We start from the raw sequence: 63270 nt of genomic DNA, 5'->3' as shown, positions 1-63270 counted from the left end.
TTTACAATTCAGTTAATAGTTCAGTTCAGTTAGTGCAGTTTATAGTTCAGTTAATAGTTCAATTAGTGTAGTTTACAATTCAGTTAATAGTTCAGTTCAGTTCATACTGTAATTTAGTACAATTTAGTATAGTTCAGATTGATAAAATAAGAAATAGTTCAATTCAGTTTGTCTGAACTGTTTTACAGTTCAGTTCAGTTTGTCTGAACTGTTTTACAGTTCAGTTCAGTTTTTAGCAGTGTAGTACGGTTCAGTTCGATTTGCCCACCCCTATGGACCAACAACATAAGGAAATTAAGAGTAGAAAGCAACTATTGTTTGTTGTCAGCTTTCCTCGAACCTCCTTTCTCCTTTCTCTGGCACCCGAAAAATGCTCTCTAGGGTGTGATTACCGTGACAGACTCGGGGTAGTAAATTTGTGAACATATCTCAATCTCGGGATCAACCACACAATGGTCATTCTTCCATGAGGAAATCTTCTTTCTACATTTTTGTTACAAGACAAAAAAAAAGATTCACCTCCCTCCATCATCAGTTCACCTTAACTATTGCATTCCATCTATTATCAAGAACATTCGTTCTTCATTAACAACATCACAACACCAATGCCTCTTCGACCTGCTCCTAGAAAAGTTAAACAAATTCCTTTAATTTTAATCGAATTCCTTTATGCTAAAGCAAAAGTCAAGTTACCTTCAACTTATCATCAACAACAACTTTCATCTCCCAAAACTTCATTCATTCTCCATTAACAATTCAAAGCCACCATAAGACAGATTCACCTTCTCCATCACGCATACATAGACCTGTACGAAATGAAATCCCCAAAATTCATTTTATAAAAGAGGGAAACTACAAAAATTGAATGGTCGAGAGAGGGAACAAATGAAAAAGGAAGAGAAGAAAAGGAAGAGGAACTTTGGTGCCTCCTCTGGCCACGACAAGCATCGCCGATGACAACACTAGCGATGAAAGCTTGGTTAAGTGGAAGTGGAGGCGCGCTTAAGGGGTCTTATGGTTGTGATGGTGCCTGATGGGTAAAGTTGTTAAAATGGGTAACCCGGTCCGACCCGACCCGACCCACCACGGGTTGGTCACTTAGTGAGTCAACCCAACCCAGCTCATTTATTAGCGAGCTGAAAAAATTTGAACCCGACCCAACCCATCACAGGTTGATGGATTCAACAGGTTGGCTCATTGGCTTACTTAATTAATTTTTTTTCACCTTCTTCTTCTGAGATTCTTATAACATGTTACTTTGATCAATCAAATTGAAACAGTAATAATTGGACCAATTGATATAAAAGAAAATGAAGCAAAAGAACTATATTGTTATATATATTCTAAGCTATCAAGCATAAAATTTTGCCAATTTAGTTTAATGAGACATACACAACCTTTTAACCAAGAAACTACATATAGTCGTTAACAAAAATATATAGCACAAGGTAAAACTGTCATGCTTATAGATAGGTCTAAAAACAAGATAAAACAAATGATATATTGTTGAATTATCTAATCTATAATATTATTCATCTATTAAATTGGAGTCCTAAATGGATAAATCCACAGTATTATGCTCTCTTGAAGCATCTTCTTCTTTATCTCCATCTACAATACTTAAAGACATATGAGAATAACAATAATGTTACCTATTAGTTCAAATCCATGCAACCAGTCTGATTTAAATTAATTTGATTTAATTAAAAAAAATAGGTGGGTTGGTGAGCCAACCCGATCCACCACGGGTTCAACCTATGTGAGTCAGGTTCTTAATGAGTCAGGTCAATATTGGCTCGTATCAAAATTTTTGCATTTTTTCCCAACCCAACCTGACTCAAACTTGTGGTGAGCTAGGTTGGTTCACGGGTTTCAACCCATTTTGACGGCACTACTGGTGGGAAGGACGTTCACGCGCGATGAAGAATGAGATGCCATGGATGTGAACGAGAGCGTCAATGAAGGAGAAGAAGAAGATAATAACATCCCTTATTTGGTAGTTTCTGATTAAAAGAATAAAAAATGACTTTGGACCTAAACTAAGCAAATTTCTTTGTGCACCCTCGTTTTTTCCTCTACACCTTCTGTTCTTATTAGATTGTTTATTTTACTTCGTTCACCCCTCAATAGTTGTTAGCCCCACACCCCTTATGTATTTTGTGATTGTTTTTGGGATTATTTTATTTTGCTTGCTGCACCCCAAGGCTCATTACATATACTTCTTACTAATTAACTCATCCTTCATCGACGATGAATGAAGTTTTGGGAGATGAAAGTTGTTATTGATGATGGGTTGGGGGTAGCTGGACTTTTGATCCTAATAGGGTATCCTGAACAATGGTTAACTACATTTACTCAAACCAAAAGAAATAATATGTATCAAATGGAACTTTTGGTCTCATTAAATGAGTTTACCATGCTCTTTGTTCCTTTTTTTCACAAATATATATATATATATATATATATATATATATATATATATATCATTTTTTAATAATTAAGAACATTTTCTTTCTTTCTTTTTATTTAAATATAAAAATAAGAACAAAATTATAAATAAAATAAAATAAAGTAAAATAAAATAAAATTTCTTAATGTGACATTATTTTATGTTTTCATTACTTTTATTTTTACCAAGCTTTATTTTTTTATTTAATTACTCGGACAAAATTGAGTATTGAGAGTTATTGTACATGTATGGTAATGGTGGGTGCTCGTGTTTGGGTTTTTCTAGTTAACTATGAATCTAGTAATCCAAAATACACTATCAGATCTAGGAGCGTATATTGGATTAAGCAATTTGGAGGTCTAAAGTTGAAAGAATACCAGATTATAGACAATCTCAAAAGTATTTATGGATTCAGTATTGCTAGGTAATCTGGTAAGCACTTGTGAATTCTAGATTATGCAATCAAGAATGCATTATTAGATCTGGTACTTCATTATGAAATTCCTAATTCGGTACTCAATTTTGACTAATAGATTGTTTAATTAAGAATTTATAGGTGCATACCAGACTTATCATTCCGAAATGGTCTCTCGAAAATGGCATTGCATACTAGGTTGGAAAGTGAAGGTACGTACTAAATTGAACAACCTGGAATTCTTTCTTGGATCCGATACTACATTCCAAACTAGCCAATCTGGAATGCAACATCAAATTTAAGAGTGCATTCCAGATTGTTGGATTCAATACTTGTCGGTGTTTTTCTGCATAATTATGCAAAATTGTTAGAAAGTATGAAAATAGAGTTTTTGACCTATTCTTTTTGCTTTTGGAGGTGTTGGACTTGTTATACATGGAAGGTTATTTTAGTAAACTATCAAGTGAAGTTGATAAGAGCTTGTTGATGGAAGAATGTGAAATGTAATGAGTGATGATGAAATTGTAGGAGGACATAATAATGGATATTTTACAACTTGTGACATATTCGCTATGCATGATGACCTACTTGACTGGATGCAAGGTATTACTTTTAATCTTGGTTTTTTAGTTATTCTTATGAAACCTGACAAAGCTAATGGACAATCTGAAAAAAAAATTCAAATGTTTTGTTAGGATGTACAATGCACGATTCCACCCAACTGATGCGATGCACTTCACAAGGGATCCATATGATCCCATCATATGTTAGGCCATCTAGTTGTAGCTTAACCTCTTCCACCCTACGAATTTGTGGTGAAGCAACAAATCGAGCTGCTCAAGGCATAACCTCATCATATGACAGGGATACATTTCTCCTTCACATCCTAAGAAAGTGCTCATATATCCAACCCTACCATAATATAAATAAAAAATTATATCATGCATCAAGAAACGAGATACCAAAGTAATATGTATATTGTGCACCATTCATTAATAAGAGTGTTGCATAACTAGCTAGTTGCTTTGTATGGACAAAGCATGCATCACCTAATTGCTTATACATGTAGGTTAATGCAGAAACTCCTAAACAATATCCGCCACAAGCCCCAAAGTTCCTAATCAGTTACAATTAGGGATGACAAATAAACCCGTCTCCGTTTTGATGGGATATATATATATATATATATATATATATATATATATATATATATATATATATATATATATATATATATATATATATATATAAAATGTTCCTTTGGTCCTTAGTTTTCTAATCCTTCTTTTTATTTTTTGGTTATAAACTCTTAATTGTTTAACTTGTTCTTCAAGGTTTAATCAAATCTTCAAGGTACCTTTCTTTCTTTTTATGAAAATCTTGTTACACATTCTTCCTTCGTGTATGGTTATGTTCAAATAGGTGTTCTCAATTCATTTCTATCAAATAATTTTTAGTTCACACATTTGATTATTTTTACTCTTTTGCAACATTTTTATTTATTGTTTCTTTTTGCTTCATGATAATGTTTATTCTCAACTTCAAGTGTTTAATTGCACTAATCCTTAATTTTCAAGGTATTTTTTCTCTTAATACAATCTTAATTACATTTTTTTTTTCTTTTGTGTTATGTTCAAATGGATATTCTCAATTTTATTGAATTAAATTTGGGCCATACATTTGATTATTTTTACTTCTTTATAATATTTTTATTTATTGTTTATTTTTTTTATGAGAATGTTTCACTCTTAATTTTAAGTGTTTAATTGTATAAACCCTTAATTCAAGTTTAAAATATGAAGAATCTATGTTTAAATTCAAAATATTATTAATTTAGTTTTATTATTTGTGCGATTTCATTTAAGTGATATATCATAAATTTTTAATATTATATAAAAGAAATCTCATTAGAGATTTATACAATTATAATATTTTTTTAAATATTTGATTTTATGAAGAAAAAATATGTTCTTTTAATATTAAATATTTTGATAGTAATATTGTGATTTCTTTGTTGTGTTTTTTATTTTTTATAAAAAGGATTTAATTGATATTTGGAACATTAAAATAATGGATGAATATGAGGATGAGAAAAAGATTGTATATTCGCTGGGCTTGGGGATGGGAATATGGATGAATTTTTATTGTGGGATGGGGATGTATAATGAAACCTGCACCCACTCCATCTTGTTGTCACCCCTAGATGCAAATACAATACACCAATAAAAGTTGCATTTATCTGCAAATGTAGTGCACCCCATAAGATGTAACAAGAATGCATGTGCAACAAACTCCCAATGCCTCTTCATGCACAACTCCCGATACACATCTCTCAACTAGCTTAGTCTTACATGACGGCCACAACATTGTATCATTTTTGAAGTCGCATTTGACTATTCTATCCCTAACAAGTCAACCAAAACTACGACAACAGATGCAAACTCCAATTGAACAAATGGAAAAAATTGCCCCACAATAAGGAAATGAAGTATTGCAGACACATCTCATATCTTTGATCGACATATGAAATGTACTTGTCTCCCTATGTCGCCTCTCCATAAAGGAAGATAACAACCCCTTATCTATCGTCCCATAACTTATGTGGAACAAAGGCAACAACCTAGAATTCAAAACATATTTCTCAATATTCGCATAAGGAACCCCTAATTATTTAGCTTCTGACCATGAGATACTAGTGTCAACTCTCCTTAGTCCTAGACATGAATATATGTGTTATCATATTATATAAATTATAAATTAATCATCAAATAAACAAGAATCTTAATTTTGTTTACTTACCTCATCGTTCCAGAGTTTTAAGGCCACATGATCAACATAGTAAATACAAGCAAAGAGGTGTCTGAAGGGCCTCCAAGGAACCCTTCTTCTTGACCGTCATCAATCATCTTAACCAAAGCAATAAGGTTCATATCTAGAGCTTCACTATGGTTCCTCCTACGAACCAATGTTGTGGGTTTGTAGCTTGTACCATCTTTGCTGCTTTCAATTGTTGTAGAGTCAACACCTTCTGTTCTAGCCATTTCTCTGTATTAAGAAGTGGACTTTAAGCCTAACTTAGTTCCACAAAACCGGATTGTAAGGTGATATTTGCATCCACTTATATACTATAAATTGGTCTTATATGTAGTTGATTTGGGACTTCCAACAATCTCCCTCATGCTGAGGTATATATATCTCGTGCATGAGACTAGATAATAATGGGTGGTCCAGTAGCGGCCCGATAGTACACGAAATGATATGTCCAACAAATACAAATCTCATTAGGATGGGCTCTAACAATGACTCTGATATCATGTTAAAAAGTGGGCTTTAAACCTAACTCAGCCCCACAAAATTGACTTATATGGTGAGGTTTGCATCTACTTATAATATACTATAAATTGACCTTATCTCTAGTTGATGTGAGACTTTCAACAGTTAGTATGAAAATGATCATATCAAAATCATCATACCAAAAATCGTCATAACAATAATAGACAACTACTCCTTAAACCACTTACATAACTACACCAAACCCAACCAACAAAAACACTAAATGCCAAAAAAAAAGTCCAATGCATACTGGACCTCCCAATTTGGAAGTCATTATTAGATCTAAGAACCTACTCTAGATTGGCCAATTTGAGAAAACTGTACTGGATTGAGCAATCCAAAAAGGGTTTCGAATCTAATAATGACATCCAGATTGGGCAATTTGGAATGCATTGGAGTTTTCTTCCCTTTCCTCCTCTTCATCAACAACCAAGTTCTATTGAAATCCAACAATCACAATCACATAATGATATACCTAATCTTTTTGTACCAATTAAAACAAGTTGTAGAGGGAGTGAGATTGATGGAGGTGTGTGATGAAGGTGTGACTTATTATTCTCTTTGTGACGAAGGTAGGACTTGGAGGTACAACGATGCAGAGATAGAGGACAACCATCGAAGATAGTGAAGTTTTTTATCCCAATAAAACAAAATTGAATAAACATAAATAAAAATAGGTTAAATTATTTCTGAAACAGCGCGCGATTAGAGATTAGGGTTTGGGAAAAGGGGATTAGGGTTTGGGAAGCAGCGTGCGATTATGGATTTCACAGCGGAGAAGATGGAATCAGAGAACAACAACACCAATAATCCCAAAAACGCTCATCAAACGTTAGATTCTTCTTCTCAATTAACGTCAACACTTGATTCAAGCAGCAAAGAAACCGAAGAACAACAATCTCATGTACTCAAAGCTAGTATTCACCCTTTGAAGGTTTTTCTCCCTCACTTTAATTTTTTGTTTCTTGGCAATTATTATAGTGTGATTGGTTAATGGTGACGATGATTACACTGATTGAAGAAGATGAAGAAGTGTGATAAAGCTTTTGAGTGGAAAAGGGACTGTAACGTGACAATCTCTTATTGGCTGAGCTTGCTAACTAATTGGACAGGTAATTTAATTTTGGGCAGCAGAGCAACTCTATTGTTATATTTTTAACGCCGTAAGAAAAAAGGATCAACTTAAATTGTTTTTGCAAAATATAGGACGTTTGTGAACTTTTGAAAAAAAGGAAAATAACTTTGAACACACCCTACAAATTGAGGGACTAAAATATGTATTAAACTAAGAGAGGAGAAGATGAAAGACAAAAATCAATTAAAGCTTTTAAAAAACTAAGATAAATGTGAGATTATGAAAGTTAGAATGGTGCGGGAAGAAAAACTGGAACGCAAAAAGAAATAGCCCAAGTTGAACTTGTTTGGTAAAAGTTTTCAGGCTTTTACTCCTTGCGCAGTCCCAATATCTTCACACACCTCCCAAATTTTCAAATTACTATTTCTACATTTTGTAAAAGTAACTTTTGGATTACATATTTTGAAATTTTCTAAAATTTTTCATAATAAAAGTTTTAAAATGTATGATGTGTATTCTGAAACAAGATTTTCAAAATAAGACTTACATGAATACTGAGATTTTTTTCCGCTTTCTCTCTGTTATTCTTTTTTAGTGTATCCTCTCTCTTTTTCTTCTTTAAGAGCTGTCAGAGCGGTGATTGTAGCAATAATAAAGGGTAGTTTAGTCTTTTCAATAATGTGGGAATGCGGTTAGTAATTCTGGGGTGCAGGGAGTAATACCCTAATATTAATTGCATGTATATATATTTTTAAAAATTGAAAAATTGTAGATGCATATTGAAAATATGAATGAATGGCTAAACTTAAATTGAAGATTAAGGGTTTCGAGCTCAATAATTTATAATTAGTTAAGAATACTTTATCACTACGATGTTATTCATACGACATGATTTAACCCTGATTTTCTTTGAAGATCACACCTTGCTCTGAACTACCACAGTGGTAGTGACCACTGCAAAGAAAATGTCTTTGTTGACGCTTTATAGAATAACAACTTTTCAATTTTAGAATCCTAAATTTGAAACAAAAAGCTTGCATTTGAAGAACATGGCATCGTCTTTGATCTTCCGTGCTTCGCGTAGGTTTCTCAAACCTTCTTCTTCTTCAGCATCTCTTCACCTTGCCATCTTCAACCCTTTGAGCTCCGCTCAACAATTTGCAACCCAAAACCCAAACCCCACTCTAAATCCCCCGTTCAAGCCATCCCAGCTACAAAATTACAATTTTGAGTATCGTAAAACTGTTGGGTCTCTCTCAAATTTTCATCTTGTTGCACACGTGTCCACGTGGCCCTCGAAGGAGAACAAGAACCAAAGTGGTAGTGTAAGTAGTGGTGGTGGAGGGGACGCCACTTGGGTGGATTTGTACTTGCCAAAGCAGGTTCAGCCCTATGCTCGCCTTGCTCGTCTTGATAAACCAATTGGGACGTGGTTGCTCCTATGGCCTTGTATCTGGTAAGATTTCTTAGTTATTGATCTTATGGATAAATGCTTCCACTCTCATAAAAACACAGATCATGATTGTTTATAAACATTAAACTTAATGGTGTGTAGATAGACTTGCTTATTAACACTTATAATTGAAGAAACTAAGAAGAAAAAAATGAAATAAACACCTCTTTAAGTTAAGAATAAGTTTTTCTGGAGAAACTAATAGCAAAGAGTTTCTGCAAATTAATTTATGCATATGCTTATGGAAATATTTCTCCATGCAGACTCTAAGTCTCTAAATACCAATATGCTAACATTTTCACAATTCAAAGTTGATTATGAATAAGGCCAAATTAAAATATACAAGTGGGCAAACCTCATCCTAGAAGCCACTTGGATAAAAATGAGCCAGGCTTAAACTTATATGGTATCAAATGTTATCGAGGTTGAGCCTATCATACTATCCGCTGTGGTGCCTCCATCGGACCACCTACAGATTACAATACTTACCTTAATGTCAAACAATGATGAGTTTTTATTGGCAGGGTATAGAAATTAAACAAAATTGTCTATGCCTGCAAAGGATTTATACACTATCATGCAATCACAAATTGCCAATTGCAGTAAATTTGTTGACTTTACAATAACCTCCTTAAAGTTATGTCAATGGTGATTTCTTTCGGTTGACAGCACATGGATATTAAACTTTTGGAAATAAAAAGAATTGGGTAATGAATTGAGGAATTTTTAAGGCTAAAAGAGATCTTTCTTTTCTGTAATTTAGATGTGATACTTCATTTATTTCAACCTTGTTATTGCATGCCTATGTCATTCTTATTAATCTCCTGGTCAATTCTAAGCTTATACATGAGACTATTCTGTCAATCTAAGGTTGATTTGGCAATGAACATGAAAGCTACAACTTGTTTCATCAGGTTAAACGCATGTATAGTGTCCCTATGATGTGAAACAAATATGAACCTAAAAAGGTCACCACTTCTTTAAATCCTATTCTCTCTTTTTTGTTGTCTCTAATTTTCATGCATTTAGGTCAATTACCATGGCTGCAACCCCGGGTCATCTTCCTGATTTTAAAATGATGACTCTGTTTGCATGTGGGGCTTTGCTTTTGAGAGGTGCCGGGTGTACCATTAATGATCTTCTTGACCGGGATATTGATACAATGGTAAATGTTACGTTTTTTTGGTTGCTTTGATTGTTATAGGGGATAATGAGATAGTAATCAAGTCGCAAATTATTATGGCAGGGTTGTTTTTATTTGGATGTGTTCGACTAAGATAATAGATGCTAATAGGGGAATGAACTGAATGCTAAGTCGTGGCAACTCTAATGCTTTAACATTTCACATGCCCTGTGAGTCATCTTTATTTTCTATAATCTGTACAAAATAATTTCATGTTCTAAGTACCTATCATGTTTCCAATATGATAAAATTATATCAATTTAAGTGCACAAAACTTCCTTTTGATCTTTTGGTTGTCCTCCACCCTGCCTTTTTGGCTTGATATAGGGGGATTTCTTGTCCTCCTTTCTTCCTGAACCTTGTTATTGAACTTCTTTTATTGATAAGAGGATTGGACTAAGATCTAGTAGAAACAAAGGGCCTTGAGATGAGCACTGGAGACCTTGGATGCTATTGATACAAACTGAATGCATCAATAAGTAAAATGAAAGGAATTTAGCAAAATGGAGAATCAAGATGCCGGGTATTATTTGGATAAAAGAAAATTCAGTAGAATAGTGTCTCTACTGTAAGAGTTCTACCCATAGTATACAGAGCTATCCATAACTAACAAAATAGTACGCACGGATATCTTCTCCTCACTCTGTTTCTCTCCTATATTCCAAAATCACATTCCACTGTTCAGTTACTAACTCCTTCCTTCCCTTTCTCTCTTACTTCTAGCCCATCACTTCTCTTTGTCATCATCATACATTCTTTCCAGTGTAAACCTTCCAAACTTTGGGCCAATGAGATAGGTATCGAGCTCCCATTCCCTTCTAATCCCATAGCTAATTGAGTCTCTAACACCTATTGTTAGGAACCAAGAATTGGGAATGGGAAAGAAAAGATAAATCTTATTCAATAGGATGAGAAAGAACAAGAAATAGGAGAGAACTCTCTCCCCCATGTTTTTACAATGAAGCTACTGCCCTATTCCCACAAAGGTTTACAGATTTCAGTGCTCCCTATCCTCCTATTTATAGATATGATGGGTGTGGCCTTTGACATCCCTCTGATTTGTAACTAACAACATTCCCTTTCTTCTATTTCCAAACACCTATCTTATTTAATTTGATTTTATTGATATAACATTACTTTGGTGATTTTCGTTTCAGTTAAAACACTTCATATATAGTAAGCATGTGATGATGTACTTCTCCCCTCTATCCTTTTCTGAAATGTTTCACTTTTGTTTCCCTGTTATAGCTGATCTTATATTGTATGTTCTGAATGATACTGTATACCATTGTATATTGCAGGTAGAACGTACAAAATTGAGACCTGTGGCAAGTGGTCTTTTGACACCATTTCAAGGACTTTGTTTTCTTGGTTTTCAATTACTTTTAGGTCTTGGAATTCTTCTACAACTGAATAATTACAGGTTCGTTCTTATTTTGAAATTCCAAAATGGATCAGGTCTATCTTTGTTATGTTGGCACTGTAGATACTTAAATTTGTAAACACACTTTATCAGTTAATTATAGAACCTTCTTTTCTGGAACTATGATCTGTCTGCATGTCATCAATTGGGGTTATGCAACCCTAATTGGCAAAGCTGGTAACGCCAAATATACATTTTTCTTTTTTGTTTTCAAATATGTGCTTAGGAATCAGTGAAAATACTAAAATTTACATTGTTTCCTATACAGATCTTCTATAACAGAAAACAAAATGAAAGCTATGGGACATTTTTGAAATTAAGTAAAAGTAAGACATGAAAACAGAAAAGTTTTTCTCAAAGTAAGCAAGTCCTACTTTAGCTTCTTCGCATGGCTTGCAAGTGCCATGCATCCTTCTGCTTGAGTTCCATTGGAATTTTGTCAATTTTTATTTATTCTTTTGGCTTGTGTACATTCTGCAGTCGTGTTTTGGGTGCCTCATCCTTGTTGCTTGTCTTCTCCTATCCCCTCATGAAGAGGTTTACATTTTGGGTGAGAATTTCCTCATTTCTATTTTTATATTCTTAATTCTTTATTATTATTCTTATGCATGATCTTATTATGCGGTATTATGATGCTCTCCTGTAACTAAATTGGTTAGCCTCAAGCCTATCTTGGGTTGACCTTTAATTGGGGGGCTTTGTTAGGATGGGCAGCAGTTAAAGGAAGTCTGGACCCATCTATTGTGCTGCCACTTTATGCCTCTGGAGTATTTTGGACTCTTGTGTATGATACTATCTATGCACATCAGGTAAAATATTATTGCTTCTTGTAAGATGTAATCCCTATGGTTTTGCTCCTCTGTCTTTAACTGTGTCAGAATCTGCATTTATATGTTGTGTACCTTGATGAGTTTTCTTGCACTCCCGAAGTTCTGCCTGCTAATGTGCTAGTTGTGCTCTGCTTAAAAAATGGAAGGTGTAAAAGTGCTAGTAAACTTTTTAACCATGTTCAGATGATTTGTCATGTCTCTAACAGTTAAGTTTGTATGAAACAAAAAGTACAATGACAAGACTACTTGTTATCCTCCACTTGAATCTTTTGTTTAAGGCAATGCAATCAAAATTCTTAGTGTTTAAGAATATTTCTAACCTTGGCATTCAGGATAAAGAAGATGACTTGAAAGTTGGAGTTAAATCAACAGCTTTGCGCTTTGGTGATTCAACAAAGGAGTGGATTACTGGGTTTGGAATTGCATGCCTTGGTGGTCTTGCTCTTAGCGGATTTAATGCTGAAATAGGTATTAGTTTATTACGCCATTCCATTGTATCTGTTTTCGTGACTGTTTCAATTGTTTCTACTTTCTGATTCATTTGTGTGAAGCAGGCTGGCCGTATTATGCATCTCTGGCAGTTGCATCTGGACACTTAGGCTGGCAAATATGGACAGTTGACCTTTCATCACGTGTTGATTGCAACAGGAAGTATGTTGGGGAAGTTCATTGCACGAATTCATGATTTTGTTATCGAAAAATGAAATTCTGAAAGGATCTCAGTTCTTAATTTTATTGGCTAGAATATCTTTTTGAGCTTCAGAAAGTTTTTATGAAAAAGCAGTTTTGAGATTATCATAAACTTTTTCAAATTTCACTTTCAGTTTTTCATAAGATGAAATCATATTTATACCCTCAGACCTCAGAAGAACTAACCCCTTCAAAATTCAGTGATTGCTCAATTTTATTACTTTTCAAGTGTTTTTATTGATCATTGCAGTATGTTTGAAAACTTCTGAAGTAACAAATTAAACATTATGAGCTGACTTTGGTATATTTTTGTTGACTATTTTATTTTTCCTTCAGATTTGTCTCAAATAAGTGGTTTGGAGCTATCATATTTGGTGGAGTTCTAGCTGGCAGACTTTCATCATAGGGTTATGTTTTGTCTTATAGAGAATACATCAGCACATTACAAATTGTGCCCATACTTAAATTGATTGTCCTAGGATTTTGTATCTGATTACATTTATTTGGTATAACAAGTTTTCAGAGCCAATTAATTTATGGCTGAGCTTTATTCCTTGCATGTTCTTTTAGTTATTTTTTTGGACTAACTGAACATGGTTAAGGTACTGACCTGATATTTGTGTACAAGAATCTCCATTTTACCAGTGTTCATTGGAACAATATTTGTAATGATTGAATTGGAAGACTAGTAATTATATTGAAGTGGAAGGGATTGGTAAGTGGTTAACTAGTTGAATGACTTGTTATTATGTAAATACGACTTGAACAAAGAATGAAACCAGTGTTGTACAACATACACAACTTGAACATTGGAGCACTTGAGCTTGTGACCAAAAAATCAGATATACTTGTGCAGGATTGAAAATTAACATGTTTGGGAAAGCAGTCTGCAATGATGCAAGATATTCAGGCATTCCAGAACATAAATTTGTCGGTTTGTTTGAAAAAGTAGTAGAAATTGTGTTGAATAACAATCCATCATTTTTTTTGTGAAGTATGTTATTAGTTTCTGAACTTTGATGCAAAATTAAAATTTATTTTAGTGTAAAATTTTGATATATTTTGATTTGTAAACTATTAAAACAAATAGATGTAGTCATTTTAATCCAATTACATTAATTTTTTTTTTGTATAATGTATTTTATGTTAGTATTTGAGTTGTTTATATAGAAAATAAAAAATTCAATTCCATGTCAAAATTTAGAGATTAATAACATTTAATTTTTTTTTTCTGTTATGTTTGCAAACATTGGAGAGTGTAAACTCTATTTGACTTATTTATAATTTTAGATTTTGAAAATTAAGGTAAATTTATTTTTGCCTTCAAGATTGAAACAAATATTTTAACCTTGTAAAATTTTAAAGTTATATGTTTAGTCTTAGAAAGAACATGGGTGGACAAAAATAATCCATTTGTGTTAATATGATAATTTATGCTAATATGATGTATTTTTCTCTAATCTAATCCATTTAAAATCTATTTTATTAAATCTGGATTTTAATCTAATTTATATTTTATAATTTTTTTTGGATTGGATATTCATTCCTTTAAACTAGATTTTTAAATATGAAAAATCTAATGTGTTGAATTAAATCGAAAGTCGAGATAACATATTTAAGTGAACGTTGAGACGGACTAACCTAGGCTGCAGATTAAGGCTAACTAATCCAGGTCAAAGGTTGAGATGGGTTGAGCAAGGCCAAAGTTCAAGATGGGTAGGGTTAGCTGAATATCAAGATAAGTCAAGTTGAGTCAAAGGTTGAAACAAGTCAAGATAAGTAAGGTCGAAGATCGTGACACATGAGGCTAAAGGTTGAGAGAAGTTGGGCTGGTAGAAGGTGGAGACGGGCTGAGTTGAAGGTTGAAATGATTCGGGCCGAAGGTTAACATGGACCGAGTTGAGGTAAAGGTCAATACGAGTCGAAGGTCGAAACAAAACCACCTCGAGTTGAAGATCAAGATGGGTTTTCCCAGCAGAAGGTTAAGATGAGTTGGTCCATGCCAAAGGTTGAGAGGAGTTGACTTGGGCAAAAGATTGAGAAAGGCAAACCTAGACAGAAGGTCGAGATAAGTCAGACCAAGTCAAAGGTCGAGACAAGTCAAGTCAGGTTGGACCAAATGTTAAAACAAGTTGAGTCGAAAAATGAGATAATCCACCCTCGGATGAAGGTCGAGAATGGACAGATTAGAAGTCAAAGATAAGGACAAATTGAAAATCAAGACGGACGAACACGAACCAATGATCAAGATATATTAGTTCGGATTGACAACACAAATTTTACAAAATTCAATTTAAATTATTTTTATAAAAAAAAATTTGAATTTAAAATTTGATCCAAATTTTGAATTTGGATTCAAAGCTTGATCCAAATATTAATTTTAGTAAAATTCCAAACCATTTCTCTCTCTCTCTCTCTCTCTCTCTCTCTCTCTATATATATATATATATATATATATATATATATATATATTATAAAACAGCTAAAATTAAAGAGAAAAAGTTTTTTTTTTTTTAATTGGAAGTAGCTGTGATCTGTTTCCTTGCATAGAAAATAGAGAATAAATCATATGTCAAGATTTTTGTCACCAAGAAGGGAGTGCATTACATTACAGAAATCAACATGTCTTAAATCTACCAACAAAATGTTTCGGATTTGTCAAACATACTGCATGCCAGTAACGTACCAAGAAAGAGATTTTGGCAGAATGGATGAAGACAATTACTGGTGTCACTTCCCTGACAGACACCATAAGCCAAGTTAGTTTTATCTTGCCATTAGAACTTACAGAAACTTTAATCTAAGGTTAATCATTTCAGTATTTGGTTGCATATGTTACATTTTCCTTTTCAAGCAATAGAAGAAGCAACAAGTTTGACAATAAATAAGTACATTTTATCAGTGGGAAAGGAAGTGCTTCAAGTGTGTCCCTAGGACAAGGTGAGGATGATGCTACACATTGAAATGTTTGTGCTTTTGTCTTGGTGTAACTGTGTAATGAACAAGGACCTTATCTCAGAAGCTGAAATCATGTACAACAGGGAAGGGAGAATGTGGGATATCAAGTTCAACTGCCAAAATTTAAGACCAAGATGAAGAGAAGCTGTTGATCAAGTGATTTACACGTTGTGTGCACCTGATAAGGTATAATAGAGAGAGTTTTTAGCTAAGTAGAGAAGAACAATATCTATGAGACAGAGTGTCTCCTACTTCTACCAGTTTTCCCCTCTGAACCACGAGACTTCCTACCTGATTTCTGGCGCTTTCCTCCTCCTTGACCACTAAAAATTGCAATCTTCCCAATACCCTTTGAAAGTGATGTTAAGAATGTTCTTCCATTTCCTCCCTTGTCAATCATGCCTTGTTTCATGAACATCTGTTCCTTCTCCAACTCACTCAGCCTAACCCTCATTCTTGAAATCTCCAGCTTCAGTTCTCGGTTCTCTCTCCTCAGAGAGGCATAGTTGTCCCTAGGGGACATGGCTGCACTTGGAACACCACTGCTTATTCTCTGTGATAGCAGCCCATCTCCTGAACTCCCTGACAACGCGTTCTTCAATCGCAGCTGCTCGAAGTACAGCACTTGCACCACCATCTGCAGTGGAAGCCTGTCATTCTGTGCTGCATGGTTGCATGCTTCTTGAGATAGCTTCTGGCAGTCTATCAACTTGCACAGCTTCTTGCATTCTTGCTCTGTTAGTGCTGGATGTGCCTGAACAAGGAGCAGAAAGATTGCTGCTATCAACATCGAGAAGGAAAAGGTATACATTGAATAATATATGCACTAAAAGTGTAAAGGTTTGTTCATGTTCATATAGTAGTCTAATCATGAATTATCATATATGTTTGTTGATTTTTAAGATAAATATATTTTAAATCATACTAAAAGTGTAACCGATGCATGATTGAGAATATGATGTTTAACTTGGGAGCACCGAACTATTTGAATCAGAGATAGATCTGCGCTATATTTCAAGCAAATTTACCTTCAAATAAATGTCCACGGCTCTATAAAGGCCATCGTCAATAACACGAGCATAATCAGGAAGTATCTCTATCAAAGCAACGAATTTCTGTAGACTTAAGTACGGATCAGGTGCAATTTCTGCTAAATAAGCATCTAAAAGCTGCCCCACTTTTAGCAGGGAACCATGGCCTGCAGAACAAAGCCCATCAGATTCATATCCACAATCTTCAGTTTCTTCCTCTTCGACCCTTTGCAAGAAATTCACCAGTAGCCTGTGAACTGTATCAACATCAAACAAAGAGTCTCCACTCTGTAGTGATGGTATAAGTAGATCATCTAATGAGACCATTTCCAACCGTAATGCAATCCTTCTTTCAAGATCAAGCCTACAGGGAATGTTTGAACCTAACATGATAGCCATCTTTAACATGCCAAACAAAAATGTCAAGGGAATGGCAGAGCTTTTGTCTGTTGGCATGAGACTCACAAGAGTTTCCACAATTATCCTCTGGTCCTTTTCTACACTGGTTGGACTTGAGTTTGTTCTTGATGGATTCCAGAATTGACATTTTCCAATACCCTTCAGAGATGATTGAGCATAATGCATCAGTGATGCAATAATGCTATCTGATCTCACCCCCATTCTTCCCATTGCACAAATAACTCCTTGGAAGTAATCTATACGCAGTACTGAGAGATCTTCAACCCACCAGGCAACACAATCCTCCTTTAGCTCTCTAGATTCTCCATCACAGTCTAATTTAGATAAGCCAGAAACTAGCTGCTCCTTGCAAGCATTCATTGCAATGGCTTCCACACATCCACTTGATATTTCAATGTCATCCACTATATTTGTAGGCAACATTTCACATGTGGACAGCACTTCCACTGACTTCTGAAGACTCTGAAAAACAATCTCATTCAGATAAATCTCTGCTCTTGAAATGAGGTTTTGCTCCCTGTATTCTTCTGTCATTTCCAGATACTCTGCTGCACAACGAAGCCGGGCAACATTGAATGTTGTAATCTCAAAATTCATCCCATAGCAGAACTTCATGGCAAGTTCAAATGTCTGGTGCCCCCTGGAAAGTTGAGGAGCTCCAAGTTTGAAACATTGGAACCCTTGGCTTCAGCCACCATCTTCCGGATTTTCCCACTTAGAGTCACCAGGGGAAACTTCATGAACCAGAACAAACTAACGACATTAGTTTAAATAGATTTTTATTTCTGTACAATCAAATACATTATCTNAGTATTATTGAGTTGACTGGTGNAGCTATTTTGCACTCAAAAGAAGCCAAATAGAAGTCATCAACTTTTCTCTTTGATATCTTAAAGTAGGCATGACTTTTGGCAAATAGTGGTTGATTTTTAGTTTGTTGTTAGCATATGATCAATTTTGGACATACTGTTCACCATATCCCAATTCATAGCAACTGGTAAAAGAGACGCCCAAATTAAACACATGGCTACAGTTTAGAATATAAAACTCAACTTAATGACAACCAGAACTAGTCATGAAAGTATCAAGTGGTTTTCAACATCATCTCAAAAGAATTACCTTATGTAGCAGAAAAGATTCACCATCAACGACAATTGTAATGTCTCCGGCAACATCAGCAAAAATCCTGCAACAAAAAGAAAACATGGGATGACAACTATTATAAAATCCTGTCAAGGATGCATGGATTCAGCATCCTTGAGTCCTTTCACCCTTCACCCTAAAAACTNACAAAGCAAAGAAATAAGAATGTTGTCTTTAAGCATCTGTTCACCTAGAATTTTCCAAAGAACTTAGATAATCTCTATCTAGCTCAAAAATCTCCAAAATCCCACCATAAAAACCGTTTTGGATAATATGCATAACCTTTTCCACAAAATCCAAAGGAAGGACAAACTAAGGTATCAAATGCACAATCAAAAAATTATCAAATGCTTTAATTTCTAAACCAGTAAAGTAGAACTACGGTGAAAATAAGACTAGCAAAACAAGCTCATGAGGTTACATTTTCAATTCACCTTCAAAAGAAACATAGGCAGGAAAGTTTATGACACTCCCAAAAAACATACATACACAGTCAAGGAGAGAAATAAGAAACAAAAGGTGTCTGAATTACCTAGTAGTGAATGAGTTGCAAAACTTAGGAGTAGCCGGAGAGCGTTTAGAAGATGAGAGGGAGGTTTCAGAAACCATGCTTCTCTGTCTATCTCTCTATCTATGTATCTGTTAAAAGAAAGAGTGAAGAGAGTTGAGAAAAGGAAACTCCTGCTGCTGCCTGATCTGNGTATGTTTCAGGAACAGCAGCACAAACTGAGGCTTGTGCTGTGGCTGTTGATGATTAAACTATCAAACGATGCGTACGGGCAGATTGCTGGTTCAGGAATATTTTGGAGCAAACGCCCCAAAAGGCACTCTCCATAGCATTCATTTATTTACAAATGCCATCACATACATCCAACTTAGCTTTTTCTTTTCGTTTTCATAACATGTGCTGCTGTGTGTAGTANTAGCCAGCCTATGGTCTTCTTACCAGTGCTGAACCATCTTTTGCTTTTTGGCTGCTTTTGTTTCTGCCTTTTGCGTTACAATACTATTGCAATACACTATACAAATACAGTGTTCAGACTTCGTATTCACATGTAATTATCTAATCAAGTACCATTGTTGGCCTTGGACGTTGACACTTTACGTTACAAACTAAAAGACTGAGTCCAGTGGTAAATTTTTGCATAAACAAACAACAGGGNTGTGCCTGTGCCACTTGCTTTATTGGGTTTCGATTCTGAATTGAAATGACCAAAACCAGACGTTACAATTATAGTCTTAACAGTGCCCATTAATCATACAGTTACACTACACCATATTCAAATTCTTTTACTGATAAAAACTGTTAATTTAAGAGTTTTGTATGGGAGTTACAAATGAACTTCAAAATTTCAAAACACTGTTAAAATGCTGCCCAAATGCTCCACCCAGTCATGAATTTAGCTTAATCTTGTCTAACTACAAAATAAGTAAAATCTAATCAAGAAATTTACTCNTACATCTTGTGAATATACATGAATATGACATCATATGAATAAAACNACGACAAAAGTCACAAGTAAATACCAGAAATCATAATAAGTATACTTTATAAGGAGATTATTGCTGTTGTTATTATTATCTTTACAGTAAATTTTGATTAAATACCAGTATAAAAATGTTCTGCTTACTTGGTTGGTTTACTGCATATTTTTAGTAGATAGATAGATAAGAACAATGATTGAAAATTGGTCACACACTTTTATGTATGGCATTGATTATCACCTTAACATGAACTTTTACCCTCATGATATCTTACCAAACCATGGAAGTATCCCTGCACAAGATAGGATAGGAAGCAAAGGATGAAAAGCAAAAGATGTGACACGTAGGGCAAAGGCACCATGAACATGCAGCAATCACGATAAAAAAAAAAAGATATTTTGAGACCCCTAAATTTTTTACAACACTATCTTTTTTTATTTTTTACTCTTTTATTTCTTAAAAAATATAAAATTTTACACTTTTATCATTATTTTACTCTTTTACCTTAATGTCATATATTATTCAACACGATGACAGTGGAGATGATTTGATGAAGGTTTTGGGGTGAATGTTGGATATAGTAGAAGGCAGAAGAAAGAAAGAAAGAAAGAGGTTGGTTTGGTTGTTTGTTTGAAAAGAAAGAAAGAAAAAAAGTGGTCTTAAGACATCTGACATGGAGTGTTGGTGGCATGGATCAATGTCACTGAGGTGACACGGAACTCAATAAAGATGCAATTATTAGAGACAGCACCACTACACATCTCTGCATTCTTATTTCTTTTCCCAACTCATTATATATTATTATTCATCACTCATCACACTATTTTTTTTTTCAGTTATTAAAATTAATAAATTACTGCATCATGTCACGGGTATATTCCTTCCTTGTCTGGGGTATAATTAGATATTTATTCCCTTTTTCTTTTTTAAACCAAAGTTCTCCTTCATTTCTGCATAACCTTTTATAATTTAACCATTCATACTTTATGCAGCTTCATGACAAATATAATCATTTTCCGACAACAACTATAACTTTATCGAACGAAATCCTAACCTCGCAGAAATGCTGTGGCGCGTCTTACACCTTAACGGTTCGATTATCTGTCTTAAAAGTAATGTCAATAAGATTAATCAAGATTAAGAGTGTGTTTGTTTTGTTGTTAAAAGTATATGTTTATGTTTAATAATCAGCCATGCATGAAAAATTAAAAAAGGGTATTCTAATAGTTATTTTGAAAAATGAAACCCTAGTTCACATAAGCCCAATGACGAAAAGCAAATCATGCAAATGGAATATATATATATATGGGATTTGTTAATTTACGTAAAAGAATTTTTCAGTTGATATATTTTAATAAAATATATCAAGTTTTAAATTACAAAAATGTTCCTATTAAAAAAATAATTTTAAATTCAAGAGTATTTTAATAATTTTAAAATTTAATTTAAAATAAAAAAAAATAAAAGTAATTATTAAAAATCCTGATTGATCCATCGTACGATAGAAGTTATTAGTTTTTATTATATATTTTTTAAAAGTTAGTTGTTTTTTAAAATAAAAAATAAAATAAAAGATAGTTGTTTTATAAACCCAGACGAATTCTATAAATCCAAACGGTTCTATAAACCCTAAACCATTATATTTTTTAGAAGGTAGTTGGTTTTTAAAATAAAAAATAAAATAAAAGGTAGTTGTTTTTAAAATTAAAAATAAAATAAAAGTTAATAACTCCTCATATGCACCAATCAGAATTTTTAATAATTATTTTTTATTTTTTTTATTTTAAATTAAATTTTAAAATTATTAAAATACCTTTGGATGGTTTTCTTTTTTAAGAGAAACATTTTTATAACCTAAAATTTGGTACACTTTGTTAAAATGTACCAACTGAAAAACCCTTACGTAAACTATCAAACACACGCGCATATATATATATATATATATATATATATATATATATATATATATATATATATATATATATATATATATATATATGCATTACCACGTCCCTTAAAAATCAAGCAACCACCACCAGCCACTATTATGGGATCAAAATGATTAAGGCTATAATAATATATATGTTCTGAAATCAAATCTCTAAGCTATAGTTAGGGTTAATAACTAATTCAAGGTGAAGTTTCTTTTGGAATTCAATCTCAATTCTCTAACAATTTTGCCTTTGGGAGACATTTTAATTATAATATTATAAATTTATCACAATTCTAAATAGGACTAAACTTTGTCACAGTTTTAGTTTTATAAAATATATTAATAGATTATATGTAAACAAAATGTCTGTAAGGTACTCTTAATTTTGTTATCTAAGTTATGTAAAACTTTTGACCAAAGAAACTATTATTATTATTATTATTATTAACACCATGACTTTTTAAAACTAATTTATTGCTAAAAGTCATTAAACTAAAATTTAATTATAATTTTAAAAATTCAAAAAGTTAGAAATAAAAATAATTCCAAAGCTACCTGGATTATATCTCACATATTAGTTTTCTTTCTTACTGAAAAAGTGAATTACAGTGTTTGCACATATATATCACCATCCATTACTTGGGCCATTTGGCCAACCACAAAAACAAATAAGATTGTTTCTTCGTCCACCTCCATCCATTTCTATTTACACGCCCCATTTTTTTAAAATTTTAAAATTATTCTTTGCAGAAAAATCTACACCTTTTTTTTTATAACTAAAAGGATTTTGAAATTGAATTCAACATATTTCAAAATATGTTGAAGAATTTTTCGAAAATTTTAAAGAATTTTGAAATTCATTGAAAAAAAACATGATCGCAAGACTATTTTTGAAATGTGGAAGTAGAGAAAGAAATGAGTGGAGGTATAGGAAGAAGTTGTTTTAGGTATTTAAAAGAAAGAAAAATTTTCGAGACTGGTTTTCAAAAGGTATTTTCAGATTACATTTGAAAATGTATTTAAAAGAATGTGTGAATAGCTTTTTTATATGAATATTATTTGTACACCAAATATTTTATTTATATATGTCATACCAATGACAGTTAAACATAAAAAATACTGTTAAATAAGTTATTGTATGAATGGTGTATATGTCTCATATTTTATTTATTGGAATTTATATGTCTCATACTTTTTTTGTTCACAATAGTAACATGGCTGTTCGTGAACCAAAAAGGAAAAACCCTAACAAATTATCACATAAAAGAGATTGAGTCATTAAAAAATTAGAAACCCTTTGTTGTTCTTGGGGTTCTAGATTTTTGAATTTCTACCAACTTTTTAATAAATGTTTTATTTATAGAATACTGTAATAGTTAAAATAATAGTATTTTGTGAATAATAATAATAATAAACTCAAAGAATATAAAAATAAAATAACAATTAGTTTTGGTTTGTTTTAAAACTACCTTAAAGCTAAATATAGTAAGAGCTTTGCAATAAAATGAAATGAAAAATTAATTCATCAAAGAAATGTGTAACTAATAGTTGATAATTTAATAATAATAAAAAAATAATAATAATAATTTTATTAGTCATAAATATTATTTTCATATTATTGATCATTGATGGTATTTATATTTCTTCCTTATTGTTTGGGTATAACTAGATATTTTCTTTTCTAGATATGAGTTCTCCCTCATTTCTTTGTGCATTTATAATTTAATTATGGGATATGTTTAAACAAGTTTTCTTATAAATATTTTATGAAGACTTTAAAAGTTGGAATTAGTTTAGGTATTAGTTAATTTATTAAAAAATTATAATGTTTTTTTTTTATTTTTTTAACTTATGTGTAAGTTAAATTTTCTATTTATTTATTTGATTTTTCTTTAAAAGTTTTATAAATAAACTTATTTAAATAATAATAATAATATAGAACATAACAAACTTTATTTGATAATCATTTATTCATACTTTTTTTTTCTTTTGTTTACCAATAAAGAAATGACGAGAGAATTAAAATTGAATAATATGTTTAGAGTGAGTAAAATAATTGATGTGACTCACAACAATGATAGAAGGCTATCACTTTTAAATCAAACACTTTAAAAATTATAGCAGTTAATAGTTTGAATACAACACAATTGAAGTGTAATTTAATTTACTTTATTTTTATCATAAAAATAATTTATCACAACATTAATTTTTCATTCATTTCAAATTAAGGTATAACTTCTATTATGTTTACATCTAATTAACTCTTGGACGTGGTTAGAACGATCTCTTCTCCTTCTATGTAAATCTTTGTAGGCACTGGTACGATGTCGTTTTTGAAGCTAGAATTCACAAATGTTGAAACCTCTTTGATTTATGCAGTGGGAACGAGAGAGTTTAGGGATAACGAAGACAAAAAGAAAGAAAAAGGAACAACAAACAACCACACCAGAAAAAGATGGAAGAACATCAACATTAAATTATTAAGTTCATTTTCAGTTACACGAGACTTCATAAAAGCTCCTTTAGAAATTCACTTCTTAAATAAAAATATCAAACATGTTTATTCATAAAATTAAATATTTATAAATGAATTAAAAAGATTAAAAAAATAGGAGAAAGAAAATATTATGTAAGTAAAATTAATATTTATCTATGTTTTTATGTAATAGACATATTAAATAGTATGGTCCAATAAGATCATTTAAGTTTTTTCAGTACGAAATAGCTCAATATACGTTTATTTGGATCAAGAGTTGTATAAAGGATTAAGTCCTAGATCATATTCAAATATTATAACTAAATTTCAATAATTTAGTGTGTTGGTTCTTATTTATCATTTTGTTATTATATGTCTCATGTAAATATTATTCCAATATAAACATAGACCCATAACTAGGGATAGTAAAACAGGTCAATCCAACCTATTTAAGTCTGACCCAACTTTGTCCGCCAAAAAACGAGCTAAGTTGGACTGCATCACAACTTAAGAACATGATGACTTTTACAACCTGACACGTTGAGCTATTGGCTTGCCTGGCTAGCGGGCTGGCTTGTATGTTTTTTATTTGACTTTTTACATGAAAACGAGTAAATGATGGACTTCTAAGCTAATTCCGAGCAGAAAGGGTTGAAACAGACTGTCACCCCGATTATTTTATACCTCGACCGAGCTACATCAAACTTCGGTCGAGCTGTACAAACTTCATTCGAGCTTTATCAAATCTTGACCAAACTACATCATACTTCATTCAAGTTGTATTAGACATCGGCCAAGCTGACAGACTAACTTGTAGAATTGACTTGTCGGTTTGCCAAACTGGATGAGATGAAATATGTCGAATGACCGAGTTAAAGTAGTTGTCCATACTCGCTTCTTTTGGCCTGATTGACCTGTCAAACTTAACCTTTTTTTGTCACTCCTATTTTTTATTTTATTTATTAGTTAACTAATTTATAAAAACATGATGAAACTCTTAATTTTTGTATACATACTTATTTTAAAAAAATAATTTTAAATAGAAACATTTTATGAACACATGTAGTACATTTGTTTTATCCCCATTAGCATTTGGATTGTTGAATCAAATGAGTAATATTACTAAAATTCTATTATCAACATAATAAAGTCATTGCACAACATCTTAACCTTTTTCTCCCTCTTTCTTTCCCTTCCTGTTAGATTTCTTACTTCTTTTTGGGCCCATTCTGTGATTCTTGGATTTTTACAACATTTCTTTTATTTCTTGGATATTTCTTCTCCATTCTTGTGTCAGAGCGGCTGTAGCGGAATGGTTAGCGTGGAATAACAAACCAAGAGGGGATTTAATATAAACGTGTGCCTTTTAATTTCTACTCAATTAAACTTACTATGCAAATAATAATAATGAATAACAAGAGTAAGATTGAGAGAAATTTGTGAATTTTATAATGGTTCGGATCTTACCAATCCTACGTCCAATCGCTTATCTCAAATCAAGATAAACAGTTCACTAAGCACAAAACAATTACAAACTACATTCACAAAGAAACAATTTGTAAAAGTTTAAAAACCACCTCTCTTGATACCACAAAAGATGAACTTGCACCTCTTTTGAATCTTCACAAAGGATGAAACACCTCCTCCAAATACTTCACGAAGGATGATCCTCTTACAAAAACCTCCTCAGACGCACTAAGGATGAACCAGCTATTCCTCCGTCACCGTAGCAGCAATTCACCATCTCCACATACAAGAGTTCCCTTAGTTAAGCAAAAGCACACAATTCTCAAAGAGTTCTGAGTATTTAAGCACAAGGGAAGAGTTATTGTTGATGGATAAAGGGAGCCTATATATAGACTCGAGCAAATACTCTTCCATTCTTCGTTTCTAGCTATTTAACGCTTTTAATCAATTAAAATGAGTACAATGACTAGTTTTCAAATGCTGGAAAACTCCAACGATCACTTTTAATCGATTATTCTTGGGACTAATCAATTAACTAATCGATTAAAATGTGCCTTAATCAATTATTATAGTGACACCTTGTGTTTTTTGCACAGGCTCTATTTTAATCGATTAATATTTGTTTTAATCGATTAAAACAGTGCACCTTAGATTCTGGAAGGTAAATACAAAGTATGAAGGTACATGAATCAAAACCTACTACAAACCTAAGTCCTAAACATCAAACTACAGTTATTACAAAAGCTTTTAATAGTAAAACAAGTCTTCGAAGGATCTTTTTGAATCTTGATATATCTTGACTTGATTTGGACATCATCAAAACTTCATCTTCATCATTTTGCTAACATCTTGGATATTTCTTCTCCCTTTTGCTAGCTCCCTTTTCTGTTCGCTAGCCCATCTCTTCACAGAATCCATCCTTCCCTCCAAGGCATTCATTCTTCTATCCATCACACTTCTCTCCCAATGATCTAGTACTCCTCTCCTAAGGATATTCGACAGTCCTCTCCTAAGGGAATCCTGTAGGTCAGACCAATTTGTTAGGTTTCTCGATATGAAACCTAACCAAAACAACATCTCACACACTCATAGCAAGCAAAAGAACAATGAAAGAATGAGTTCAATCACGCCCCATGTACAAAACACACACCCTATTTATAAAGTCTCTCTTCTCCCTTCCACTAACTAACTGTCAAACTACTCTTCCCTCCTAACTGCCCTCTCATTTCCTCTTCTTGTATCCTAAACTCATTATATCCTCTTACCTTATATCCTATTAGTACATGCTTGACGGTTGAAAAAGATATTAAAATGATTGATAACTAATTCTCAAATGGCAGATTTTCTGAACCTTCAAAGTTTATTTTTATTAGAATAAAGTCTTAAAAAAAAGGAAAGCATAGCTGAATAAGGTTAAGGTTAAATTCTTAACTACCTTAAAAACAGTTCTATTTTGATAGAGGTTCCAGATTCATTGATGTAACGAACACACAATGCAGGAACTGTTCCAATAGAAGCTGGGGAGACAAATATGTTGAGAATCATCAATAGTGCACTCAATCAAGAACTTTTCTTCTCCATTGCCAACCACAGATGACTGTGGTTGGTACAAATGCAGCATATACCAAGCCCTTCAGAACCACAGTCCTCATGATAGGACCTGGTCAGACATTCAATGTCCTAGTCATTACTGATCAACCCCATGGTCTCTACTACATGGTAGCATGTGCCTATGAATCTGTTGCACCACCACTGCAATCCTAGAATACAAATCTACTAGACGCAGTAACCAAAGCAGATCAAGATCAGTCTTGCCAGCTTTGTCTGCCTTCAATGACACTACCACTGCAACTGCGTTCACTGCTAGGAGGGGGCTTACTCGGGTTAAAGTCTTCACGAAAGTTTATGTGAATCTATATTTCATAGTGGGGTTGGGATTAATAAATTGCACAAATCCTAATAGTCACCAGTGTCAAGCACCAAATGAAACCCGCTTCACAGCCAGCATGAACAATGTATCATTTGAACTCCCAAGAACCACCTCCTTAATGCAAGCGTACTATGAAAGAATACCCAGAGTCTTCACCATAGATTTTGCCCCCATTCCCCTGTACAATTTGATTATACTGGGAATGTACCAAGGGGGCTACACCTTCACGAGGAACTAAGCTCTATTGGGACTAGACAAAAAATACTAAATTGTACTGTACTATAGTTAATTATACTATATTATATTAAAAAGAACTGAACCATTTTTACTATAATTTAAATATAATGTTTTATGGTTAAGTTTTTAAAAACTGAACTTAATAAATTTTCGGTTCAGTTAACTGCAGTTAACTGTACTGACTTACGTCCTAAAATAACAATAGTTTTTTTTTTTAAAATTTTTTTCCCTTATGTAATAATTTACAAATATTAAAAAAAATGGTCTACTTTATTACAAAAGTGAAGAATGTTGAGTTAATTTATCTTTAAATTTAATTTGTTATATATTAATTCAAATAAATTAAATTTAACTATTTGATTGTTAACATTATCTTTTAACGCATTCGGTATTAGATGAAGTTCATATAAATTGTACTAAATATATTAATTTTATTTTTCATTCTATTCATGTACTTTTTAAACTAGTAGGGCCGCATCAGCTTTATCCAGAAATATTTATGGAAGAAAAATAAAAAAAAAGTTTCTTTTTTCTATAAACTACATGTAATTTATACCTTAAAAATTAATGAGATGAAATTTTACAAACAAATTTATACATAAACTAATTAATTTATATAATCAGGTGGTTTTTTTTTCTTTCTAATAAGAGTATTTTCCTCTAAAAAGGTAAAAATAGTATAGTAATTAAAATTAGTGCAGTTTACACTTCAGTTAGTAGTTTAGTTCAGTTTATATTGTAATTTAGTATAATTTACAATGCAATTAGTAGTTCAGTTCAATTTATATTGTAGTTTAATACAATTAACAATTCAGTTAGTAGTTCAGTTTATATTGTAGTTTAGTACAATTTACAATTCAGTTAATAGTTTAGTTCAGTTTATATTGTAGTTGAGTACAATTTAGTATTCAGTTTGATAAAACAAAAAAACAGTTTAGTTCAGTTTGTCTGAACTATTTTACAGTTCAATTTAAACAAATTAGTTTTTAGTTCAGCAGTACAGTTCCATTTGTCCACTCGTAAGCTCTACAAGGTGAAGTATGGCTCGAGGATGCAAATTGTTCTGCAAGACACAAGCATAGTGACCATAGAGGAACACCCTATGCATGTTCATGGATTCCCCTTCTTTGTAGTCGGTTCAGGTTTTGGCAACTTCAACCTAGCAACTGATCCACTCAAGTTCAACCTTGTAGACCGACCTGTCAAAATCACCATTGGAACGCCTCCTGGAGGATGGGTGGCTATTCGTTTTGTGGCTGACAATCCAGGTAACATGTTGTGGTACTGTAAAACTTTGCTTCTGAAGTATGAACCAGCATCACCTATTAACCTATTCCATGCTTTTCTTTCACTACTGCAAATCAGGAATTTGGTTCATCTATTGCCACATAGACTCACATCTGAATTGGGGTTTGGGCATCGCACTTCTGGTAGAAAATGGAGTCGGCCCTTCACAATCATTAATACCTCCACCGCCAGATCTACCCCAATGTTAAGGTTAAGAAAGCATTAGTAGTTGATAAATTTATTGTTGTGTACTACAAGTTCAAGAATTTGCCAAACAGACAGGATGGCTTTCTGCAGTTCCAATACTAGAATTAAATTAAGCTTAATTGAGCTGTATGTTTGCGGTATGTTGATTAGACGGCACTGTAACTCTATATAAAGAAAATTAATATTTAAATGATTTCTTATCATTACTATTACCAATTTAGTATTTCAGTGAGAAAAACTGTTCCATTCTGACCAGTTGATAGAGAGAAAATATTTCAGTACCAGAAACCGATTTCATATCCTACAGTGGAAGAATTGTGCACTTGTTGCAATGTGAAGATGTCCTATTCTGGACATAGGAGCCAGAACAACATAAAACATGGTACATTTAATTTTTAGCAGGTCAACATGAACAAAAATGTGAAGTTCATCCTGACTGTTCCTGGATAAATCATTGCCTAAATCCACAGCATGCATCAACTGCCATGTTATAAGGTTCATGCACAATAATAAGAAACTAAAGAACATAACAGCAAACTGTAGCAAGTAAGCTTCCTTGGAGATAGTCTAATCAAAGACATGCATACAAAGTCACAAACAAAGATAATTCGTAAGCAAAATACAACAGAATAATCCCAGTGGCATATTAAAGATAATTGAACTGATAACGTAAGTTATTGCAACTATGGACATCAAGGTTACCAAATCAATATTCAATTTGTTAATCACCAAGCTAAAACTTGAATCTTAAGATTCATAAATAATGAAAAATCACTTCAAATACATTACATAAATTGTTCAACGTAATAATCTAAAAGTAGAAATGAAAAAAGAACAACTTATATGTCATTGGTTTACAGATCAAAATTATTAACTGAGTTGGTAAAGCCTTTAGATACGGTCATTCAATTTTTTTCTTGAGAATTGGTGAAAGAAGTAAATGGAAAGATGACAAATTGTTGAATCGTGTGATACGTATCAATTATAAATCTTATGATCCATGTTGATAGGTAACCAAAGCACATAAAATTGTAGGATTTGAATTGTGAATCATAGAATTTAATAACTTCGAAGGACATCTGTAGCAAGGTCACATAGATCAATAGGATCAAATAGGGGTCAAAATATACAGTTTCACCTTGTGACTTAATAACTGAACCACTAGTCTTAAAAGGTAACAAAAGAGGAAAACTGAGCAAAGAGCTTGCTTGCACATACTGCTGGTGAACACTGATATATAACAAGTTACAATAGTGTGTCCAATAATGTTCTTGTGCACATTTTTGTGGGCCATGAATTAGGCTACAAATTTCAAGCAACGAGTATCATTGTGCACATTTTGACATCTATAGGAACAAAAGCGCATACCACATCTCACACAAGTGTAATTAGCAGAAAAACCACAAACGGTACAGAAGTGGCGACGGGAGGTTGTGCTAGGAGGTCCAACTGCGGCTTTCCAATAGGAGGGCACGTGAGGTGGCAATGATTCTAAGTTAGCCTACAATTGCAGGAGGTTTGTTAACAAAAACAGAAACCAAGGCAAAAGTAAAACAGGAGTGTCACTAGTGTGTGTGACCTATGGTGGATGTAATGACTGACCTCATGCAAGAGCTCAAGGAATGTTCTCGGTGCCCTCCTAGCTTCAAGTGCTTTTGCCTGTCTGGTCTTTCTTTTTGTGCCTTTAGACTGCTTTTTCTGTATATAATCTGTAAAGAAAAGGAACTAAGTGAATTCCAAATTTTGGTAAGAATCAAATAATTTTTAAAATCTATACATAATTTTTATAATAGTTTTTAAAACATAAAAATTTCACCAAAGGATCTTTAAAAAATTATACCCCCTGAATTTCAATCAAGTTGCAGTTAGTACCCCCTTTTTCCCTAAAAAAATCACTTTGATTCAGGAAATATCCCGTTGGAATTTACATTCATTCAAACAGTCGTTAGATGAAGATTGCATGGCTCAGATCTTGAATGAATGTTTTTAGTCTGCTTTAAGTGATCTACACCCAACAGTTACATGTTGCCGATTGCATGAATGCATGTAAAAGTCAGTAGAAGCAATCATGGGTCCATTTACAAGATACACATATCCTAAGCCTTAATTAGTTAGATTTGTGGATCTCTTCACTTAACATTTATCTCAATCGGACGTCCTTGTTTATTCAAGGACCAAAATGACAGTAAGAGGGGTTAAATTAGGGACTCAGATGTTAGAATTCCAATTTCAGAGCATCTGTTGAATTTTGTTAAGTCAGATAATAAGAGGAGTAAAGTTACAAACAAATCACAATTTTAAAAACTAAACGGGCCTTTACTCTAAAATTAACACTAACAGAAAGAATGAAATAAAATTGAGTAAAATAGTATTCACGTCCCTATACCTATATGGCGTTTTGATAATAGTCTTTGAAAGTAAGAAAACTTAAAATAAGCTGCTGAAAGTGTAATCTATACTAATCACTTCACTACAAAACTCAAAATGTCGTCTGAACTTAAGGAATAAGTTATGTTCGAGGACTAAAGTTTAGGTACTCCTGTTTTAATTTTCCTGGTTTCAAGCATTTTATAGTTTAACTATAACGATGTTTTGTCTAATAAGATTATGAAACAAAAGGAAAAAAAAAAAAAAAGAAAACAGAGAAGAAACCCTAACATTGATCCTCCTCGTCGAGAGAAGCTTCATCATCATCGTTATTGGCATCTGCGATTTCAAAACCCGCATTGTCATTCTCCAAAGCATCCAAGCGCGCAAGTGCCGCCTGAATTAAGTTGTAACAGAAACGCACTTCTATCAGATTCCTCATTCATTTTACGTTCATGCATATTTCCTTGAGAAATTGGAAAACAGAAGAAGAATTAACAGGAGATAGCTGCCTGAGTGCGGTTGTCGGCGCTGGCAAGTGCGGCGGCCATTTTGGACGCAACTTTTCGCGTCCGGCTTGACATGCGGCGGATCGAGCTGGAACCGTCGTCCTCCATTCCTAACTCCGTGGAATCACCGACTCAAAGGCGTCACCGAAACACAACCTTAATCTTAAAGATTACCTGTGAGAGCTTGACAAGTGAGCAATTTGAAGCACTACGTCAGCAGTCTCTTGACCTGTGGTGTAGGTGAAGGAGTGGAATGGACGGGATGTATGTTGGTGTTAGCATGTGATGATCGAAATGGAAATGGGTATTGATTGTTGCATGAGGGAGAAGGGAAGTGGTCTGTGTGTAGCTGTAGCCCAAAACAACTTTTCGCACCAAGAAAAAGGGGTAAAAGTGAGGGTTTGTTGAGTGGTAGACTAAAGCAACATGTGGAGAGGGATTTAGGTAGACTATGACACGTGGAAGGATTTTAAGAGGATATGAAGAAAAAAATTGGAGATATGAGAATATGTTGGACTATAGATTCTTAAAAAAAATAGTATAAAAGATAAAAGTAAAATGAAGTTTAATAATAAAAAGGTTTAATACTTTTTTTTTCTTTTATTTGGTAGTTATGTTGAAAGTGATTATTATTTTTTTGAATGGTTTAATGTTGTTTCATACTGTAATGTCTATTTTAACCCATGTTTAGTGACTTATGTAGTTTTACAATATGTGACAAGGTTAAAAGTCTAATTGATGTGGCAATATTAAAAGTTAAAGTTAAATTTAAGATAGGTTAGAGTTTTAAATTTTTTATGCTTTTCGTGACGAATGATGACTTGTTTTGAGGTGTAGAAGATGAACATGGTGGAGTGATAGTGCGATTTGTGTTTTTGTAAATTAGAAATTTTTTGATTTGAGATTTTAGGTTTTTCTTATTGAGGTGAAGACAAGCTCACATGTGAAGAAAGAGTCTCCAAAATAACCATCAACGATGTCTAGTACAGTATTCTTGATTAACATTTTATATTTGAGGTTAGAGATCTCAGCAAATAGTTATCCTTGTTAAACATAAATTTAAATGATATTCAAAATATATTACAAAAAAACACCATATAATATTTAAAACATACATCCAAGTATAAGATAATTACAAGTAAATAAAACTTAAAACATTTATTGAAATTAATAGTATCTAAAACATATATCCAAACACAAGTAATTTTAAAAATAATTCTTCTAAAAATTACACTCTAAGATTTATGTTTCCTCTCCAATATCTTCATTCTAACCACTTAGTTCCTTAAACAAATAACACACAAATAAAGTCACTAACAAATGACATAGTGACATTATTAATAAAATTAGATTAAAATATTAAAAAGAAAACTATTAACATTATGTAAAGAAATGCTACTGGTCTAAATGTTTCCATTGTGGTAAGATTGAACATTTTGCTAAAAATGGTCAATCTGAAAAGGAAAGAGAAGAAACAACCAACTTTCTCACCAAAGATATGGAAGAGGAAATGACGTTGTTGATGATGTCACAGAGATTGGATGCCAATCTCAACTTGATAAGTAGCACAGAAGCGAGCACATGAAGCTAAACGACTTGACAGGACAACCGAGAACTTCAGATAGCTTGGTGGAACATTTGGACAACTCAAATAACTCAATTAGTGATGAAAGAAGCAAGCATATTGTTGAACATTTACACTTCATCCAAAAATAAGTAAAGGAAGGAAAGAAAGAGTTAGTGCATGTGACATGTCAGGATGAAAGATAGAAGAATTAAGGTTTACTGGGAAATTTTATTGAGTAGGAAATAAACTTGAATATTTAACTATTAAAGTCTTATAAATAATTAATATATTAGTCATTTGAGTGTTACAAGTACTTACTTAATGTGTTAGTTGATTTTTGTCGTTTTTGTTTGTTTTGAATACAAGAGTCAAGAACATTTGAGTCTATAAATTATATTGTTGATTGCATGTAACAAAACAACATAATGAATTAGTTTATTTATATTTGTTGTCTACAAGTAATAGCTAAAAGCAATGTAGTTCCTATGTGAAATCAATAAGCTTGCGCTTTAAAAACTAAGTTGGAGGTACCTAACCTTCTGATTTTGGATGCATAGCATTGGAGCTTATGTTGAAATTGTTCTCCATTACGTTTTTTAAACCTACAAAATAAAAAAAAAATAATTACGAATCTTATAAAGCATTAAAATTGAATAATTTGGTCAGTATTACAGTATTAATTTATGTCGTCAAGACTGAGACACAAGTGATAATTTTCTCTATAATTGCAATAGCATTTGTTCTTCTTGAGATACAAAGAAAATGTACATATATGTCCCAATTTGAGTGGCATAATTGATATTGTAATGTTGCCTTTTGCAAGGAATAAAATATTTTGGTACAGTTAGAGAATTTTATATTAATTATCTATATTAAACTTCTAGCACCAGTCAGTCCAACTAAAAACGATAGGTGAATAAATGAAAGGATGATTAACGTCATACTAAAGTGATGGAAAGTCTCAATATATGTTTGCGTATGTTTAAATGTGGCTTGTGTTAGGTTTCTTGATAAAAGACACATAAATAGAAAGTTACATACTCTTCAAATAAAACTTCTAAAGGCAAAAAGGGAAATAAATAATAGTAATTAAAACCCAATGTTAAGGCCCAAATAAAATCCACAAAAAGGGAATGTGTAATTATTAATTAGAAAGTGTAAATAGTAATTAAAACCCAATGGTAAGGCCCAAACTTGAGAGTGGAAAAAGAAGTGCACGAAAATGTGGTTGGCAAGGGAGATAGACACGCATTACCATCATCACCATCGTATCAACATCTACATACATACATGCATCATCAGTCATCGACTATTAACTATCTGAGTGTTGTGTTGAATTGGGTGGACAAGACTGACACGACAAGGAACGCAGCAGCTCTATCATTCGCACAATGCTAACCCTCAATATCAATGCTATTTCTTCTTCGTCGGTTCTCTTTCTTTATCTTCCACCTCGTACACCTGTTTTTTTCTTTTGTTGTTATGATTATATATTTCTGTATCTTTTGTTTCAGGTTCTCAATTGTTCCATTTCATGCCAATTATCCACTGTCTACTCAAACACAATTATTATTTCCTTCCAATCTTAGTTACTCCTTTGCTACTACAGGTGGACACGCTCTCACTGTCTTTCTTCTTCCCTTTTCTAAATTTCTTATCATACTTTATTCACTGTAAATATTTCTCTCTTGGCTGCAGCAACCAGAAAGTTCAAGTCTTTTCAGCTCAAGGCTGGATTTTGGGAATCAATTAAATCTGGGTACCTTCAATTTTCATTCTTCATTTTGATAATTAAAGGAAAACAAAAAGGGCACTAGCCCCTACACTTGTATTGTGCAAAATCTTATACACATCCACAGGAAATTGACCACTTTGTGCCTTAATTTCATAAATTTTGATGTTGTGTTTGAGAAATGTTTTTATTTTCACTTTTACTCTTTTTTTTCAGAATTTTTAATGGCAAACAATAAAATAATAACTTCAGAAAACAGGAGACAGTGAGAATAGACATTGTGTCAACTTGTTAGGGTGGTTCTTATTCTTTTCATATCGACCTTGTGTTGTATTTGCTTCCCCTTATTTTGAAGAAATAATGGCGTAGTTTTGTCTACTTCGCGAGAGAGCTTTTGAAAATGTGCAATTAGTGGTCTAAATATAAAAGGATTATCAAACATGTGTACCCTGTTGCTTTTGGGAGTTATTATTTTTACAAATTTTACATGTATGTGTTCCCCGCTATTTAATTCTAACTGTAACATTGCTAAGTCATCCTAGTGCACTTATGATGGTTAGTGTATCTCTTATCTTGAAAATACCCCTCACCTAATGACTTGTTTCCTCGTCCAGGTTGATGAAAGATAACTCGATGCAAGTCATTGATCCACCCTCTATAGATGAAGAAGATGAAGAACCTCTGCCTCAAGTGTTTGTCCTTGTGGAAAAGACAGAACCTGATGGGACAATTGAACAAATAATATTCTCTTCAGGTGGAGATATTGATGTATATGATCTTGAAGCCCTCTGTGACAAGGTGTGATTCTAATGTGTCTTTAAGTTGTGTGTTGGTTTTTCTATTTTCTATTGTAAGGCAGTTTTCAAGTCATTTCTCTGCAGTCTTCAATACACTGAAATCATTTTAGTTTTGAAGTTACTTAGTTTGTCAACACTAGGACTTTCTTACTAATCATCCCACTAGTTTCCTTTAGTATATTTTCCTTAATACACCTCTAGTGAGTGAGTTTTTTAACATCACTATTTACAAATTCAGTGTATAACTTTTATCACTACAAGTTGAGTGCTCAGACTTTGTTATTTTATCATGCTCACCCTCTGGCAAAATGAATGGTTATGACTTTGACAGGTAGGGTGGCCACGTAGACCACTGTCAAAATTAGCTGCGGCTTTGAAAAATAGCTATATAGTGGCCTCACTTCATTCTATAAGAAAGTCGCCTGGGTCAGGTAAAATTAGTATGGCATCTTGTTTTTTGTCTTCTGTCTAAATCAATTAGTTGGATGGTTAAGCCTTTTCTTTATTCTTATACCTATCTAAACCTATTTGATGAACATCTTAGTGTACTTGGCGAAGTTATTTAACAGAGGGGGATGAACAGAAGAAATTAATTGGCATGGCCCGTGCTACGTCTGACCATGCCTTCAATGCCACAATTTGGGATGTTCTAGTTGATCCTAGTTACCAGGTATTTTCTGTCACCCAACTTGGATTTTGAATAAAACTCTGGTGCTAGTTGCTTGAAAAGTTTGCTACCAAAAGTGGAATATGCAAAATCTCAAGTTCATGTATAATATACTTTAGTCTAATGTATAAATCATGGTAAATATTGAATTGGCATCATTCAGTGTCCATTTTTACTTAACGATTCAAAATTCCCAAAAAGTCAGTGGTATTCTGTACTTTTCCCCTCCATTCTATTTCAAACTACTCCAGTAAAAACCACTCTCTACTTGATCTCCTGCTAAATTTCCAATATATTCAGCCATGGAATGAAGATAGCTAATGCTTGAATATCTAATTTTATTGGAATAATTGTAAAATGCACATGGTAATGCATTCGAGCATTCTGCATTTCTGCCAAAACGAAATTTTGCCTATTTCAATGTAAGCTTAAATCGTGGCTATAGGGTTCATTTAATCAAACAACTTAGTTAAGGTCTTTTGAACATGTGCATATTATGTAAATTGTTTTCATAATCAAAGGAAAATTCTGGTTAATCTATTTTTATGTAAGCTGTTTTCATAAGCTATCCTGGAGAGCTTATTGAAATCAGCTTATGAACCTATCATAAGCTATTTTAAAGCTATAAACAACTCATTTACTCATGTTATAAGTCCAAATTGGTTGTACATAAGCTCTTCCAAACGGAGTACTGCTTGTTGATGCTGTTTTTATTGTATAGGGCCAAGGTCTTGGTAAAGCTCTTATAGAGAAACTGATTAGAGCTCTTCTGCAAAGGGACATTGGCAATATAACTCTGTTTGCAGACAGTAAAGGTACACCAATATTGACATCCTTTATGCATAGTATCTAATGTTAATCACAAGATGTTGTGCAAAGTCTCAAAGCTGCTCTGTCTCTCAAAAGTGCTTTGTTATTTTGTGAGCTGGTGTCATGCTTTCCTTGGTTTCTTTTAATCTTTTAAGTTTTTTTTATCCACAAATGTTAGTTGTTAGTTGTTAGTTATGTTAGTGAGGGGAGTCAAACTCACAACTCCTACTCTCTTTTCCAAACCCTTCAAACCAACCTTATATCCAAATGTTAGTGGGAAAAGTTGAATCCAGACTCTCTTTTACCCTCCCTTTCAACTTTTAAGTGAATACAAAACAAGCCATTCCTTTCTGCATCGCCATAATATCAACCTATACTCCCATAAATTTTTGTATTCCGGAATATACAATTTGGAATGCCATTTTTTGTATTCCAAACTACAAGATAAAAAATATATTCCATATTGCATAATTTAGAATACAAATATGCTATGGATTGTATAATCTGCAATAAAATTTTCATATTTTAGATTGTATTTTCCAAAATACAATTCTGGAATGCAAAATTTACATTTTAGATTACAAAAATCCATAGGTGTGCAGTAAAAAGTTTATGGAGGTGCAAGAAGAAGCTGCCTACAAAGCAATGTCATAAATTTGAAGGGCTTTATCTAGGAATATTCTTACCCATTTAATTTTCTTGACAATATTCTTCTTTTACTGTATTTACCTCCAGTCTTGACCAATGCTATTCTTATATTTAGTGCCTAATTCCCTTCTAATTGGGGATGTAGTTTGGTATTGTTTGGCAGCTTGGAGTCTCAATATTTGCTTTTTTGTCCATTGAATGCAGTTGTGGAATTTTATCGCAATTTAGGCTTTGAAGCAGACCCAGAGGGCATAAAAGGCATGTTTTGGTATCCGAATCACTAATTGCAACTCCACAAAGCTTGCTTTTTCTGATGTCAACGTTGCAATTTGCAACAACAAAGTATATATAACAGAGAAGCAGTGATAAATTTATCTATTGCTTGTAACATTAAGGTACAAAGATTATTGGATGTCAATCCTGTGATTGATTACTGCATTAGGTGTTAGCAAGTTATTCTTTTTTTTTTTTCTTAAGTTTCACTACTTTTGATTATATATCTTGCTTTATATTTGAAAAAACAGAAAACCGTCGCTTATTACTATTTAGTGTTTGTGATTTTTTTTTCTTTTTTTATGTTTGTTCATTTTAGATGAAATATAATATTTAAAGATAGTAGTTTTCTTCTGGTGTTTGGATGTTGAGTTTATAAACACGGTTACTGTTAATAACATTTTTCTCAGTTAATGAGTTTTTTAATTATCTGTTAACTAGTTAAAAATCATAAGTACTATAACATTTTAAAGTAGTTTTTATAAAAGGTAACAGATTTATCACCTATTAAGGTTTGAAATAATTAGATAAGATGAATGTCTTATCTCACTAAAAGAGGTTAGTTAAATGGATTAAGAAAGAGTGGAGTTAAACCGAAGCTTTAGAAATATTATGAAGATTTTCTCCAAAGTCTGCTCTTTTGATTATAACAGTTAAAAACGAACATCTAACCTCCTTTGACTATTTCTTTCAATGTTTTTCTTCCTTCTGGTCATTTTTTAATATATCCAAACAATTTAAACCATTTTTTCTTCATATCTTTTTTCAATTGCTATAACACTGACTTTTTGTTGTCTATTATGATTTTGTTATACATGATAAAAATAATATGAACATTATCATTTTTTTTACTGACATCTCTTTTTCATGGTGACCCCTTTAAAGCTCACCTCTTACAAAGGTGGCAAAATTTTTTGGATATGATAGATTGGTTGCAGCTTCTTTTAGCACCTTCATAATTTCTTTCTGCTGTTCCTAAATATGAAAATTCTCATTTCTGCCCTTTGGGTACATAAATTTGAAATTTATTTTTGTATGGAAAAAAAAATTAATTGCACTATTTGAAAATTATTTGTCTTCTGGAGTTTTTACTTTTGAATTGTGTTATTTAAGTTTTTTACATAAAAAATACTTTCAAATCATATAATCCATAAATAAATGTTGTTTTTGTAAGAAAATCTGAGTGTGTAATTTGGATATTTGGATCTTGTTTCAGGATTGCAAATCCTAAGTAATTTTTTTACACTCCCGAATTTCGTCAAAAAAAAATTGTCAGCGCACCAACCAACCTTCATTCTTCATCCCTGCTGGACACCGCAGGTGCATATTTCTTTAGATTTTGTTGGTTTATATTTCATTTAAAAATTATTAGTATAGTTTATATACACGTAGAAATGGAGGATGTGTGTCGATTTAGAAATAAAGTTTACTGGATTTCAAAATATGACGAAGGATATGCAGAATTTAGATTGTGAACTAGATATAAAAATGATTTCAAAATTCGATGAGTGTGTATCTATATTTTTTTCTTAATCTTTTTGGTGTTTTTTATTTTTTAATTTGTATTTGGTGTTTTAATATTTTATTAATTTGTTGGTTATAAATATGACAAGAACATATGTGTATCTTTAATTGAGCTAGGAGTTTTTCACAAGGTGAATACAGAAAACATATGATATCAACTCATAGAATGGATTGTCCTGAAAAAGTTAGGTATTACATCAGATGATGTTCATGAAGATCACGAGGATGTCATTGAGTAGCATGACGATACTATTGAGGAGTATGAGGATGTTGTTGAAGAACATGAAGTAGGTGAATTTTCTGGAGACCCACATGATACATCACTCTTGACGAGTTTTGTCGATAATGTTACATATGCGTTGTGTCAAGGCTAGGTTAATATAGCAGTTGAATATTTTATTTTTAATTTTGATAGTTGATGAGTTGTTTGAACTTTATATTTAATTGTTTTGTCTAGGATAGATGAGAGATCGAATTGGTCTCTAATGAAAAAGCATTAAACAAATTTTGGAACATGTCATTTGACTGTTCAAGATTTTGTGTTGAATTATGGTTTAATGCGTCTATGTGATATTACTTACGATTACGTCGATAAGGGTTTTATATTGGCGCTTGTTGAAAAATGTCATAGAGAGACAAACAGTTTCCAGGTCTCAGTTGGTGAGATGATCGTCACACTAGATGTCCTGTTCGCACTGCTACATCTACCTATAGTGGGACAATTATGTTTGAATGAAGCCTTCAACTTTGAAGCGGCTTTGTGTGCTATCATCGACCCATTGGTCGTGGACCGCAGATGTGTACATCTGAGCTAATACAATGTCGTGGTCCCTAAGTTATACTGAGTTGGTTGATAGAAGTATACAATAACTATTATGAGAACTAACACTGGGAATGCGCTGCACAAGCATACTTGTGCATCTAGTTGGATGCATTATTTTTATGGATAAAAGCACCACCTTGATCTGTGTATCCTACTTGCTGCTTTTCAGAGACTTGTAGTCATGTGACATATATGCCTAGAGAGTTGTTGTACTCTAGGCAACTTATACGGGCAACTTGAAGATGTCAACTTTGTTGAGACAAAACAATTAGCTGGATATCTAACTCTTTTACAACTACACAAATATCTTGTGCTTTATTTCTTTTATTAACCAACCTTTAATTAATTTTTTGTAAAGTTGGATTTATGAGCACTTTTCTAGAATGGGGTTAAGGCATCTGTTGCCTACTTATGATGAAAATAAGCCTCATGCCACATGTTGAGTGACAGGGAGGCCGATTTCCAACTTATTTCAAACCAAGACTCATTTGGATGGACTAACATATGATTGACTTTATCGCATTTTGAAATTTGGTAACTATCTTAACTAGATTTTGAAATTCGGTGATTACCATAATCAAATTTTAAAATTTGGTGATATCCTAAACTGGATTTCAAAATCCAGTAACTTTCTAAATTGAATTTCAAAATTTGGTAATTTTCTAAATCAAATTTCGAAATCCAGTAATTTTCTTAACTAGATTTCGAAATTTGATCAGTTTCGAAATCCAATGACTATTTTTAACTGAATTTCAAAATATAAGTGATTCCCTACACCAAGTTTTGAAATCTTAACAACTTTCTAAATCGAATTTTGAAATTTTGTCATTATAAGTCTAATACATAATAAAATAACTATATCAAACCAAAGAAATATAAAATTTCAAAAAGAAAAATGCTTATACCTAGAAGAGATGAAATGAAAAAAAAAAAAGATAATTGTAAATGGAGCAAAGAAAATTTTTTGTTTTATGATATGAAAGCGAAAAAAGAGAACACCACCACACATGAACTAGAGTTAGAGAATAAAAATGATAAAGAGTGAAAAGTGAAGACTTGAGATAAGTAAATATACAACTCACAATAAATATGATTTGGTAAATAAGAATTATTGTTTACCGTTTTTTTAGATATATTTGTATTTAAGGATACAAATAGCAATATGAAGATGTAATAAGACACTAGAGCAATCAATGGAAACGATAACGGTTATTTTTGTCCATAGGCAGCGGTTCCTCAACCGAGACATATACAGGCGAGGCAAAAAGTCTACCCATTTTTGTCTCAGTTCACAACCGAGGAAAAAAGGGGTAGGATTTTGCCTCAGTTCACAACCGAGGCAAAAAGGGGTAGGATTTTAGCAAACCCTAAATTCAAAATCATAAGAGGAGAAAGATTGCGCCATGAATCAAAATCTGCGGAAAAGGGAACCAAAATCATCCATCCAAATCACTAACCTCACATGAGCACAAAGAACCCAAAAATCCCCAAACGAAACCCTCGCTGCCAAACGCAGAAGCCCTCGTTGCGCTATCGTCGCGTCATCACCATTCCCTTGTCGCTCCATTGTCGCGCCTTTGTTGTGTTAAGGACGAGCCCTTAGGCTGATTTTCCGCTAGAAAAGAGATGGAGAAGGATATCTCCCTGTGTGAAACCCTTTAAGGCTATGACTGGTGCACGAACCTGATGTAGAGAAGGGAATAAGAAGATCTCCTGACGCGACAAAAAAAAACCTTCAAGTCCACCACCAACAGCCAACGAAGGCGAGATCATGCCTGAGTCGCGCCTCCCACAGTGTCGCCAATCTCGCCGTTGTAGGTTGTGCCTCTGCTCGAGACGCAGAGCATTCTCGCCCTAAGGAAAACACAAAGCCATAATGAATTTGGAAAGCAACAGAGTTCTCGTAAAAGCCCTAAATCGAAACCCTAAATCATGAGACGTGTCAACAGCGAGAATGAATCCCTGTGCTACAAAGTTGTTCGAGTTAGAAACCTTGCAGAGACGCTGTTGTTGCCACCTCCATGAACAGGGACCGTCACGCCATGGGGACAAAGTCGCGTCAACTGCCCCTCCCTACGTCAAATCACATCTGAACTCGAAAAGAAAGAAAGGAAGAAGAGAGCCTCCGCTTTCTTGCCAAAGATGAACCCAAAACGAAAAAGAAGAAGAACGACTCATGCGCCACCGCGAACGTCTCCTGGTCGCGCCATCTCTACACCGTTGTCTCCTCCACCCCAAGTCTATTGTCCTTACACGAGCCAGAGATAACATCCATGATGGGGTTATCCACGAGAAGAAGAAGAAGAACCAATATCAGGGAAGAAAATAATGAAGACCAAGGGTTTTCAAAATGAAATCTGATTAGGGTAAATTACCTCTTTCGGACGTAGACTAACATACATGGAAAATTACAAAACCTTTCTGCCTCGGTTGGTTAGAGAACCGAGGCAGTAAGGCAATTTCAAAAAGTTGTTAGTTGAATAGCCAATTTTAGGTGGGAAGTGGCAGAACATTATGCCTTGGTTTGTGATGGAGGACTATCTCCTGAAACATATATGAGAAGAACTTGAAGAAGGACATTTGCAATTCAAAGGATTTATAACAAGGTCAAATATCAAAACATGTCTCCTTGAATCTTATAATCTTCCATGAAGTGAGGAATTTAAAGAATATGAAGATCATGGGCACAATTGAAGAATAATTTAGGAAATTAAATAAATTGTATTTATTTATTTTAATTGCAAACAATTTGTTTCTATTTTTCAAGTTATTTTTGGACCCAATGTCATTGGACTTTCTTTTGGGGTTTCTTAGGTGCCTTAAACATTTATACCTATATATAGGGACACAAAATACATATGTAGACACTTTGAAAGTCATAATATATGCATTTGCATTTTTTTAGAGGGGATTCCCTTGCTTCTTGGTTTAGAACTCTGATTCTTATCAAAGATTAATATCTTTGTGGCGAATTTTCCTTGACTTATCAATCTGCTAGATTGTGGCGTCTCCTTCCCTGTCTTATTCCGCATTCTTCTCTTATTTATTTTTATTGCGCCCTTGAGGATTCAAATTCAGAAAAGATCGTACTCTTTACTGGACAGGATTGTATCATCTGGTATCTAGAGCAAGGTTCCAGTTTGAATATCTTTTATCTTATTTTTTGTCATATTAAAAAAAAAAAACCCAAAAGCCAATTCCTTTGAGTTTTTAATTTTTTTATTTTTTGTTATGTTCTTCTTCTAATTTATGTATTTCTACATTTGATTCGTGGAAATTATATGTTTTTCTTTTTTGTGTGTTTTATGTTAATTGTAGTCCCAATTAAATCTTTACCTTTGCATGAGTTTTTTTGTTTGAAGGACAATCTTTATTTGTATGTTGAACTGCCAAATAATATATATATATATATATATATATATATATATATATATATATATATATATAGACACACATAGTGATCCAAGTAAAAAAAAAGTACGGATCCAAAACTTAAAAAAGAAATGTACAGTTCAACTCAAATTATTATGTTTCACTATTGTTTATGAATGTTTATCTATTAAATTATATTCCGTTTTTTTAGAGTCACCGTGTTGTTTCATTTAACTCTTTTTGGTAGTCCGATAATTTTTCTAATTTTATTGTTTTTGTGTCTTTTAAATTTTTTTTAAAGTTTTGTCTAAAGTTTTCCATTTTCTTTGACCTCTTGAGTGAAGACTTAGATCTCGTAACGTTTTTCATATTGTTTGTTCAATCTTTGATTAATCTATTGGAGTTTTTTTCTCCAAGAACTAAAGGGAATTTAAGTGGAAAAAAAGAGGCAAGAGTGTACTTAAAAAAAGCCTATTTGTGTGATACACGACTGAAATTTGAGTGAAACACTTAGATGAGTGGTGAGGATCTAAATATATTCTTTTATTTTCTTTTTCTAACCTTTTGTAGGATTTATCAATATTGGACAATGCAACATATTACCGTAGAGACACCCTTTTGGAAGTTGTGTGTTTGTGAGGTCTTGATGAGGAATGTCAATGCCTTGGTGTCTAGAATTATAAAGTTGAATGGTGAAACTTTTAGCATTAAAAGGAACTACAAGCATGGCAAAAATGATTTCCCAAGGGTTTGATCAAGTGCTATAAGATGTTCCAAATGTGAAGGCTATATGCATGAAACTCATCAGTGTCCTAATTGGAATGCAAGTCCCATGAGTAATGAAGACTTCAAAAACTATATTTTAGATAGAAGAAAGAGTTTTGCAAAAATTGAATGCATTGAAAAGGAGACAAGAATAGAAGCTTAAAAGAGCACAAGAGAGAAAATAACTTATAGAAATGGAAGAAAGAGAAGAGAGAGAAAGAAGAAAAAGAAAAGAGAGAGTATGAAGAAAGAGAAAGAAAGGAGAGAGTGTGAAGAAAGATAAGAGAAGGAGAAGAGAAAGGAAAGAAAGAGTGTGAAGAAAAAGAAAATAGAAAAAAAAGAAGAGAAAGAAAAAAAAGAAAGAAAAAGAAGAGAGCATCTTGATTTGTCACTAAAAGAAAATACTAATTGGTCTATTTTTGTTTTGTTGCCTAGGGAAGATTTGTTTATCAAGGAACCATAGACAGGATGACAGAAAAAGAAGACACAAGCCTAGAACTCAAAGAACTTGTGTTTGATGATATGTTAGCTTGTTTGTCAATTCATTTGGATATTCAAAGTCATTCTCTTAGTATGGAAACAAGCTTAGAAATATATGTACATGAGTTAGCTTGTTTAACAATCTCTAAAAAAATTTAAGGATAATCAAAGTCATACTTATAGTTTGACTGTTTACTTGAGAAATATTCATTTGATCTTCTTTGAGCATTGTATCTTTAATTTAAAATCATTTGATTATATTTGCAGGTGGGTATTTAACCCTGGAGGCAGACTTCCAAATCTTTGATAATAGGAGATTGGCCTCTTCAAGGATCCAAATCTCATTTTAATAGATTTCTATTTTGGATTATTTTAGATTTATGTTTTTATTTGCGCGTAGGATCTTCTAGAATTCGGGTCGAATTCTCTCTAATCAGGGGAGAATGATAAAGAATTTTCAAGGGGTAAGAATTTGAGGACAAATCCTTTTCAAGAAGGAGAGTAGGATAGAGGACTATCTCCTGAAACATATACGAGAATAACTTAAAGAAGGACATTTGCAATTCAAAGGATCTATAACAAGGTCAAAGATCAAAACATGTCTCATTGAATCTTGAATCTTATAATCTTCCATGAAGAGAGGAATTTAAAGAATGTGAGATCAAGAGCGCATATTGAACAATAATTTAGGAAATTAAATAAATTGTATTTATTTAATTTAATTGCAAACAATTTGCTTCTATTTTTAAAGTTTTTTTTTTACCCATTATCATTGGGCTTTCTTACGTGCCTTAAACATGGGTGTTGCTCCCTCCACCACCCCAAGTGCTTCTACACCTCCCCACTATTTTCTTTTATTCCAAAAATACTCTACACCTCCCCACTATTTTCTTTTATTCCAAAAATACCCTACACCTTCCCACTATCCTCAACAATCTTTCTCTTTCTCTTTCTACATTAACGGAGCATTCACATGGCTCAGATTTGAACTTGTGATATATTGCAAAATATAAAATTTAGAAGAAACTTCAATATTAATGCTTCTACCACTTCCATTTTATAAACTTACAAGTTAGATGCAAATACAAAATAGCAAAACATAATAATATTAATAGTAGATAATAATATATTATTATTATATACTAACTTTATAATGACGAAAGAACTAAATAAATTTCAAATATTTAACAAATAACTTTTCTTTTATATTTTAAGTATTTAATAATATTTTTATATTATTTATCTAATAAATTAAATGTTGAAAGTTTCACATTGACTAGAGATAAGGCCAATTTATAATATATAAGTGGGGTGCAAACCTCACCTTACAAGTCGGTTTTGTGGGGTTGAGTTAGGCCTAAAACCCACTTCTAATATGGTATCAGAGCTATGGTTAGAACCTATCTTAGCGATATTGTTGGACATATTGTTCTACCCGCTATTGGGCTGTTATCGGACCACCCGTTAATATCTAGTCTCACGCTCGAGATGTGTATACCTCGGCTTGAGGGGGTGTGTTAAAAGTCCCACATTGACTAAAGATAAGGCCAATTTATAATATATAAGTGGGGTGCAGACCTCACCTTACAAGCCGATTTTGTGGGGTTGAGTTAGGCCTAAAACCCACGAGAAAGATTGTTGAGAATAATGGAGAGGTGTAGGGTGTTTTTGGAATAAAATAAAATAGTGGGGAGATGTAGAGTATTTTTGGAATAAATGAAAATAGTGGGGAGGTGCAGGAACACTTAGGGTGGTGGAGGGAGCAACACCCCTTAAACATTTATACCTATATACAGGGACACCAAATACATATGTAGGCATTTTGAAAGTCATAATATATGCATTTGCATTTTTTAGAGAGGATTCTCTTGGTTCTTGGTTTATAACTCTGATTCTTGTGACGAGTCTTTCTTGACTTATCAATCTGCTAGATTGTGACGTCTTTATCTCTACCTTATTCTGCGTTCTTCTTTGATTTATTTTTATTATGTCCTTGAGAATTCAAATTTAGAAAAGATCATACTCTTTTCTAAGTAAAATTATATCAGTTTGACTTTTAACCAAGATAATTTGGTTTTTATGCTTTGATTTCTCTACAATTGAAACATATAAATTCGTTGAAATTACAAAAATGTCACCATCTTTACATATGTTTTGATTTTCTATAAATCGAAACGTACCCGCGTTCTTAATCCCATTTTGAACTAGTGAGAAGTTTTACAGGTAAGAAGAAGGCTTATAGATGCATGGAGAAGCACCCTTCCTTTACGTAAAAAAATAAATAAATTGTGGAATTCAAAATTCAGTTCGAAATTCTACAATTTGAAAGCCATCGTTGAGAACCAAAAGCTTTCGACACAGTGTAATATGATAATTTGACCTCCTCTAAATAATAGATAAAGTATAAAAAAAAAGTAGGAACCGAAAAAAACATGATCAGAGAGGCGGCAGCGGAAGGAGACTAGAAAGAACCTGTGGCGGCGACATAAAAGGATATGGCAGAAACTAAGAATATATGGATGTACGGGAATAAGTATCCTGGGTTCTTCATCTAATTTGCTCATACATATTTTAACTAAGAAATCTTATTCTATGAGATAATTTGCTATTTTTACTTTAAAGTCATATTTGTCATTTTTTTGTTAAAATTGTAAAGTGAAAAAATCCTTGTAAAATGTGAAAAAAATATTTACACGTTTAGTGCACTTTTTACATTTACATTGCCGTGATATCAATGATACTATATTTCACAAGATTCATAGAAGAAAATTGTTATACATATTTTATGATTTTAATTATTCAGTGAGTTTTTCTACACACCAATTATTACACTCATTGCAAGAGAGAACATAGAAAGAAAAACATTGACATTGGATCAAAGTTAAATAATATTCCTAAGTTTTGGTGTATTATAACTTGTAATTTATAATTGAAATTGGTGATTACGAGGAATATAGTACTCTAGAATACGAATATGTTATAAATAGTTTATTATATTTTGGAATGACAAAAATATATATGTTTATGATATTTGTAGATAAAATCTGCAATAAATAATTGATACTTACCAATATTTATTATTTTTAATATTTTTTTTACAAATGAATTGGATGTAGTATCATATTATTTATACCTATAAATATTTATTACTTACAAAAAATTAAAATTAAAATAATTTATATTTTATTAAGTTTAATTTTAATTAATATTTAAATTAATTTATATTTTATTAGGTTAAATTTATTTAAAATTAAATTTTAATTGATATTTAATTTAATTTGTATTATATTTTATGTATTTTTTTTAATTTTATTTTAAAAAAATTTACAATACTTTTGGATACTCATTAATCTACAAAGGAGAATTAGTGAATAGACACTAACCTATCGTCATTCCTAATAATATATTTCTCATTATCTTTAGGTAAAGATGAAAGCTTTTGAACTATAAATTACCTAAAGAGTACACGTATTTTAACATCACAAAATTTCCACTTTGAGTAGGTCTAAATGTGTTTATTTTACTTTACTTGTGATAATTATAGTTAAACATTTTAATGATTTCATAACATCATTATTTCATGATTTTCCTAACCATATATCAACAAATAATATTTTATATTTTATGTGACAAGTATACTTATTATAATTAAGACAATTGTGCTTTTGGTAACTATTATGAGTTTGAACACAAGAAGATGCTTTCTCCCACTAATAATATTATACTTTGCAAGTGGGAAGAAAGTACAAATTCGTTAATCGTACACTTATAATCATCACATGCAAAATTCAGTTATATTTCTTATTTCTTCTTCTTAATTATTACACCTTTTATCGTTGTCGGTAATAAAACATTCCACTAATATAACAAATATACTATTAATGGAAATGATATGCTTATCATAAAAAGTAGTAGACATGCTCTATAAAATATAAATATACTTTCAATTTGTAATAGAAGAATTTTAATAATATTATTATTATGTCAACCCTCTTCATTGTAGCTGTTAATCTGATTATAAAGATTAATTGGGATTATGATGTGAAACTCGTGGACCTTCAATACACTGAAAAGAAATATAAAATATAACAAATATCACGACAACATTAACTATAAATTAGGCTAAGTTATAAATAATTAAGTGAATAAACATCCCTGTCCATTGTTAATTTTGTCAATGACTATATGTATTCATATTTGTAAGTGTCACTATATGATGAAAATTTAATTAAATTTGTGTGATTGAGAATTTTATTGTTTTAGACTATATATATTTCTTTTGTAGGATTTAGCTCACAAAGAAATAACATGATATATTTATTCATAAGTATGACTGCTATATAGGATCATTTAGATACATAAATTATTTATTTGTTAAAATTATTTATTCAATTAAATACATAAACTCAAGTTTAAGAATATTTAAAATTAGAAAAGAAAAAAACGAAAAAAAGGAAAGGGAAACAAGAAAAAGAAAACTTATTAATGTGATAAGAATAAAACAGAAAAGGAAAATAATTTGAATGGAAAAAGAAAGTATATTAAATGATTAGTGGATCTTAAGATGTAAATTTTGGTATAATCTCTTATTTTCCAAAATGATACTTCACCTCAATTTATAGTTTATTTTATTATTAAAAAAAGTAGGTCATTAGTGTAAAATTGATTTAGCAAACAAGTTCACTTTAATAATGGAAACAAGGAATTTTTCACATTTGAACCAACCAAGATTCTAAAGTGAAAAACTCTCTCTTTCTCTCATTTGGGTTTTTTCCATTTTCACACTAATTATATTAATGACGATGTTATCATATATATGATAGGAAATTTATTAGTTTTATAATGTTGAATATAATTAAACTTCCCTATGATTGGTCTCACTTGTTCTTCTTGACCTGTAATGTTTTAAGTAAAGAAAAAAAGAAAACTATGGTCAAAATTTCTATCATAAGTGGGAACATTTGAGAAAGTTTGTTTCGAAGATAATTTGAAAAATTAGATTAATATTTAGATGACGTTGGTAAAAAGGTAACCCTCGCTTTTATAAAAAAGTCTGAAAGATAAATTAAATAATTAAAGGCCTTCCATTTTACATTTTACATTTTGTGTCATGAATAAATAAATATATGTAAATTAATTAAATATAAGTTCAAAAACGTGTGGGGTTAGAAAATGTTACTTTGATAAAGAAGCCTTATTTTAAGAGAAAAAATTTTGCACTTTCATGTAAAAGAAAATGATTTCGTACTTTTTTAATTTTTTTATGTTGGCCTTGTTTTAAATTGGATTTAGTTACACTTAATTAACATTGTTCTTATTTCAAACATTTGGCTTTAAAGAAAGGTGAGTATAATTCCAAGTTGGCTTAATACCGCTTTTGGTCCCTAGTTTGGGAGGTTTTGTTCAATATGGTCGTACCTTTTTTTTAGTAACAATTGATCTCACTTTTTGAAAAAACTGTTCAATTGACTCCTTTTTGGTTTCGACATCAATTTTCTAACAGTTCTGGTTACGACGTTAATAAGTTCTTTCATGCATTCACCTATCCAAATGTTATTTTAACATGACATAATGTTATGTTAAAAATCATGTCATCATCGTATACAATAAGGACTACAATAAACAATTTAAACTTGAATATGGGACGATAATAAACAATTTAAACTTGAATATGGGACGACTATGAACAAAAGAAAAATAAAAGGCTTAATACCGCTTTTGGTCCCTAGTTTGGGAGTCAATTGAACAGTTTTTTCAAAAAGTGAGATCAATTGTTACTATAAAAAAAAGGTAGGACCATATTGAACAAAACCTCCCAAACTAGGGGACCAAAAGCGGTATTAAGCCTTCCAAGTTCTTGAATAGGCATGTGAAAGGATAATTAAATCTTAAAATAATGCCGGAAATGTGACAGTGAAAGAAAAAATCTGTGTTATTATTGGATGTAATACTTTTGGGATTGTATATTTCAATACCAAAACATATATAATTCAAATATAAAAAATATGCCAAATATAAAGTTTTCATTAATTTATAATTTATTATAATATTTCCAATTATTAGCATGTTATTTGACAACATTTTATTTATATATATATAGATCATTGAAGCAATTTATTAATTACTTATTATTGATTACATTGTTAAGACTTAAATCCATTTTAGGTTTGTAAGGAATTAGTCCGACTTGTGTGATAGAGATATTAATATTTTGTATTTAGTTAACTTTAAGATTGAAGAGTTGTGTATTTATTAGACAAAAATGATTTATTTTGTATAGTCAAATATGGAACGAGGTAATGAATAAATATTGAAATTCTTTTATTTTTTTAATTGTAGTCTAACATCTAAGTAAAAACTTAGAAAATAATATCTTAAAAATATTAGTAGTTTAAAAATAATAAGATTAAACCATTTTAATATTAAAAGGTTTTAATATAAATAATTTTGTTATAAAGTAGTTTTATTATTTTAAAACATACAACGTTTTTATAAATCACTTTTTTAAAGTTTTATAACAAGTTATTTCTCTTTGTTGGTTTGATTGTAAAACATATATGCAGATTGATCTCTGCAACAAGTTCTTCAATTTGGATTAATCAATTTTTCTATTTGAGTAAGCTCATACTTTCATCCTTTTTCTTGGTCTTTTTTGTTATTTGTTACATATGAACTTTCTTCCACTTGCATGTGTCTTTTTAGTCATCTATATGAGCCTCTACTGATCAATGATCTTAATAGTATATTCTGATCGTTCTTGTGATGTTCATATGTGTGGATAGAGCATCTTGTAAGTTGGAAGGAGTTTTGCTGATTAAGATTGTGTGAGCTGTTGGATCAGTTAAGGAAAGCTAGTTGTTTTGGTGTACATAAGTTTGATAAATTTGATGTTTTGCATGTTGATGAATATGATTGGTGAGTAACTGAATTGATTTGTATGGTTTGGATGTTTGTGTCATGCTTGATTGTTTTTTTTTAGTTTTGCGTTATTGAGAAAGTTTACAATGTAAGCAATTAAACAAATTGGTACGAGTTTCTATGCTTAAAATGGTTTTGGATCAATGTATTGAAAAAAAAGTACTAATTTGATCAATTAAACATGTCCAAGTTCCTTAAAAAAACAAAAAATGCAATGGCTTTATTGGTTAAAGTGTTTAGAGTGGGATTCAAGTTAGGTGATAGTTTTATTAAGAAGATAATTTATTGAAAAGCACATAACCAATTTATGAGTTTTCCTCTTTATGTAATGCACAACATAAATTAAACAAATAAACAAAACATAAAAATTATTTAATAAGTTACCGTCTTTAAAAAGATAAAATTGTTAATCTAAATAACGTCTAGTCTTTTTGATGACATGTATGATATTGAATAGTTATTTATTCTTCTATTAATTTTTCAATGATTGTGTATTGATACACCAACAGATCAATATATAACAGCAAATATTACAAAGGGTCTTTAAAATAGTAAATGACATTTATTTTTTATTTTGTTTAAATTTTTCTTTAGAAGTTTATGTTTGGACTATATAATATAATCATATACTAAATATTTAACTGAAACAATATTATGTAATTTAGAGTGCAGAGCTTTAATGCAAACTCAATAAATTGTAATAAAAAATTTTAATCAATAATTTATCTTTTAATTTTAAATATTTATTTTATTTATGATATGAATTTTTAATTTATGAAAATATTGAATGTAAAATTTAAATTTAATATATTTAAATAACTAAATAGAGTAATCTATCAAATTTAATAGAATTTTTTATAAATTCAAATTTAACCTTTTTATTAAATACTCAAACCAGAAAATAATATTTTTATTTAATAATATAAACAGACGAATTTAAATTTTTGAAATTAATATATTGAATAATTGTGGACTGCATTTATCAAATTATTAAACATATTTGATTTAATCAAGTGATAGATTGAATAAACACATCTTATTCATATATATATTGCAAAGATGAAAGTATTTTTTTGTGTTATAAGTAACAAAATATTTAATAAATACAATTTTGATAGAACATACATAATTTTTTATTTGAAATATTTATTTTCTATCCTAAAATTTTACAATAACACTTACGATGTAAATATAGTTTAAATCATGAATAATTAGTTTGTATTTAAAAAAAAAAACATTATATTTAATAGATACAAAAGTCAATGCAATGGAAAAAAAAAATAGAATATGTAATATATAAATATACTACCATAATAGTATTAAATATTCTATTTATTCGAATTATATAAATATTGAGTTATTAAATTTTATAATATTTACTTTATATTCAATAACAAACTCTTATTATTATTATTATTAGAAAAATATACGTGTTGAATATAAAAATGTTTTTCATAATGTCATTCAACTATAAATCGTTATGCACTATTATTAATCTTAATAATAAATAGTTCATGTATGAGAAACGTTAACAATATATGTTTTTATTGAATGAATTGATTTGAAAGAAATGCTAAAGAAGAAGTGAAAATATTACATATTAAACATGTTGTAATTACTGTGATATTTTTGAAAAGGAGGTGGAGGAGTTGGCGGGCGTAATATTTTGGTATAAAGAAAAGATGGAAAGTGTTTGATTATTATATGAATATGATATGATATTAGCGTGTTCCGGTTTGGTGTGTTTGACTATTGCATAGTGGATGCACCAACCACAACGACAGTGCCATCTCAGAAACTGATGCAGATGTTTTTTCATCTTAATTTAATCAGCGGACTAATGAAACATCAAAGCACAAAAATAAGTTTTCAATGAATGATTAAGTATTATCATTATTATCTCATGGTGACAGAATGATCTAGCTAATAACTTCCCCACGGGCTCTCTCTTTTTGACTTCGGATTTTCGTTCATTGTTGAAGGCCTTTCACTTCACTTTTTCAGATTTCAAGGTTCACTCTTGCAAGTTTTGACATTTCAATCACCCCACCCCACCCCACCTTCCAAAGTCAGATTCTTTCTTTCTCTCCCTGTCATTTCTCAATTTTTGGATAAGGATTTCATTGCAATAATTGACTGCTGTGGTGTATGATTCTCTGACAGCCAAAAACTTCAATGTTGTAACTTTCGGTTTTAATTATCTGGGAAAGTTAAGTCTGACAAGTTTGGCAACTTTGAACTTCCTCCCACTTTCCAACCAGAGAAATCAGCCCGAGCTATTGTATGATGCTTCTTTTATTTTTCTACTTTTACGTTTCATTGATGTTTCTTGGGAAAATGTCATACATGACCGAGTTTCTACTTTCAGTATTTTTGAAGTTCTAACTTTTTCCTGTTTTATGAGATTTTAGATCAATAAAGTATTCATTTTGTTTTCTGAATGTGTGTTGTGAATGAATCTTATTCCTTGCAATGCTCCAATTTCAACACCCCCTTTATTCATCATCCCTTCCATTTGGTTGCTTTCCAGGATATACTGTGATGCCGGCTCTGAGAATTCATGGATATGCCTTGGCTCTTTCGTTTTGTCTTATCACCTTCATAGCAGCATCACAACGAACAGACCCTTCAGAAGGTGAATATGCTCTACACCTTCAAAGTTATTCAATATTTCTTTTTCACTTTGTTTTTTCTGGCCTGTGATTTAGACACTATACAACAGAGTTCAAGTAGAAATTTCAGTCCAAGTTGGAAAATAGGGAGGGATATGTTACCCCTTTTTTCCCCTTCTGATAGAAAATGAATATGTTATTTTTGTAATGATTGAGTTAGAGAGAAAGTGTTCTGAGATTATACAATTTCACTTTCCTTTATTTGATACTTGTAATTTGCTTTGGTATTCAAAAATTTTAACCTTGGTGATTAACCTGTATTTTTTCCTCTTTGTAGTTAATGCGCTGATAGACATCAAGAAAAGTTTGATTGATCCTATGAACAATCTTAAGAACTGGAATAAAGGAGACCCATGTGCAAGAAACTGGACTGGGGTATGGTGTTTTGATAAGACGGGAGATGATGGGTATTTCCATGTTCGTGAGATGTATGGACTTTTTCTCTTTCTATTTTCTTTTTGTTCTTAATTTCAATGTTATAATTTAGATACAGTAAAGGGTTATTTATTTACATATAGCACAAGTTTACATTCGAGGGGTTGCTAAATTTTCATTGTTTTGTGTTATCTAATTTTACTGAAGCTACTTAATGACAACGAATCTCTCGGGAAGTCTATCATCTCAGCTTGGTCAGCTATCCCATCTTGAGATAATGTGAGTTGCGTCATTTTCTTTGTTCTCTAGAAACAAATTATGTATCAGAAGAAACGGTGATAATATTTATGGCATGCTAATATTTTCATTGTTTTATGCTTGAAGGGATTTCATGTGGAACAATCTGACAGGCACGATACCAAAGGAGATTGGAAACATTAAAACATTGAAACTCTTGTAAGAACTTTAACATAGAAGATGAAATATTAGTATTGATCCTCATCAAGTTTTTATTTTAAGGTGGTCTTGTCTGTCCTGCTTGGTATGGTGTATTTCTTGTTAATTTCTAACATTTCTTTCAAGGCGTGGATCATAATCGGTCATCCATGTATTGGGAGTTAAATTTGGACTTTGCTTAGCTTTATTTGTTATGAATAAACATATTTTATGTCTTTATAACTTAAGTTTGAAGTTCAGTTCATATGTCTTTAACAGTACAAGGAACATACTAATGCTGTAATTAATGAAAGTTTATGATGCAACCATACAAACAGAGAAAATACTGTTTCCAATGGTTTTTCTTTTCTGCTATAACAGGAAGAGTTATTCTGATTTATTTTCTACGCAGGCTCTTGAATGGCAATATGTTATCTGGGAGTTTACCAGACGAGCTTGGCAACCTTCCATATTTAAATAGATTCCAAGTAGACGAAAACCAATTGTCTGGTTCTATACCAGATTCACTTGCCAACATGACTAGTGTTAAACACCTGTGAGTGGAGTTCTTAGCCAAACAACTATCAACTTGGAGGTTGATTTCTTACATGTAATTTATCCTTCTCATTTCGTATATTTTCAGTCACCTGAACAACAACTCATTTAGTGGTCAACTTCCATCTACACTTTCAAAGTTATCGAATCTGATGCATTTGTGAGTATTGAAGTAATTTTTTTTTTTACGTTACAGTGTTTCAAATCCTCCGTTGCATCTTTGGGTGCATCTCCGGATTGACCCTTTTTACAAGTTTGCACTGAGTTTCTTTTTTTTGGTTGAAATGACTTTATAGGCTTGTGGACAACAATAACTTATCTGGAAATCTTCCACCAGAATACTCCATGTTAAATGGATTGGCAATACTGTATGTTCTCCTTCCCAACTTTTAGATTTGTTTCAATTATCAGCTTCATATTATACATTTATATATTACTGCAATTGACACGCCGTGCTTAAATTGTGGAAGAGAATTAGTGAAATGATAAAATCATGCTCTGCTATGATAAGCTAGATTTCTCATGATATTTAAACAAATGGATCATGAACATATAGGTATACATGTTTACTAGAAAGGTTATAGTAAGATTATGACTGTAGAGTTCTGGATGATCCATGGAGGATTAAATAATTTTGTCCCCAATTTCGTTGACAAATCTCAATTTAGTCTCTCGTTTTAAAAGTGTTTGAAATGAGTCATCACTTTCAAAATTTTGAGTCAAATTAGTCCCTTTTGTTAAACAGAATCAAATGGTCTTAAGGGTTTAATGATTTAGCATAAGAGATATTATTTTATAGATATATCTATAAAATAATATCTCTTTTGCCAAATCATCAACCCTTAACTTTGTTTGTTTCTGTTTTACGGAAGGGACTAATTTGACTCACAATTTTGAAAGTAAGGACCCATTTCAATCACTTTTAAAACGAGAGACTAAATTGAGATTTGTCAACGAAACTGAGGACAAAATTGGCTATTAAACCAATGAAAAAACAAAAAATGTATAACATTGTGTCTTTTCTTCTGAAAAAGTTTAGGCTGATTTAAGAGTTTAGGAGAAAGGATTTTCCTTATTGTTGCCACAAGTTCATGACACTTTCGTATATATGTCCTCAAGAGTACTTCACCTTGGCCAGAAAAAGGGTTTAAGATGCAGTTTCTGATTTTCATATTTACTTGTTTCCCTTGCAGCCAGCTTGATAACAACAACTTCAGCGGGAATGGAATTCCTTCTACCTATGCAAACTTAACCAGGCTAGTGAAATTGTAAGTACTTTTAGAATTAGCTACTTTCCTTTTATTTTATTTTGTTCACTTAATGTAGGATGTTACACATATTAAATGACTGATTATTTTAGCTAATATTTCCCCTTTGATTTAACAGAAGTCTAAGAAACTGCAGTCTGCAAGGAGCTATTCCTGATTTCAGTTCAATACCCAAGCTTACCTATTTGTATGTTTGATGATTATCTATTGCTTTATATTGTGCCGAATGGTTGTGAAATCATATCCTACTTTTTGCTACCAACTCATTTGTGACTGGTTTATGTTTTCTAGAGATCTTAGCTGGAATCAGTTGACTGGACCCTTACCATCAAATAAGCTGGCAGACAATATGACAACTATGTATGTAAATAGCCCAACTTTTCTATGTATTTTCTATATAATGCTCTTGGTTTCCTTATCTATTTCACAATCTTTATTTAACTTAATGCAAGGCATAATAAAATTGAGAGATGTGCTTATTTTCACTCAATTGCAGAGATCTGTCCAATAATCTTCTCAACGGATCTATTCCTCGAAGCTACTCTTATCCTCATCTTCAAAAATTGTGAGAATATCAACCTTCTTTTCACATAATATTTATCCAATTGTTACATAACAACATATTGAAGTCTTCTATAATCTAGACACTTTTATACAAGTTCAATTCTTTGCACATTGGGTTGAATTTTTTGTTTCATTGCCAAACACAGGTCACTTGCGAATAATTTACTGTCGGGTTCCATCCCTGCTAGCATATGGCAGAATATGTCCTTCAATGTGAAAGATAAACTTACAATGTAACTTCTTTATCTACATTGCTTCTTCATTCTCAAGGAATGTCGACTTTTTGCATTAAATGATTGCCTTCTTTTCGGTGTAAACTTATGTTTGTCTTATTCTTGCAGTGATCTCCGTAACAACTCATTTGAGGATGTTTCGGGAAATCTGAACCCCCCGGCAAATGTTACCTTGAGGTATTCTTATTACATGTGTTTCGTTACATGCAATGTAAACACTTTATCTGATTTACTCTTTCTCTACGGCTCTGGTTCATATCATGTTCGTGATATTATATACATATATTTCTGCTTAATTTTTATTCTATGATTAATTTTTACCATGAAAAACAATGTCAAAGCTATGATTTACCTTTGTTGCGGCATACACTTCTTATTATTTCTTCCTCTTTTCCTTGAAGGCTTTCTGGTAATCCTATATGCAAGAACTCCAACGCACAAAGTGCTAGTAAATATTGTGGACCTGAAGAAGATAAGGCAGTTCAAGACTTAACAAGCTCTACCGTTTGTCATGTTCAATCTTGTCCATTTGATGACTTTTATGAATACGCCCCTAATTCCCCAGTTCCTTGCTATTGTGCTGCACCTCTGAGAATTGGATACAGGCTGAAAAGTCCAAGTTTTTCCTACTTTGCTCCCTATAGATCTAGTTTTGAACACTACATAACTGACTCCTTAAAACTACACCTCTACCAACTATCGGTAGATTCTGTAGCTTGGGAAGAGGGACCTCGTCTTAGAATGTATTTGAAACTCTTCCCTTCCTATAACGATTCCCGTTTGAATGTGTTCAACGTAAGTGAGGTTCGTCGGATTAGTGGCCTATTCACATCATGGCGATTTCCTCGCACTGATTTTTTCGGACCATATGAACTCCTGAACTTCACTCTTCGTGGACCTTATGAAAATTGTAAGTTTCTTAAACTCAACATGTTATAACTTTTTTGTTATGTAATAGAATGCATAATAAATTCCTGCTCACTTAACCATATTATTATCATTGCATCTCACCAAATGCGTGTACTGTTTAGCACAACAAGTCTACAAGAAATACTATTTTCCGCTGGTAGAAGTGATTGGCAATATGTGCAGACTGCAAAGAGATTATACAGTATTACTATATGTATTAGTCTCATATTCATATTAGTTTAAATTTTCTATTCTTTTATATACCATTCTTTAAATGAGATATTAATCCTTTCATTAGAAAAAGAAAAAATAAAAGGTAAGTATCTTGATCCTAGAAAAATAGGAGTAAACGGAGAAATAGTTTTCCTTTGTTTCTGTCTAGCATTAGCATTTATGCTGATGAATTAGATAGGGTATATCTCATAACTGATGTTAATTTTTAGCAACTCAAATTTGGTTAATAAACTTACGCCCTCTGCTGAGTTTCTCTAATTTAACTTCCATTTTATTGTTACAGTAATTATTGATTCGGAGAAGGGAAAAGTTAGTGTTGGCATAAAAGTTTCTGTTGCAATAGCAGCTGCTGCTTGTGCTTTAGCAATATCTGCAATAATCATTCTCCTGATTACTAGAAGAAAGATGAAATACCAGAAGAAGATTTCCAGGAAATGTATGTGCAAGTATTCTAAAGCTTTCTGCTGATTATCTCATTTTGGATTATTTTTTTAAGCAAGAGGTTTAAAATGTTTATTTCTTTTGCAGCTACTACTAATATATCCATCAAAATAGATGGCATGAAAGCATTTACTTACAAAGAACTGGCTCTTGCTACAAACAAATTCGATATCTCAACTAAAGTCGGTCAAGGAGGTTATGGGAATGTCTATAAAGGCATTTTATCTGATGAAAATTTTGTGGCAGTTAAGCGAGCAGAAGCAGGTTCCTTACAAGGACAAAGGGAGTTCTTGACAGAGATTGAGCTTCTGTCAAGGTTACACCATCGAAATCTTGTCTCACTGATTGGATACTGCAATGAAGAAGGGGAACAGGTATCTAGCTTATAGTGAATGAGAAAATAATTTGTTCTGCATGAATCTGAATAACGATTAAACAAGAACATGGTATTAGATATACATCGATCTAATTGTTAATTAGATATTTTAGTCTGTGAGCTAAGATGGACTTAGCGCTAATAAGGAGCAAACAGATTGAATGCTAGCAGATTTCTGTGTTGAATCTGTCACTGGATATTTATGTTATGTCAATTTGAACTGTAGTTCTTTTCTTGATTAATTTGAATCGTAGTTCTTTTCTTGATTTTGTACATGTTTTTGAATTTGGAACCCCAATATAATCTGAGTACGATTATTCTTGCTATATTAGCTTTGCACTTGACACTGACTTCAATAGTATTCTCATATATATATTCTTTCTGTTGATTCAGATGCTGGTTTATGAATTCATGCCCAATGGCACCCTAAGGGACTGGATTTCTGGTATGATATTGTGCATAATAACTGTTTTCCTCCGACATGTTTTTTGCTTTCCAGTTTTGGGGTCTAGTTATAAAAATATTTTATATTAGAATATCTCTTGGTAAACGTTTAGGATTTGTATAGCAAGTTTAATAGCTTTTTGTGAGATTTTTTGATAGTTGGATTGCTTCTGTTGAATTATTGAGGAAAAACTCCTTTCAATAAGTTATAAATTCATTCTCCATGAATACACTGCAAAAGTTTCACCTTTTACTTCTAATTGTGGAGGCTTGGTCTTAAACAAAAGAAATCATGATCACAATAGAACTAACTAATATAATTCATCATCACTGTTTTGTCATTTCATCCTTGTAAGTAGTGAACAAATTAGAACTTAAAAAGAAAGAAAGTTTCAAGAAAGAAAGGAAAAGCAATGTTAATAAAGTGATCTAATATGAGATTGTTGATATTCTCAATGATGTAATAAAGATACGTTATAAGTTAATGGATACTGTGGTGTGGCAGGAAGAAGTAGAAAAACGAAGGGGAGCCTAAATTTTAGTACGAGGTTGAGAATTGCAATGGGAGCAGCCAAAGGCATACTGTATCTTCATACAGAGGCTAACCCTCCTATATTCCACAGAGATATTAAAGCCAGTAACATTCTTCTGGACTCCAAGTTTACAGCTAAAGTGGCCGATTTTGGACTCTCACGGCTTGTACCAGACTTAGATGAAGAAGGAACTGCTCCTAAATATGTGTCAACAGTTGTGAGAGGAACTCCAGTAAGTCTGTTAAAAGAATTAAGGAATAATTCCAGTTCTGATATATAAGACTAGAAGTTATATTGTGAAGTTTCTGATTACATGGATTATTCAACCGATACCTTCCATTCAAATTTGGCAAAATAATTATCAAAGTTTTCAGGCTTGCAATATCTTACCCTTGAAATATTCCTCACACCCTAATTGTTGTAAGCTTTTTTGTGGGCCTCTTCATAGTGCTTAGACCTCACTTACCTTTTCCTGATTAGCTTAAGCGTCTTCCACCTTTTGCCACTGTCATTTTCCTTTTTAGTTTTTTGGTCTTTCTGATCAAGCGGCATTAAGTATAGTATATTTAGATGTAGTTTCTTATACTTTCTGCATTGTTCTCCTACTAGAATTGGAGTTTCTCCTCGGTAATTTGGATGATGAAAGTTTGCAATAAAGATCGATTTGAATTACTGAGATGAAACAACAGTTCTAATAATTAAATAGCACCAAGGGAGCTACATCTAAGTTTTGTTTTCATATCAGCATCATGTGCTTTATATTAGCCATTAAGAAAGTATTAAATCACTTTCACATTTATGAATAATTGGTTTTCTTCAATAAAAGATTTATATTTCTATTTTCTTAATCATGTCCTTAAGCATTTATTAGTCTTCATTCTTATGTACTGTAATGTAGTTTAAATTTGTTGCTATCATTTGATACTTTGTTGATGGTTGATTTTTGTACATTTTTTCTGTAATACTGAAAGGCACTACAGTCAGAATATAACGATTACTTTGTAATTTTGCTGCAGGGTTACCTGGACCCAGAATATTTATTGACTCATAAGCTGACAGACAAATGTGATGTCTATAGCCTGGGAATTGTGTATCTAGAGCTTTTAACAGGCATGCAACCAATATCTCATGGAAAAAACATTGTTCGCGAGGTACCTTTCTTTTTCATCACTCCACTACTTTTATGTCTCTATCTGATCATTAAATCATCAAAAACATTGAATAGTAAAACTAATCATAAGAATTTTATTCTACTGCCTGCACATTTGAATTCTCTTATATCTGATTTATTCACAAGCCATACACGCAGAAATACTAAATATATCAATTTATCAAACAAGTTATCAATAATGGTGCACAATTTTATGTCAGGTTAACATGGCTCATCAATCTGGCACAGTATATTCCATCATAGACAGCAGAATTGGATTATATACATCTGAATGCTTGGAAAAATTCTTAACTCTGGCCCTCAGTTGTTGCCAAGACAATCCAGAGGAGAGACCATCAATGATAGATGTGGTGAGGACACTGGAAGATATCATTGCAATGTTG

General features: G+C 32.0%; 5 protein-coding genes and 1 pseudogene across 10 annotated transcripts in view; 4 read left to right on the top strand and 2 right to left on the bottom strand.

Annotated features, from left to right (window-relative positions):
• Positions 1-8152: 8152 nt before the first annotated feature.
• Positions 8153-13815, top strand: LOC106758053 (4-hydroxybenzoate polyprenyltransferase, mitochondrial). The gene is made up of 8 exons (XM_014640958.2): positions 8153-8728; positions 9755-9890; positions 11210-11331; positions 11812-11881; positions 11991-12140; positions 12494-12629; positions 12716-12812; positions 13188-13815. The coding sequence occupies exons 1-8, from the start codon at positions 8322-8324 to the stop codon at positions 13255-13257; spliced, it is 1188 nt and encodes a 395-aa protein (XP_014496444.1). The 5' UTR covers positions 8153-8321; the 3' UTR covers positions 13258-13815.
• Positions 13816-15724: 1909 nt separating this feature from the next.
• LOC106759625 (BTB/POZ domain-containing protein At3g08570) lies at positions 15725-19218 on the bottom strand. Its single transcript, XM_014642895.2, is given in 6 exon segments — positions 15725-15987; positions 16101-16563; positions 16838-17895; positions 17898-17994; positions 18380-18446; positions 18936-19218. Coding segments are annotated over 6 exon segments (1779 nt in total). The 5' UTR covers positions 19013-19218; the 3' UTR covers positions 15725-15970.
• Positions 19219-27097: 7879 nt separating this feature from the next.
• Positions 27098-29599, top strand: LOC106758357 (annotated as a pseudogene).
• Positions 29600-29744: 145 nt separating this feature from the next.
• LOC106758845 (SWR1 complex subunit 6) lies at positions 29745-32706 on the bottom strand. Of its 3 annotated transcripts, none has more exons than XM_022779817.1 (5): positions 32305-32706; positions 32084-32189; positions 31028-31134; positions 30794-30926; positions 29745-29905 (listed from the first exon to the last, which is right to left on the bottom strand). In XM_022779817.1, the coding sequence occupies exons 1-5, from the start codon at positions 32407-32409 to the stop codon at positions 29877-29879; spliced, it is 480 nt and encodes a 159-aa protein (XP_022635538.1). In that variant the 5' UTR covers positions 32410-32706; the 3' UTR covers positions 29745-29876. The 3 variants fall into 3 exon arrangements, with proteins under 3 accessions (XP_022635538.1, XP_022635539.1, XP_014497324.1); XM_022779818.1 differs by having other exon boundaries at positions 29902-29942; positions 32305-32705; XM_014641838.2 differs by lacking the exon at positions 29745-29905 and having other exon boundaries at positions 30469-30926; positions 32305-32704.
• A 2451-nt stretch (positions 32707-35157) lies between these two features.
• On the top strand, positions 35158-39066 carry LOC106758671 (acetyltransferase NSI). The gene is made up of 8 exons (XM_014641622.2): positions 35158-35294; positions 35383-35477; positions 35567-35627; positions 36215-36398; positions 36729-36828; positions 36967-37067; positions 37786-37879; positions 38727-39066. The coding sequence occupies exons 1-8, from the start codon at positions 35260-35262 to the stop codon at positions 38804-38806; spliced, it is 750 nt and encodes a 249-aa protein (XP_014497108.1). The 5' UTR covers positions 35158-35259; the 3' UTR covers positions 38807-39066.
• Positions 39067-54493: 15427 nt separating this feature from the next.
• Positions 54494-63270, top strand: part of LOC106759609 (probable LRR receptor-like serine/threonine-protein kinase At1g06840) — a 9199-nt gene continuing 422 nt past the window's right edge. The window contains exons 1-22 of one of the 4 annotated variants that reach the window (XM_014642862.2): positions 54495-54745; positions 54841-54958; positions 55208-55312; positions 55627-55777; positions 55932-56003; positions 56109-56180; positions 56572-56715; positions 56803-56874; positions 57011-57082; positions 57908-57982; positions 58101-58169; positions 58274-58342; positions 58479-58547; positions 58693-58779; positions 58888-58956; positions 59181-59689; positions 60206-60358; positions 60451-60737; positions 61133-61184; positions 61689-61948; positions 62733-62867; positions 63088-63270. The exon at positions 63088-63270 is cut by the window's right edge and continues 422 nt beyond it. In XM_014642862.2, the coding sequence (XP_014498348.1) occupies positions 55219-55312; positions 55627-55777; positions 55932-56003; positions 56109-56180; positions 56572-56715; positions 56803-56874; positions 57011-57082; positions 57908-57982; positions 58101-58169; positions 58274-58342; positions 58479-58547; positions 58693-58779; positions 58888-58956; positions 59181-59689; positions 60206-60358; positions 60451-60737; positions 61133-61184; positions 61689-61948; positions 62733-62867; positions 63088-63270 (2694 nt within the window). In that variant the 5' untranslated portion in view covers positions 54495-54745; positions 54841-54958; positions 55208-55218. The other 3 variants (XM_014642865.2, XM_014642863.2, XM_014642864.2) reach the window with 3 other exon arrangements.

The sequence above is a fragment of the Vigna radiata genome, chromosome 4, assembly GCF_000741045.1.
Source record: "Vigna radiata var. radiata cultivar VC1973A chromosome 4, Vradiata_ver6, whole genome shotgun sequence".
Lineage (NCBI taxonomy): Eukaryota > Viridiplantae > Streptophyta > Magnoliopsida > Fabales > Fabaceae > Vigna > Vigna radiata.
This window is presented reverse-complemented; position numbering and strand designations above follow the sequence as displayed.

Excerpts from the sequence above, each read along its gene's own strand:
- LOC106758053 (XM_014640958.2), top strand. The coding sequence starts at position 8,322 with ATGGCATCGTCTTTGATCTTCCGTGCTTCGCGTAGGTTTCTCAAACCT. Across the intron at positions 9,891-11,209 it reads ACCGGGATATTGATACAATG|GTAGAACGTACAAAATTGAG; the intron begins GTAAATGTTACG and ends TGTATATTGCAG. Across the intron at positions 11,332-11,811 it reads CTACAACTGAATAATTACAG|TCGTGTTTTGGGTGCCTCAT; the intron begins GTTCGTTCTTAT and ends TACATTCTGCAG.
- LOC106758845 (XM_014641838.2), bottom strand. The coding sequence starts at position 32,409 with ATGGAGGACGACGGTTCCAGCTCGATCCGCCGCATGTCAAGCCGGACG. Across the intron at positions 32,190-32,304 it reads GCGCCGACAACCGCACTCAG|GCGGCACTTGCGCGCTTGGA; the intron begins GCAGCTATCTCC and ends AACTTAATTCAG. Across the intron at positions 30,927-31,027 it reads TCCTTGAGCTCTTGCATGAG|GCTAACTTAGAATCATTGCC; the intron begins GTCAGTCATTAC and ends CTGCAATTGTAG.
- LOC106758671 (XM_014641622.2), top strand. The coding sequence starts at position 35,260 with ATGCTAACCCTCAATATCAATGCTATTTCTTCTTC. Across the intron at positions 35,478-35,566 it reads TTACTCCTTTGCTACTACAG|CAACCAGAAAGTTCAAGTCT; the intron begins GTGGACACGCTC and ends TCTTGGCTGCAG. Across the intron at positions 35,628-36,214 it reads TGGGAATCAATTAAATCTGG|GTTGATGAAAGATAACTCGA; the intron begins GTACCTTCAATT and ends TTCCTCGTCCAG.